Genomic DNA, 72,089 nt, shown 5'->3' on the forward strand with positions numbered 1-72,089 from the left:
ACCTGCATGGAATGTAAATCCTTTCATTAGTCCCTATGTGAAAAAAAAAATCTATCGGTCTTCATATCACCACCATTCATCGTGCGACAGAAGACTAACTAATAATTTTTCTACATCTTATATCAGTCTTTGATGGAAAGTAACTCCCCGTCCTAAAAGTAGAAAGAAAATAGTATTTGATTCGCACTATTCGGGAACCTCGCTGCCAATTTGTGAGGTTGTAGATTGTCCCAATGTCGAACATGGAAAATCCACGTACCGCAAAGCACCCACGTCGCTTCTTCTGTTTTCTTGTCATTTTTTTCCATTATGGTTTCGTTCATTTATACAGGCCTATATATTATTTTAAATATTTGGATACCCCCTCCCTTTAGGCAACTGCTTCTAGGGAGGTCGTTTGCAATTCGTTTTTGCACAACTGACCGGGGGGAGGGCGTAGTGAGCACTACAAATAAAACTTTAAAAAAAACTCACCCCCTCCCCTTGATCCGCCACTGTCCAGCACCCCCCCCCCCCCCCCCCCCCCTCCCCAACCAAACTGGATGTAAGGGCCGAAAAGAATAATCCTTATGAATATTCATGAAAAAGTTTCTTCTTAAACTCGTTACGTCATCATCCAGTGTCTGTTCAAATTACGCTTGTGACGTCACAGTACATGTGATTTTTCAACGTAAACAAACGGAATCCACTGGCCTGGGTGGGGGAAGGCGGCGAATTCAAGCCCTATATTCAACATAATTTGGGGGGTTATTTCCGGAACCCAGCCAACATATGCAATCTTATCATTAATCCACTCTCGGGGATGAAATTGAACCTAGGTTGGAAGAATAAAGGTAAGCAAAATTGTTTTGATATATGTTTTTGTACCGGGCCCGGGCTCCAAAAGTTAAACGACGTGTTGTGTTCACTGGAGCAGTAGCTAACAATGGCGAGCGAGCGGTCATCACCGTTAGACGCGGCTACCTCCCCGCTAAATATATTGCATTAACCGCTCAGCATTTCCGGTGTAATGAGCGAGTGCAAAGGAATTTTTTTAATGTATCGCGATTGAGATTACAAATTGGATACGGTATCTGACTAGGTGTGGGTGATCATTACTGTCACACGCCTGAATTATGAATATGTTCTATCTAGACTAGTCTAGACCTATACACTCTCAGCTGGTTCATGGTTGACAGTTTGACATCCACCACTCACACAGGCACCATTATTTATCCAACCGGCAACAGTCGTAAGAACTACAAGATCGTGTCGTCCTTATATACAGTCACAAACTGAGCAACATATTCACTCCTTTCCTTTCCACAGTGGAATGCCCTCCCTCTTGACTTGAGGTTGTCCTGGCTCCGTCAATGGAAGCCTTTCAGTTTCAGTGACAACTAGACCCTCTAAGTAAAGTACTAAATAGTAAAGACAGGCGTGAAGTAAACTTCAGGCAACATTTATACTGGCACTAGTCTAGGCCTATATACAGACCATACGTACATGTACGTCTGCACACCTTGGCATCCCCATGTTGCCACACACATCTGCAAGAGACTTCAGCAGTGAAGGAGGCAGATTATCCTGAAGAAGAAGAAGGAGGAGGAAAATGAAATTAAAAACTAAACTAAAGACAAAGTGAAACTTTAAAGTTTAAAAGTTTAGACTACAAGTAGTTACAGTGAACTGGTGAAGCTAATTCAGTCTCTTAATTACAGACTATAGAGGGGTGGGGTGGGGTGTTGAGTAAAAAAACAAAAAAACAAACACCTATTGTCCGGTACTGGCACTGCATTCATGGAATACCTCTGGTGGAAACTGAGAAAGCAAGATCTGCTGATGGTGTTAACTTCCAGGAAAACATGAAGTGGAATCACCACATGGATGTCATTACCAAGTCAGCTAATTCTGTTACTAACACAGAGTTAGCAGCGCTGCTGCGGAGGAATATCATAGACTGCCCTCTCAGTCTCACAACAAAACTGTTGTCCTACAAAACACTTGTCCTTCCAAGTTTAACCCAAATTAAAGAACTAAGACATCATTTTTAGTTGTGATCACTCAAATATACAATGAGGATGCGGGCTAATCTTCTGAGCATCTCTCCTAATATTTGCTTTTTAATGAAAATTCTGTAAATTTCCATTTTCATTGTTGATGAAGAAATGTTACATGTACATGTATGTGCTGGAGGGGATGTTCCATTTCAAGTTGAATCTAGACTTGTGTACAGACATACCGGTAGGTTTCCTTATCACACAGAACAAATTGGAGAGGTGTTCAAAAATCACTTCACAGAGTTGTCACTTTGTGAATGTGTTACATCATTTTCCAGTTTGAATATTTACATATACATGTACACCTCTCTTGTTCTTTATCACATTTTCCTCTAGATTTCATTGATCCACTTCTTTCAGTTATAAGTTTTTTTGGTTTAAAATCCAAAATGATGCCAAAAGTGGACTTTCTTTTTAAACCCTAAAGTTGAACAAATCTAAAAATGTTTATATTTAAGAAACCATTTAATATTTAAATACTCCATGTATATCACTCTTCGTTCAGTGTAAATAATATAAGTCTCTGACTCCCAGGTGCTTAAATAGTCACCCCTTCCCCTGAACATGTTGAAGAACCCATCCTATTTAGAGGGTCATTGCATTTTGTATACAATTAATCATACAAGGAGGAATAACAGTGCATGTACGAAGAAGAGGTACTCTCATTTCATTATTTTTCTTCAAAATATGTATAACTATATTTACGACAATGCTCGAATGATGTTTACAACGATGCAATACATGTTATGAACATATCATGCAAGTTTACTATGAACAAATCTAAAAATGTTTATATTTAAGAAACCATTTAGTATTTAAATACTCCATGTATATCATTTTACGTTCGGTGTAAATAACATTTATCCGAGTATATAGAAAAACAAGCAAGCCACAAAAGGTGTAAATAATCATGACCCACATTCGTAAAACAAACTAGTATTATTATCAAAATCATGGTAATAAAATACATGCCAGAGAAACTAGTGCATTGTCGCAAAATCAAGCATAATGCACTTATTCATGGTTACATTTATACTATTTATACTGGTATTTAAGATCGCCAAAGATAGAATCGGATTGCCTATTACCGTTGAGGAATCTCAACTTCGTACTTCTCTTTCCATTATGTTGTTAACCACTTTCTATATATGCTTTATATGTTTCCTATGTTGTACATGTTGTACTTGTCTTGTATACCCTGCCAGTGACACAGTTGTGTATTGTATACTACATTGTGTCATGGACCTGGGTTCAAATGTTTATACTTCTTTGTTTATTACGCTGAATAAAGATGAAACATATAATTTTGGTTTAAAATCCAAAATGATGCCAAAAGTGGACTTTCTTTTTAAACCCTAAAGTTAATACAGGGTTGATCGAGCTCATTAAACTTGAAACTCGGTGGTCTCAAGTCTCTACGCTCAATTACTTACATGTACCAAACATGTACATGTAAATTCAGATGCCATTTTATGAATATCAATTGACCTTTGACCTTTCAGGTTCTTCACACTGAGTTGAAGATGTCTGGAACAAGCACGATGGCCCAGAGCTCACTCTACAAGTCTGTCCTGGCGGGCGAGATGGAGATAGACCCAGAGTTGTGCAACCTTAGCTCCAGTCTCAGGTGAGTGCATCATGAAGGAAACAAAATCAGAAGGGTGTATGGCCTTGGGCCCCGTCTTATAGTAAGGCCCCCAAAAAAATTGTTTGGTTGTCCTCGATTGCTTTTCTCGAGTAGGGGCGGCCGGGCGGATTTTTTTTTTTTTTTTTTTTTTCCCCCATTTTTTATTTAAAAAAAAAAAAAAATTTCCATAAAAAAAATAAATAATTGTGATTGTCAAGCATTTAAACAAACAAAGTCTATAAAACGCTTTAGTATGGTAAAAGACTAGTTTCATGTACAATGAATATCAAGACCAACAGTATTTTGGGCTTTGAAATAAAGCACCTTTTAAATCTCCATTGTACTACTTATAGCTACTTGCGCCCTCTATGTAGCAAACAATGCCTAATCGGTGACCATTGGTCCCCCATGATCCTCTTTATCTTATATTAACTGAGAGCTGATTTGATGAGATAACCACCTGTCCAGTGACCTTGCAGGGTGGTCTAATCCCTCCTGTAAACTAGTACAGATGGGCTTTAAAATGAATTTAAGAATGCTCAGAACCTGATTTGAATGAACGGCATTTTGACATAGAAAAATAAAAATGGCAAGTTTAATAAATACCTAATTGCGTACTGAAAAGACAAAACTGGCAACGGGACGCATTTTGATCCTTGCAAATGCATAAAATGGTATGTTTGGCAGTTTAGATTGCTCCCCCCCCCAAAAAAAAAAAAAAAAAAAAAAAAATAAATAAAAAATAAATAAATAAATAAAAAAACAAACAAAACAAAAACAAAAAAAAACAAACAAACATACGAGCGGCCCGAAAAATGAGGAACGTGGGGTCGAGGACAACCAAATGATTTTTTTTTTTGGCCTAATCGCAACTACGTGCATAAGAGATATTGCAAACTTGCAATTGATTAGCAGTCTTGATTTTGATCAATCTCAACTATGTTTAAAGGGGAAGTCCACCCTGAAATTAAGTTAGTTTTAATAGGAGTAGAAAAATGAGAGAAACAAGTCAGTGAAAGTTTGAGCAAATTCCGATTAAAAATAAGGAAGTTAGGATTTTTGAAGTTGTGATCAATCAAACACAAATTGGCAACTCTATGACGTATCATGCGAGCTCAACTTCCATTTGCTCAGTACTAAAAAAATCTAAAATTTTCATTTTCCCTCAAGAAAAATTTCAACCATACATGCACCCTAAATATAATAATTGCAAATATGTTTCTATACTCCCCCTGCAAGGAACAAATATATATTCCGTCATCAATAACGAAGAAAACATGAATTTATGGAATATTATGCACAAAGCAAATGAAGGAGAGCTCGTATAATAAGTCACAGAGTTGCCAATTTGTATTTGATTGATCACAACTTCAATAATTCATAACTTTCTTATTTTCATTCAGAATTTGCTCAAACTTTCACTCACCTGATTTTCTTATTATTCTGCCTCTATCGAAACAAACTTATTTTGGGGGTGGACTTTCCCTTTAAGCTGATGCAGCCTGTACATGGCGTATTGCGAGAGATAGTTGTGACACACACATGTACATTGTACATATACTGTATGTGTACAACTACAAACTCAAGTTTCAATTCATATTCCCTCCCATAGAGATTGTATGTGGGCGGGTACTATTTGGAGCTCCATTTATTGAACCTTGAATGTGTACAGTGTATGCTTGTGAATGTTGGAACTGTCTCTATGAAAGCGCTATGATGTACCGTAACCAATGATGAGGAACCAAAATCATGGTCAGTAACCTGTAAACCTGATTAATTATGAGAGCCAAAAAAAAAAAAAATGGAACAAAATACATTTGTTTAAGTGCATGTCAGTACATGTAGGTTACATTCAAAATTGTTGATTTAATTCACCCTGTCTGTCATGATCTAGTAGAGATATTAAAATTACACAATTTAGGATATTTGGATGGAAACAAAAGGGCATTTGCAGTCCATGGGTACTATACTGTAGCAACTCTTGACAAGTATCTACTCAACAAAGCCAGAGACTGGCAGAGTTAAGGCTAATTAGCTCAAGACCTTATGGAATTTTTAAAAAGTTATTTCAAAATAAGAATCTGTACCTGTAGCCTTATATATATGTACATATCGTCGGTGGGGTGACAAAACCTTGTATCTCAATTTTTTGAGATTTAGATTTTTTTGCATAATTGTGTACCTAATGGCCATGACACCACCTGATAAATCCATGGAACGCCTCCTGTCTCGGTTTTTTCACAAATTCCACACAAAGGACGGTGTCAGAGCACTAAATCTGTTGAGACAGGAAATGTTTTTTCGCTCTCCTGAAAATTCATGATTTTTGAGATACGAGGTTTTGTCACCCCACCGACGATATAGTATATATATATATTTGTAACATGCACCTCACTTTCCCTCCCTGATGTTGCTTGTTTTGGCCCTCTTTCATCCCTAATCAGCACCCCTTTCTACCTCGGGCATGAGAAGCTACTGGGTCCACTGCCCCCTCTACCAGCATGGATGCTAGACACACCCATGTACAGTAAACTACCCATGGTCCCAGCTCCCAAGGGAAGGATTGTGCTCGCCACTACCGGTCTGTGCAAGAAGGTAAGGCTCCAGGCTCATTTCCACTAAACGACAAAAACCAGACCTGATAATTACCCGAATTAAATCGGTTTCTCGATTTGTTCCTGATTTTTTTTCTTCCTGATTTTCTGATTTTATTTCTCTTGATTTTATCCCTAGTTTCCTGAATGTTTCCTTATTTTCTCTATTCTTCCCTATTTTCCCCCAATTTTCTTACACAAAAAGGGGGAATGTTGTTAGATGCCCCCCCCCCCCCCCCCCCCTCCCCGAATCCTCTTCTTTTAAAAATAAGAAATAATGAATAGAATTTAAAAAAGATAGAGAGAGAGAGAAGAAAAAAAATCTGAATTACAAGATAATTATTAGTGAGTTTTCAGCAAGATTTAGCCAATTTAATTGAATTTTCATTACTTTTAAAGTCTGCATTACACAATTAACTAAATAAATGATAATTGGCTTTATACATAGGGCCTTTTTCAGATGGTGCTGTGGCTTAGTGTATGAACAAATTGAGAAGATTTTTTAGATGGTTTCTTTCGCAGTGAAATTCAGAACCAGTACATGATTATCTTTCTGGTTACAAAAGAGTTTGGTTTTACAGTAATTTGAGAGCCTAAATAAATAGATGTATACACGTTGAAGTCCTGTAGTGCCCTGCTTTATTTCTCTATGTTACAGACTGCTTGATGCAGCACATTCAGAAAATTATAATTTGAAGCATCTCAGCCAATCAGATAACATAAATGGACAAGTCCAAAATAATAGAATAGCCCAAGAGAGAAAGGGAAGAAATGTAAATGATTGAGAAGTGAGTAAGGAGGAAAGAATGGAATCACTGACAGACCTGTGAGTGTGTAAGCACAAATGACAACTGAGGCTGTGAATAAATGAGTAGAAGCATTAAGGAAATGGAAAATGGGGAAGTGTTTGGAAAGCTAAATGTGACAATGAATGAACAACATAAGAAACATTCCAATGGTATCCTCCTCCTAGCTTCATCAAACCCCCGATGACCTTGACTTTGACCCCGTGGCTGCCGGACTGTACTGGGAATATCAGAGTCTTCATGATCCGCATCTAAAGAGCTACTATACAACGCGGGCCACCTATGACAGACTCATCAAATCAGGATATATCACACCAGATGGAATGGTAAGAACAAACATACATTGTAGATTGATTTTTTAGCAAAATAGGGCTAAAGGCAGAGAGAGGCAGAGGGAGAGATGTTGATAGGTCGGTAGGTTAATATTGATTGATATTAAAGCTGATAATAAACAGTAGAAAAATGAGAGATTTTTTATTATTTTTGTATTTTGTTGGGGGAATATGATAGCAATATCTTACTCAGATTCAGATTCAGAGTAATTTTAGTGTTCAGATGAGAGAAAATGGTGCTAAGGTAGTTACTTCAATGCTAGATGTACAATTAAAGATAATCTGAAAGTTTGAGTGAAAACAGATCATTATTAACGATAAAAATTGAGAAAAAAAATGATCTGATAATTTTCCCAACTATATTACAATTTAATTACATTTTAGGTGAATGTAAATCGTCACAAAGCGATGAATTGGCTCTATATACCATTCTAGATATTTAATTGTTGAAACATTTTAATAAGCCTGTCATGTCTTATTTCATGGAAAAACGCTTAGGGAAATTTAAAAAAAGTTGGGAGAATTTACTGTTAGAGGGTGCCGCGCAGTGACGTCTTCAAAGAAAACCATAAATATCTTTGTGGTTTGAGAACTTTTTCAGGATTTTTTGCATGTTAGAGGGTTTGTAGTACAGTAGAAGGAATATAATAAGTAACATTTTATACAAAAATTAAGTAGTTTTTTCATCAACCTTCAACAATGTTACTGAGTCAATTAAATTTTCTATGCTGTATTTTCATGTGCACTTCTACTTTGAATATGGTCACCAGGTGAAATGCACCTTGAAAGAGTTCAATGAGTACCACCAGTATCTGAAATCAGTTCAACTTGAGAAAATCACTCAGGAGAGAAAGAAAATGGTAAGATACCTTCAAATTGGCAACAAAGCTTGTGGGGCTGTATAGGCCCCAGCGCTGTTTTTCTATATACATGTAGATGTATGTGTGTTATGTTACAATATTTGTGGCTTCTCACATTTCATCAATATTTGCAACCAATAATATTTGTACTTTTTCTTTCTTCCATGTCTTTGCCTATGAAGTCTCCTTTGTCACACAATATCAACAATTTTTTTGTGTGTTTGCCATTTTGTCATCGCTTTGCAGTTTATCTCATTTCATCCTTTATCTATGCTTAAAAAAAAGGTTTTGTTTTTCCACTCTTTCTTCCTATTTACAGGTATTTATGTATTATATTGTTTGTGACACTAATTTTCATTTGCAAATCACATCTATTGGGTATCTTTAGTACATGCACTTGTTTTTGTTTCTTCCTACACTCACTCTTTCATACTTTAAAGATAAACTTGAGTTCTGGTAATGCGATTGCATTGTGAAAGAAAAGGTGTGGAATGGATCAGAAAAGTTGATCATATAGCATGTACATGTAAGTAATGGTGTGTAATGCAAGGTTCTGGAGTCATCAAAATCATCATAAATTTGGCTTGGTCTTGGTAAAGTAACAATCACTTACACAGAAAGATGTTTATGGGACAACACACATGGTGTCGGGGCTAGCACTACCCTGATTTCCTTATCTTTGTATGCTCATAACTCAGCCAGTATACATTTTGTTCCAAAATTGTTTGGCACATTACATTTATTTGTAATCTTGAACATTCAGTGTAAGTTTCGTTAGATTCTGTGAGAATTCAGTTTCTTTTTTTTACCAGAACTCAAGTTTATCTTTAATTTCTACATGTTTGTGGCTCACCACATTATGTCTGTGTATGCTTACACTATATGCACAATCTATTTGCATTCAATTTCCATATACAGTATACCAGTATGCGCTGTTCTTCTTTTTTCCACCTTTCCTTTCTATCACCTCTTTTGCCATTTTGAAGTTGCTTGAAGAAAGAGAACGCCTCAACCGGCAGCGCAAACAAAGCATTCGTAAGGATGTTAGCGAGAGAGACAGGCTTATCAAAGACTCTCTCATTAAACAGAAACAAGTTAGAGAGAAAGAAAGGAAAAAGTAAGTATTGAGCGATAGTGACATTGGGGAATGGAAGAGAGATAAAGAGAAGGGGGTATCAGATAATCTCTGCTCAAAAAGAAGAAAGTCTGGTGCAAGGAAAACAAAGTTGTATTTGAAAAGAAGAGGTAGATGAGGAGAAAGGAAGGATAAATTGATCAATATAACTTATTATATTCCACATACTAAGAATCTTGCTCTACGATTGGTCAAAAGTAAATCATGTGATGAAAGATAGTTAGCCCATCATTGATGGGAGAAGAAAAGTTTGTTGCACTGTGTAGATCTACACAGTGCAACGCACTTTCTATGAAGATAGAAGTACTATCTACACAGTGCAACGCACTTTAATTGTATACGCTGCGTATTGCTCTCCTCTTTAAGCGCTTTTAGTGTTAGTACGCGAACTTTGGTCACAGGCGAACTATATGGTTACACCACCATTCTGCATGCACTGTATGTATCATACACCGTTTGCAAGCTGTTAATTGATGACTTGTTGCTCTAGAATGATGGAAGAAGTAAAATGTTCCCAATGTGGAATATAAAGCAAATAATCACCTTTTGGTTTTAGGTGATGGCAAACTATCACTTCCTCGACAATCTGAATGTAGCTACATCCTGATCGCCTCGGAAGTGATAGTTTGTCCCATCACCTTCACCAACGGTAGTTATTTGCTTACTAGTCGCTACCTCATTGCTTGAAGGCTTTTATTAGTTACATTATCTAAATGCCAGCACTCTACGTAAACCTAACTTAATCGCAACACCATGGCCCAGAGTCACAAAGGAGCTTTAAATTTAACCCATGGTTTAAACCCTCATTTACATAACCCATGGTTTAACATATAGCGCAAATTAAGCGTACCTTACCTTGCGCGCATCTAATATAGGACCTTTGACTGTGTCGCGTCTATTTTGCACCAATTTTAAACCATACATGTAGGTTATGTAAATGAAGATTTAAACCTCCTTTGTAAATTCGGGCCTATGTCTTTGACTTACAAAATCTGGGCTGTATTTCATAAAACTTGTTAACAATAACAAATATTACCTTTCTATGGCAAATTTGCTCTCAGCCAATCAAATGCCACAATTTCAGTGGCTTATAAGAATTAACGTAACTTGTTAGTGATGACAAGTTTGATCAAACACGAACCTGTAGCTACTGCAGGAATGCATGACAGAGTCATTGCCATATTTAGTACAATAGGAATCTAATGGTTTAAAATCTTCCTGTGTCTTGCATCATTTTGTACAAATTGAGTGTTTTGTTTGTTGCACAGGTTGTCTCGTAAGCTGCAGAGAGATTACAGGAAGACTATGATTAGATTGGTGGAGCAGCGCCGCAAGAAAACAGCTCTTCAGCAGAGCGCACGGCAGGAGAGTGAGGAAAAACATCACAATATCAGGAGAACTCTGGAAGCAGAGGTAAGAATGGTGATGGTGATAGTGGTGATGATAGTGATGGTGGTGGTGGTGGTGATGATGATAATTATGGTGATAATGGTGGTGGTGGTGGTGGTGGTGGTGGTGGTGGTGGTGATGATGATAATGATGGTGATGGTAGTATTTGTGATGATGATGATAATTATGGTGATAATGGTGGTGGTGGTGGTGATGATGATGATGATAATGATGATGATGGTGATGATGATGGTAATTTTGGTCTTGGTGATGACGTTACTACTAAAATGATGTTTGTTATGAAAGCAGAGATGAGGCAAGATTATCTGAAAACTTTATGATAGATAAAATGAAATAAAAAATAAAACCTTTAAACACCTTAGTTTTGAATTGTCTTTTGTCCCCGGCTCCCTCAAACAGGCTATAACAAAGAAGACCTTGATAAAAACTAAAAGAACTGCTGAGGAGATGCGAAGAAAAGAGCAGTTGAAAGTACAACGCAAAACAATGAAGGAGGAAAAAGAAATGAAGGTAATGCAGATATCATCGAGAGAAACATTTAATTCTAGTTACACATTTTGTTATGAATTTCTGATGCATTTTTTTCTTCACATTTATTATTCTTTGTTTAGGCTATTGCAATTGATGCTTTCATAAGATATGAACATTCACATACATGTACATGTGCATGTAATTTAGATTGAAATTATAATATCATAATTTATGATAACAGATTACGAAACGAGAAAACTCAGTTTTTGCTTGCCATTTTTACAATATACCCATACATTTCCCATTCAAAAGGAATATTTTGCATAAGTTTAACATTGATGACAGCAACAGCTTTTCTTCTTCTTATTTTTGTCTGTGTTTTCTATGCAGTAGTGAGTACATGAGTCGTTAAATGTCATTTACAAACTGGACATTCTGATTCATGCAAACAAATAATGTATTTAAAAGAACATCTTTCATTCAAAGTGTGATATAACTCAATGATATTTAAGATTTTAAAGCAGCATAATTTTTTTGTTAGTGTTGTTAATTCTGCTTATCAACATCAGCAAATTCATTTACAAACCAGATCAAATAGCACACATGAGCATATATAATATATTTGACAATTATAATAAAACAAAGGAGGTATGCAACATGTGTATTTTAATAATTCTATGTGTTAATGCTATATTTAAAATATGAGCTTCAAATATTACTCCTGAAAAGAGATTTTGCAAGTCTATATACTCTCTTAATTAACATAAAAGGGGCAGACAACTGGGGGCAACTGTAAAAGAAGGGAGATGTGAGTTGGTCTAGCTTCACATTCACTTGGTCAACTCTCTGTCTTTGTCTACAGGCAACACCGGCTCAAAACTGAGTCACGTTTTTTGGATGGTGGCGTTAAAGGTCAATCCCCAGGCGTAAATAATCATATCTGAATTGATACAGGTCTGTAAATACCCAATTACACACACACACACCCACACACAAATGCTGGCAAGAGATAGGGCCCGCACTGCCGCACAAAAGTTAAACACAAGTCAGACTTGAGTTCCATGCATACGGTTTCTTGTAATTCTTTATTTTCTTTATACTCCGTTAACCCATGCCATTTTTTTAAAGCTTGATTATAGCTGTACGCAAATTATTTTGGTTCACCTTAATTATTTTTACAGTTAGAAGAGCAGTGGTTTCGACGTGAGCTGGGTCGAGCTAAAAGAATGATGAAAGATAGAATCAAGTTGGCTCAGATGAAAGCAGAGATAAATCGAGGAGTGGAAATAAGAGAACAAATGGTTGCTAAGCAAAGAGAAAAACAACAAGGTGATGGAGCTTTCCTGGTTTCTTTTTTCCTGACCTTCAAAACATTATTATGATATAATGATAATTAGAAGAATAATAGTGGGTTCTTGGACACTACTATCATCTTCTGAGAGTTAAATGCATCAAACCCTAACTGTAGTTGTAGTCCTCATCCAAGATTGTGTAGAGCCTAATTAACAAAGTATAAGACTTGGGGTGGTATTTTTACAACTTTGTTAACTCTTAACTTTAAAAAAAATAATTAATTGTCATAACAAATCTACATTAGGACATTTCATTGGTTATTTTGTGTGCAATGCTCTAGCACTGCATGTGTACAGTTGGGAGAGGCATCTGTGCAAGCACCAATAGTAAGTGTTTATTTGTTACAACAGTTGCCATAAAATATAAAATAGATTTCAGAACACAGCCCCTGTTTTATACACTGTCATCATCATCCGTTGATACAACTTACAATGATTGATAAAAGCTATTGAAATCATTACATATATTGACTCCCAGCATGAAAAGATGGCAACGTTGTTTATTGAGAACAAATTTTATGACACTAGGCCCTGTTCTTTTTCCCATGCACAGATAATCTTGCTCATATTAAAAAACAACGCCAGAAGTCAGCTTTGAAAAAAGAGGCCTTCATTGCTGAGCACCTAGAGAAGAAAGTAGAGGGCTTATGTCGGAAATACACTGCTGGACCAAAACGTAAGTTGGTTTATCCTTATCTATAAGCAAGGCGTCAGGCTAACAGGACACACTAAGCATCATGTAGTGTACTAGCTACACTGCTGGGCTGGTGGTATTCTGAAAATGATGTGTTCTGTTATCATTATGTCACTGGAACAATGTTCATTGTTAATCTGCAGGTCACATTTCTTGACAGATTTCTTTCAAATTTCTCTATAGAGGTGAATTATACTCTAATCTGGTGATGCTGCTCCTTGTCTTGACAATGGTCCGAGCCACTAATGGAAATCTCTACGTCATTCTTTTGTTTCAGGGAGGTGAGAGAGGGGGAATCTTTGTCCCTCCTTCGAACATACATGTAAGGATGACACAAAAATCACTGCTAGCGCCGGGGGATACATTTGCATTGCGCGGCAATGGAGATTGCAATATCTCTAGTTTGTAATGTATTTAATGTTGATTCATTATAATTACTATTATTAATATCATCATCGTCATCATTATTTTTAATGTTATTATTACATTGCTGCTGTTTCTTGCTTCTGCTGCAATGTTCATCATTGCCAGGGTTCCCTCTGTACCCGATAAAAAATGGAAAAAGAGGACATTTGATGGTATTTGAATCATACCTTTGCGTCTCTCCCTCTCTCATATCAGGTGGTAAGAGGTGCTTTCCTCTGATCAACCCTAAGCTAACAACCAACATGACGACATGGAACATCAAGGAGAGAGAGGGGAGTAGACCTGATACCACACATGCAGATAAACTACCTCCCATCATCTTATCAGGTATATACATACATGTATGTAATCATCATAGACCCCTTTCTCACTACAAGAGTATTCTGAGATGAGAATCAGCATCATCATTGCGGTCCTCCCATCAGTGTGACAAGGTGATCCCAAACATTGCACCGCCCTCTGGAGCACCTCCTGGGGACATGCCATGGAAGATACTAGATAGTATACAAATAATACACATCAGTGAGGGCATTAGTAAGAATTACCCACACGAGGTACCTTTGGAACAGTCTAACACGCCCGAGGCGGTAGCCAAGGGTGTTTGGACTGTTTTGAAGGTACCGTGTGTGGGTCATTTTACTAATGCCCAAACATAGTGATGTTTTATTTGTTTTATAAAATGATGTTTTATAAAATGATTTTACTAATGACCAGTAATGGAATTGGATAATGACCGGTCATTATCCAAATTACGTGTTAGGCAAAATAAATGCCTGGTCACGCTTTCAACCAATCATTTGATTAGGATCTACGCATCATCTGATAACATGATCTAATGCACGTCACATCTGAAATGAGAACAGTCAATTGAATGGCTTGCACTATACTAGCAGCCTGGAAGGCTTCTTTTTTTTTGATGGTCGTGTTTGTCAGTTTCAGTGGGAAGCAGTCAATTTGAACTATTATTTGACTATCATTTGAACCAGCAAAAAGAGGAGTCTGCTCTGAATGTGATAGCACAGATAACCCATGTCCCATCATCTGCTCAGGTATATATAAATGTTGGCATGGTGATCATACCTTATTATAACCATAAGACAATGGGTTTGGTACTTGACAAAATAAACCCTGGAGCAAATATTAGCGAGACAAATGTCACATCACCTCTATCTGTATAGTTGGTCTTTTAGATTATTGGCAAAGGTTATTGTCATTTTTTATTAGACTGAACTGTTTTTTGTTTTGTTTTGTTTTATATAGAGATATATAATCTTGTTGAACTCACAAGCTGTTGTGATTATACATGTATTCAACAGTGTTTATATATGTAGGTGTAATGGTTTGATTCTAATAATGGCATTGATGATTTTCTTTATAGAAGAATCAGGAGTAGACAGAAGGCAGGACGGCCCGCCCTCTAGGGTCCTCTTTGATACATCTTCTCTGCCATCTGTTCAGTCTTCAGGTAACTCTTAAAACCTAATTTCTTCATCACCATTATTGTCAGTTAATTATAAAGAAGAAAAAAGGGGGTGGTAGGGGTGCTCTGACTGACCATACAGACAACAAAAATAGAAATTGGGGCGGGACTAGGGGCCTTGTCATCCTCTTCTTGCATTCATCCCCCCCCCCCCCCCGTCTCCCTTTCTATCTTTCTGTCTCTGTATCTCTGTCTCTATCTCTCTCCATTACTCTTCATCTCTGTAATAATAATAATAGGCATTTCTATAGCACCGTCTATCTAGAAATTTAATACCCCAGCTGTGGCCTAGCTGCCATTACAGCGCTCCAGCATTTCAAGGAACGAATTCCTGCCAGGTCCCCATTTACCTCACTTGGGTCAAGTGTGCCAAATGAAGATTAATGCCTTGCCAAAGGACATTAGTGCCGTGTCAGGGATCAAACCACAACCTTTGAATTCCAAGTCAAGTGCTTAAACCACTCGATTACGACACTTCTTCACTATGTCTGTTTTTCTCCCTTCCAATCTGTCTGTCTATATCTCGTGCCCTCTTTTACTTTCTCTTCTTTGTCCCTCCCTCCCCTCTCTTCCTTACCCCTTTCCCTTCCACCGTTTTCCTCTTACACAATGAAACACTACCTATAATCCTAAAAATGGCTGGTTTATTTTGGTGCGCTATCATGGCTGATCTCGGCATGGAGGGACAACAAATTCTGATACTTTGCGTACAGACAGAGTATCTCATAAGGAATAGGCCCATGAAGTTCGATATCTTTATTTCAGTTGATTTCTTAATTATTGCTCATTAATGCTAATGGACTAATAGTCACTTTATATAACTCAAACTTACAATTCTGCATTGTGTACAATATATGTGGGGAAATGTTCATTTTTGCAATTCACAATACCTGTTGGTCAAAATTTTGTTAATTTGGTATCAAAAGCCACAAAAGATTCTAGGCTATAAAGTCCTGAAAGAATGCAACACCATTAAAAATGATCCATGAATGTATTGTGGCGTGCATCAACGGGGGTGGATTGTGCCCCCTTCCTCTCACCTCCTGCCACGCCTTTTACAGTTAAGTACTGGTCAGGATTTTCATTGGGTCTTTCAACCTCTCGGTTAATAATAATAATAATGATAATATTAATAGTAAAAGTAATAGGGTGTAGTGGTGTAGTCAACGAGTGCTGACTGGCACTGCCCGTTATTTACTTAATCTTTGTCATTATGATCTCATTACTTTAATTATTACATGTTATTTCCTATTTTGTTTCCTGTAATTTTGATGTTTGCTTTTTCTATTGTACATAACCTGTAATTCGGCTTTCGAGCTGTGATTGATTTTATTTCAATAAACCATTACTACTACTACTACTACTACTACAGTTGTATCAACGGGGGATGCTCCAGCGTCTATTCCTGAGGTCCTGGACTCCTTCGATCTTGTTGCTAGGCAACTTGTCTCCACGGTATTCAAGGAGCTGAGGGCTGACCAGGAGTTTGTGAATGTGGAATGGGAAGAGGGGAATGACGGGACATGGAAGACCGATGAACAGAAGGACCAGCCTGGCTTGGAAAGGTAATGGAGGAATGAAGAACAAAGGGAAGGAAAGAGAGAAGGAGAGGAAGAGATGGGGAGGAATGAAGAACAAAGGGAAGGAAAGAGAGAAGGAGAGGAAGAGATGGGGAGGAATGAAGAACAAAGGGAAGGAAAGAGAGAAGGAGAGGAAGAGATGGGGAGGAATGATGAACAAAGGGAAGGAAAGAGAGAAGGAGAGGATGATGGGGAGGAATGAAGAACAAAGGGAAGGAAAGAGAGAAGGAGAGGAAGAGATGGGGAGGAATGAAGAACAAAGGGAAGGAAAGAGAGAAGGAGAGAAAGAGATGGGGAGGAATGAAGAACAAAGGGAAGGAAAGAGAGAAGGAGAGGAAGAGATGGGGAGGAATGAAGAACAAAGGGAAGGAAAGAGAGAAGGAGAGGAAGAGATGGGGAGGAATGAAGAACAAAGGGAAGGAAAGAGAGAAGGAGAGGAATAGATGGGGAGGAATGAAGAACAAAGGGAAGGAAAGAGAGAAGGAGAGGAAGAGATGGGGAGGAATGAAGAACAAAGGGAAGGAAAGAGAGAAGGAGAGGAAGAGATGGGGAGGAATGAAGAACAAAGGGAAGGAAAGAGAGAAGGAGAGAAAGAGATGGGGAGGAATGAAGAACAAAGGGAAGGAAAGAGAGAAGGAGAGGAAGATATGGGGAGGAAAGAAGAACAAAGGGAAGGAAAGAGAGAAGGAGAGGAAGAGATGGGGAGGAATGAAGAACAAAGGGAAGGAAAGAGAGAAGGAGAGAAAGAGATGGGGAGGAATGAAGAACAAAGGGAAGGAAAGAGAGAAGGAGAGGAAGAGATGGAGAGGAATGAAGAACACAGGGAAGGAAAGAGAGAAGGAGAGGAAGAGATGGGGAGGAAGAGGAGCAAGAGATATACAGGATTGTATTTATTTATTTATTTAATTATTTCTAATTTTTTGTCAGGGTAGCCCATTCACCAATAAGTAGTGGTCTTCCATGGGGCCCTGAATAATCACGAACATATTTACATCAAAAAGTATATTGTATATTGTATACAGAACAGTCAAAATAAAATGCCATCATACAGTTAGAAAGATATAACACAGCAGTAATAGACGTGGTACAAACGTCTCTCTGTTTTGTTCAAAATCATTCAGTAATAATTCAAAAATAAACAATTTGTCACTATGATAGTCATACAATGAGCAGCAGGGTTGTTGATTTTTTTGATTTTTTAAAAAAAATCAAACAAATCAGATTTTTATGCCTCCGTTACGAAGTAGCCGGAGGCATTATGTTTTCGGGTTGTCCGTCCGTCCGTACGTACGTCTGTACGTACGTCCGTCCGTCCGTACGTCCCGTTCTCGTGATCGCGTTATCTGAAGAACCGATTGATGGATTCCTGCCAAACTTTGGTCATGTATGTATCTTGCAGAGCCGATGAACTGATTAGATTTTGGGGGTCACGAGGTCAAAGGTCAAAGGTCACAGGGCTCATTATGTATGCAAAAACAGCTCGTGATCGCATTATCTGATTAACCAATTGATGGATTCCTGCCAAACTTAGGTCATGTATGTATCTTGCAGAGACGATGAACTGATTAGATTTTGGGGGTCACGAGGTCAAAGGTCAAAGGTCACAGGGCTCATTATGTATGCTGAAACAGCTTGTGATCGCGTTATCTCAAGAACCGATTGATGGATTCCTGCCAAACTTAGGTCATGTATGTTACTTGCAGAGCCGATGAACCGATTAAATTTTTGGGTCATGAGGTCAAGGTCAAAGGTCATGCGGCTCATTATGCATGCAAAAATAGCTTGTGATCGCATTATCATTAGAACAGATTGATGGATTCCTCCCAAACTTAGATCATGTATGTATCTTGCAGAGCCAATGAACTGAGTAGATTCTTGGGTCATGAGGTCAAAGGTCAAAGGTCATGGGCTCATTATGCATGCAAAAATAGCTTGTGAACGCATTCTCATTAGAACTGACAGATGGATTACTTTTAACTCGGGACATCTTGCAGAGCCAATTAACTGAGTAGATGTTAGGGTCATGTGGTCAAAGATCAAAGGGTCATATATGTTTATGAGAAATTGCTTGTAATCACGATATTCTGAGAACCTGTTAATGGATTACAATTGAACTTGAATTTGAACAATTTCTTCTGTTTTGGTTTGTAAAATTGCTCTATGACGGAGGCATCATTTCGACTGCGCGCAGTCGAAGTTCCATCTAGTTTTGATTTAAATCGGATTTTTATGATTTAAATCAGATTTTTTTGATTTTTTTCCAACGAAAAATAATGGTCACACTTAACAAGTTTTAGACTATATTTAAACTGTTTTACACCAATAATAGTGGTCAAGTAGTCTTTTGAACATTGTGTATTGTACTATTTGACACAATAATCCACTTATATACAGGTAATTTTTTTTATTTATTTTTTTTTATTTATTTGCATTATAGAGAGGGACATTTTATGGAAGCCCAAGTAATGTTATGTATTATATATACATTTAAACTCTTGAAATTTTTATATCAGTCTGTACGTTAACATCTAATTTGAATGTAATATTTAACCAGATTTGCAATAGGCACTTCCTGATATGCTTGTAACAAAATACACATTTTATGTTTTCATTACAGTGTAACCTCAGTTCCAAATAAAACTTCAATAAATTTCGTTGCAAGATGCAGGATAAGCACCACTGTCCACCACATCATTGATGTGCTGTTTTTTCAAACTATTACATGAACAAGCAAGCACAGCAGTTGTATTGCTGCATACAGTAACACTTGCCCAGCAACTTTCCCATTTTTAAATTCTTACTTATTAAGTATACATGTGTACTTTGAAATTGTGTAATTGAATGTATGGGTATTGATAAGAAAATACACAAGCATGCAAATATACATGTAATTCTTATCAAATGTACACATATGCCTTCAACTTAAGTAATTGAAAGAATGGGTATTAATAGTAACAAGAAGGAGGTACATACAAGTAGTTCAGCTGTTTTGTAAAAGTATCCAAGTTGTGGACTTTGAGCACCTTTGTAGATTTTATATATTATTTTATTGAAGATTTAACAGTTTGGTGTACATACAGAGAGTTATTTATCATTACTTCGTTAGAAACTTGTTGTTTTCATCAGTTTTGCTTGTTTTACAATTTGAAAATAAAACAGTGGTGTTAAATCAGACTCCATGAGGGTGTATCATTCTTTTAAAGTATCTCTAAAGCATGTGGAACAGAAATGAAAATGATTACATTGAAAGTATCTGTTAAGAAGAAGAGAAAATAGAGAAAACTAATTTTTTTCATAAAAGTTGATTTAAATCAGTGATTTTTTTGAAAAAAATCAAGTGATTTAAATCGCGATTTAAATCATGATTTAAATCGACATGATTTAAATCAAACAACCCTGATGAGCAGAAGTTAAATCTGCATTAATTAACGCTTGTGTATTGCCATATGATTCCTATTTCCCTATATTTGAGGGAAATGTTATGCTATGGGCCCATGATTTTATGTAATTTGAATTTTAATATTTGATTGTGATTGGAAAATGAAAGAAAAATAAATTCCACTTATTATTCAATGTATGGAATAATGGTTATATCATTCAAATGAGTATTAATTCTGTTCTGGTTGTTTTATAGGTCTGGCAGTCCACCTGTTTATATTGACGTGAGTATATCACCAGATTTGTTTTTTCAGTGGAAAAAGTGAAAGTCTCACAATATTAATGTCCGTAGGATATATCAACACAAAGAAATGTTTTAACTTGTTCTGATATATAAGCACATATGTTACAATTTCAAGTTCATCAATTTTTTATCATCATTTATCCTGAACTGATTCTTGTCGTTGTCTTGCCGACGACACTAGGTCAAAAATTACTTTTTTTCTTGGCTGTCTCAAAAATAGGGGTGCGCCTTACACACAGAGATTTAAGGTACATGTAACTGAGCTATATAAATTGATCTCATTATTTATTCTTAATATTCGTTTTCTGCACAAAATATTTCTAAATACTCGTACAATAGTGGTAAAATTTCATATACCATAATATCATTATATGCATCTAAACACTGTATATTTATATAATATTGACTGGCCTTGAGGGGTATATCAGAAATATTGACCAAACTCAGATCATATTGCCCCGAGTCGAAAGACGAGGGCAATATGGTCTTAGCGCGGTCAATATTTCTTATATCCCCCGAAAGTAAAGCCAGTCAATATTTTTATTGTTATCCAAATCAGACATCTAGAGCAAATACAAAAATCCACCATGACAATCTCAAAGAACTGAACAAACTTTGTCAAATCAGTAGTGTGCATCCAGTGCTTGACGAAAATGTTTGATACACTGCAAACAGTGTGCATTTGGTGTGATTATTACGTCACAATAGAGTGCGCGCAAAGTGCGCAGGTTCTCGTACGCATAATAGATGCGCAATGAAAATGACAAAATACAGCGCGGTCAATACAAGATGCCCGGATGCCAGACAGTGGAAAATACCAAGGTATATTTTCACTCGTCTCTTCACGCAAAGTCTATACGAGCAAGGAGACCAAGGAAAATACAAAGAATATACCCCTCCGTTCCCACTGCTAGTGAAAACTAGGGCAATACGGTTTTGTAAATTACCAGCTCAGATGTCTGATACGGGTAATAATTAAATGTATTTGTGGTCCCTCATAATCCATTAATTTGTTATTTGTTTCTTTGTTGAAAGGCTTGTGAAGTGAGTCCTCATGCCAGTATGATGGTTGCTAATGCTTTGAAGAATGCCTTGAACCAGCTTGAAGGGTCCCAGCTCACCATGGTAAAGGTTTATCCCTGCGTTGACTACTGAATGTTGTAAACCCCCATGGGGTGGTATTCTCGAAAGTGAACTAACTTTAGTCCATGGTCTAATCCACCCAAGTATGGAATGCCAGGTGTCCATAAGAATATAGTTCTGAATAATTTGAAATGTCCCATTACCATGATAACATGATTGTATCATAGTTATATTGTTGTTTAACAATTATGTTATTACATTTTATTTTAATTTAGTGACAGATTAAAGTATTCAAAAACATATTCATGTGGACACTTGGCATTCCATACTTAGTCGGTGGATTAAACAATGGACTAAAGTTAGTCCGCTTTCGAGAATACCACCCCATAGGCTTAATACACGGTTAAGGGTTCAACCCACCACCCATTATACTACTAATGATGCAATGTATTGATTTATAATGTGTTTCAACAAAACACTTGCAATGCAAATCAAGTTTTATATACTGTGAAGAATCCTAGCATTTGCAAGGATACTTCACATTTAAAATACCCTTTCTATTATGGAAAAGGAAACAAAATAACAAAATACTCTCCCTCTGCACATGTAGCAGCTATAGTCAGTACATGTACATGTACGTAAATGAATTGTACAATGTAAAGCATATAGTGAGAAGAGCATCATGAATGAGTTACATGTTTGCACATTCACATTGGAACAGGAATTATCAAGGCATCATGTAAGATTCAGTCTTTTATGTCCACCATTTAGTCAGGAATGGCATTCTGAAATGATGTTATTTGAATGTTAGTAAAACAAAGTTGATTATCATGAGAGATCACACATTAGGACAGGCTATAGGGTATTGTCTGCACAGGCTAGCTGCCTTCATGTACAGATGAAACAGACATCTCCGCAAGCACCAGTGATAAGTACTAATTCCATGGAGTTTCAGTTTGTTATAACAATATGAACATTGTTTCCCAAACATTAATGATAACACAGTTTTCAGAATAGGGCCCCTGGGCCCCATTGCATAAAACTTACCATTGATGGCCATCAATGGCAACTACCATGGTAACATGGCCCAACAGCCTATCAAAATCAAGGTTTCCATCATGATGGTAGTTACCATTGATGGCAAAGTTCCCATCAATGATAAGTTTTATACAACGAGGCCCAGGTAATAACTGTTCTATGCATGTTTCTTAGGTTACCCCGATCGAGAAGAGGGCTCGGTCTATTGTCTCTAAAGTTATTAAGACCTCTCTTGAGAGTCTCCTCCCATCCAGTCATCCAGAATTGATGGAAAACAAGGTAAATTGTGAACTCACTTCCTTCAGCCATCCAAAGATTACATTTCTTGGTTGGTATGGTCTGATCAAATTCATTCAAGGGAAGTTGATATTAATTTGATGCGGAACTTATTTTGATTCAAATTGAGCCAGACTTTAGCTGAATCCAGTCAATGTTATTCAATTTCAATTCAATGTATTTCCACTTTTAAACGAATTTACAAATCAATAACAAATACATATGGATAATATTTGCGGGATCATGAAAAGCACCAATTGACTTATTAAAAATGACCCCTTAACCCTATTTAGCCCGTGGGGGGGGGGGGGGGAGGGGGCTTTAGAAGCCCCCCCCCCTCAACATTTTTCGCGATAATTTTTTAATGCATAATATATATATATATATACATGATATATAAGCACATATCTTTTTCAAGTTTCAAGTTTATCAATTTTTTATCATCATTTATCCCAACTGATTCCTGTCGTTGTCTTGCCGATGACACACGTTCAAAATTTTTTTTTAGCCCTAATAAAGAACATCAAGATGACAACATCTCAATTTTGGATCATGTATGCGGTATATCCAATCATGGATGTTCCAATAATGCTGAATGATGGAAGAACAGAGTTTGTAGCAAAGCTATACATTATATGTGGAGAGTAAGAAGTACATGTAAAACTATCAAGCTCTGTGAGAGATCTGGGAATATGGCTTGATTCTTGTTTACACATGGGAAGCTCATATCCAACCCAAACATATCATACAATCCTTGTCACTTCCATAGAGACATAGACTGGAAAATGCTGAAAGCCTTGTCCATGCATTAATTAGCATTTATTTTTGTAATGATAGTGGATTATAGTTTGGCTTGCCAGATTTACAAATAATGAATTTGCAGCCAGTTCTTGCCAAGACTTGTGTCCAATTCTTCAAAAAATGTCCACATTGCACCTGTTTTAATTAAGTTACATTGGATTCCAATGAGGCATGGAGTTGCATGTTGCTCATTTACAAAGCTTTGAATGGTCAAGCCCCAAATTATTTGATCATGTTTTAAATCACATCCATATTCACAATTTCACATAACTTACAAAGTTCACCAGATAAGCTGCTTCTAAAGATACCTCACTCAAACATAAATTCTTGGAGATTGTGCTTTCAGTTGCGCCGTTCCAAAGCATTGAAATAACCTACCATTAGACCAGACATAGGAAAAGCCTCATCTGTTTCTGTCATCAAAGTTTTGTTGAAGACGCACATGATTTCCGAAGCTATGTTATGGTTGTGTGTGCATGTTTCTGTAAAGTAGCACTGTTATGAGTTTTGTTTTCATCACAGTGCAGTATAATATTTATATAGTAACTGAGCTATATAAATTGATCTGATTATTTATTTTAAATATTTGTTTTCTGCACAAAAAAACTCTAAATACTCATACAATAGTGTTGACATTTCATGTACCGTAATATCATTACATGCTTCTAAACACTGTACATTTATGTATTTGTGGTCCAGCATAATCCCTCATTTTCTTATTTTTGTTTCTTTGTTGAAAGGCTTGTGAAGTGAGTCCTCATGCCAGTATGATGGTTGCTAATGCTTTGAAGAATGCCTTGAACCAGCTTGAAGGGTCACAGCTCACCATGGTAAAGGTTTATCCCGTTGACTACTGAATGTTGTAAACCCCATAGGGTTAATTTACGGTTAAGGGTTCAACCCAACACCCATTATACTACTAATGATGCAATGGTTTGAATTTCAAATTGATTTATGATGTGTTTCAACAAAACAATTGCAATGCAAATCAAGTTTTATATACTGTGAAGAATCCTAGCATTTGCAAGGATACTTCACATTTAAAATACCCTTTATATTTTGGAAAAGAAAAGAAAATACCCTCCCTCTGCACATGTGGCAGCTAGTATTAAAGTAACAATAACATGTATATGTAAGTAAATGAATTGTACAATGTAAAGCATATAGTGAGGAGAGGATCATGAATGAGTTACATGTTTGCACATTCACATTCACATTGGATCAGGAATTATCAAGGCATCATGTAAGATTCAGTCTTTTATGTCCACCATTTAATCAAGAATGGCATTCTGAAATGATGTTATTGGAATGTTAGTAAAACAAAGTTGATTATCATGAGAGATCACACATTAGGACAGGCTATTGGGTATTGTCTGCACAGGCTAGCTGCCTTCATGTACAGATGAAAGACACATCTCCGCAAGCACCAGTGATAAGTACTGATTCCATGGAATTTCAATTTTTTTATGACAATGAACATTGTTTCCCAAACATAAAAGATAACACAGTTTTCAGAATAGGGCCCTGGGCCCCGTTGCATAAAACTTACCATTGATGGTAACTTTGCCATCAATGGCAACTACCATGGTAATGTGGCTCAACAACCAATCAAAATCAAGGTTTCCATCATGATGGTAGTTACCATTGATGGCAAAGTTCCCATCAATGATAAGTTTTGTACAACAAGGCCCAGGTAATAAATGTGTTTTATGCATGTTTCTTTATTTTAGGTTACCCCAATCGAGAAGAATGCTCGGTCTATTGTCTCTAAAGTTATTAAGACCTCTCTTGAGAGTCTCCTCCAATCCAGTCATCCAGAATTGATGGAAAACAAGGTAAATTGTGAAATCACTTCCTTCAGCCATCCAAAGATTAAATCTCTTGGTTGGTATGTTCTGATCAAATTCATTCAAGGGAAGTTGATATTAATTTGATGCAGAACTTTATTTGATTCAAATTGAGCCAGACTTTAGCTGAATCCAGTCAATGTTATTCAATTTCAATTCAATGTATTTCCACTTTTAAACAAATTTACAAATCAATAACAAATACATATGGATAATAAGTGGCGGGATCATGAAAAGCAGCTATTGGCTCATTAAAAATGACCCCTTAACAAGTATACACATAACATATTATACATTGTAAGAAAATACATAACAAAGACATGAAAATAAAAATTAAAAATAGATAAGGAAGAAAAGGTTGGAAACATAACAAAATATTCATCATTTATGAGTTTAGGAGGTGTTGTTTAACTAAACGTTTGAACTGTTTTACTGTCTTACTATTCTTGAGATTAGTTGCGAGATCTTTCCAAATCATTGGTCCATTGTAAAAAATTGAATTCTGAGTTGTTGATATGCGGTGTAAAGGGAGGTGGATATTTTGAGCATTTCTAGTATTGTAAATATGAATGGAACAATTCAAAGAAAAATATATCATCATAAATCTTTGGAGAAAGTTTGTTAGACACTCGTCAGGTAAAACATTCAATTAAATCCACTTGTATTTGGATCCCCATCTCCAGCCTTCAGAGGAAGCTGACGAGCCAGGTCAAAGGTCATATGAGTTGGATGACAGGCTAGGTGAAGGGACGGAAGAAGCTGTTGATCTCTCTTCAATCATAGAGATTTTCCAGGTATGCTCAAGAATTTTAACTTGTCAAGGCTTTTTGCGATATGATGCGATGAAACCGTGGCAGTTTGGAATGAATGGATAGCAACTGCACCCAACAATGCACTGGCATATAATGACTGGGTTCTGTGTTGTAAGATTCTTCACGTTTCTGGATCATATAACACAGAGCTCAGTCAATACACGCAATTCCTTAGTTGCGCGAGGATGCCATTCAATTAAAGGTAATACAAAGTTTTGGTATGGGGTCATGAATTTGGTTCAAATGAACATATTGGAAGCATATGCGATCCTACAATATTCAGTGATGGTTGTCGCGGTTGAAATCGAGTCTAAAGTTATGAAATTGTAGATAATAAACTTTTATGTTGTATAGCTCCCTCTCAAGGTCAAGATATTAAATGAGCTATAAAAAACAATGTTTCTTGACTAAAATTGACCGATTAGCTATTCCTGTTTGGAGATTATATATCACACTTACATATTCTGAGATTTTCATGGTCGCAGCTACATGTACCATCGTATGGCCTGTGACGCTATTTGAAATTCATCAAAATTTACCGGGAGCACCAGTAAATTTTTATATCCAATTTTCCTCGAAAGCAGAAGTGTTTTAAGGGCTAAATTTTCTAGTGCTTATAATACATCCACAGGGGCATCCAAATATGTCGAAATTGTAAAGGATCACTATTCACCCAATTTTCAAAATTTCTCACAACTTCGTATTACCTTTAACACGTAACAAAATGTGCAGCAGTTTATCGCGTCATATCTTGAACAAGCTCGAGGGAGATGTGGATTTTCAAGTTTATGTAGACATATTTTGAGCATTAGTATTCTATAGGAACATGTCATCTTTAAATGTATTAGTTTCACTGCATGGGCCTGTCCTTGCTATGACCTTAAAATTCGAGCAACTTGGAAACCCATATAAGATGATATATTCTTCGTACACACATTTGGTATGGTTATCATCACTAGTGTTGTTGTTGCTGTTGTCATTATCATCATCATTATCATTATTATCATCATCATTATCATTATCATCATTATCATCATTATTATTATCATAATCTTTACTATCATTATTATCATCATCTTTAATCTTATTCCTGAATGACTATGACTAGGAGCCCGCTGAAGGTACCCCATCCATAACACACACCCAAGACTCCAGTGAGAGCGAGAGCGAAGCAGAAGAGGAGGATGACGCCGTCATTGGCATCGTGGAGAACCCTATCCTCATGGACGAGCTCCTGCATGCCGGAGGGCCATCGGGCGATACGGACGTCGACGAGGGATTGCACGTAGTCATGCACAAGGCAGATGATGGACATCTTATCGTGGAGGGCGCTGTTCTGACTGCTGAGCATGATACTCAGACAATCACCGAGAGAATTCTGTCTGACATCACTTTAGAGAGAGCTTCAGGTAGCTTGTCTGGGGTAAGTCCATTGCTCACACCGGGGACCCGTTTCACAAAGCCTTTTTTCAATGACAAGTGACAAAAATCATTGACAAATCTGCTGATAACCAATCAGAAGCAAGGATTTCAGTAGCTTATAACAAAAACTGTTATATGTCACTGATCACAAGTTTTGTGAAATGCCCCCCAGTCCCCTCTCCAACCAAATACTGCAAGAAAATAATAGTTGGTCAGTAGCTCTGAGAATGCTGACCAGTTGTACCGTATTCCATGCATTATTGGACTGGCAGCAATTCAATGTAGGCTATGCAGGTTGTATAACACAACCTCTGATTATAATCGCTCTGCATTCAGTTTTGTATACCAGTCGTATCCCTATATGTAAGTTCAGCTTCGTTCTTTGTTGCCAAAATTATGCGTAACCCTATCCCTTGATTTCTAACCTATAGTTAAAAATCCAATAGCTAACCCTAATCTATCTATATTTTTGATGAAATGAAAATACAGCCTTGAGCTAATCTTGATGGAGCAAATGTCAGCCCTCTTCGTGCATGTATTGTCCTTGAGTGTGGTTTATAGCTCATCTGTACTAGTGTACAGGAGGGATTATACTACCCTGCAAGGTCACTGGACAGGTGGTTATCTCATCAACTCAGCTCTCATTTAACATTTATAAGGAATAGAGGATCATGGGGGACCAATGGTCACCGATTATGCATTGTTTGTTATATAGAGGGTGGAAGTAGCTATAAGTAGTGCAGTGGGCCTTTACTATGATTATCCTGCTTTGAAACCAGGCATCCAGCTCACGCAGTGGCCTGACGAGGGAGAAGGCAACGGCTTCCAGCAGCAGCAGCAGCTGCTCTGAAGATGAAGGTGAAGAGATCCCTGAAGACCACTCCTTCATCGTCCCCATCTACCAGAAGAACCTGATCAACATAGGAGGACACCTGGTTGAATCCCACCTCTCTGCCATCTCTATGAAGCCAGAGACTGATGGCAAGGTCCCCAGCAAGGGCAAGTGTGCTGCAAGGAATTCTTTCAGGAACATCTTCCGTCCGGACATGACGTACTGTCAGGGTTCTGCCAGGATGCTGAGGGATACGTTGGTCAGGGATATCAGGAGTCGTCAGACGGCCAGTCTCCCGGGGATGGACGTAGTGTGTGAGGTTCTGGAACAAGAGGAGCAGGTAAGGCATTTGAAACCACAACACACTGGATTTACAATACACATCGCCATTTAGCGACCCCAGTGTTTGTAGTAAATTTCACATGGTGAATTATAGGAATAACCCATCAAAAATATCAACTGCGGCATTGCTATATACAGATGCAGCTGAAGCAAGTTTCAAACCCTGAGACTAATAATATGTGATTATAATAGATATATTAAAACACTTTAAATTAAGCTATTATGTTTGAAACTTTTTTGATTTCGAAACTGTTTTGCAAATTTTCTCTTGAAAACTTCAAATCCAAATTTGAATCCAAATGAATTTAAAAGTAAACTGTCAATCTTCTTGCAGGACATCATGGAGAAGCATTCTGATGAAGCTCTAGTGACCATGGAGGAAACAGAGGGACTGTGTTACCTTCCTGTTAAGAAGAAACCCAAACCTGCTGTAGCCGAGGCTCCCCCTGACACTGCCCAAGACCAGGCTGAGATAACATCTAGTGAAACACCTCCGGGAGATGAAGGTCAGTTTCCTCAATAGGTCTTCTTCTTCTTCCTCTTCTTCTTCTTCTTCTTCTTCTTCTTCTTCTTCTTCTTCTTCTTCTTCTTCTTCTTCTCCTTCTCCTCCTTCTCCTTCTCCTTCTCCTTCTCCTTCTCCTTCTCCTTCTCCTTCTCCTTCTCCTTCTCCTTCTCCTTCTCCTTCTCCTTCTTCTTCTTCTTCTTCTTCCTGTCTCTTATAAAATCATATATGCTTTCATTAGAAGTACTCTACCAACTACTGGTGCTCCGGCTCGTAGGGATATGGGATATAGGGAATCAGTCTAGCGGTACAACTGTCCATCTCTACTTATCAATCAACTCAAATTGGACCCAGTTCATAGTTGAGTCACACATCCTTGGAACGATGATTCTAAAGGTTGGTCTCCAGAAACGACAAATCATAATTCATGCATACGTGTCTGTACACTCAATCACACAACTTTCTCATTGAACTAAGATTGAGGGAGATGCTTAGTGAGAGAAGAAACCAGACTCTACTTTTCTCTCCTGCCATGATGATGTAGTAGGTTTTCACTTACTGGTTGCATAATAAGATTTTCTTTTTAATGGAGATGAAGATATTTGTTTTAAAGCAAGAAACATGTAAAAAATCTTCTGTATGACATTACAGATGTTCTTCAATCAAAAACGTGTGAGGTAGGTCGCACCTTGTCAAATGGAGACCCTGAAGATACTTTGCTGAATGCTGATGGGACGGTTGGTGAAGATGATGCGCCATCAGCAGCAACTGAAGAGAGTGCAAGGCCAACCATCTCAGATCACGCACCTACCGAACAGAAGACAGGGATTATCCCATCATCCAAGTCAGCGGAAGAAGCAAAGCAGAGGGCGCTATCTGCTGAGAGAAGAAGCACCAAACGTGAGGTATCTGCACAATCCGTCGACGCCTCACAAAACCTTGCTGGTAGCGATGAGGGCAGCAGCTCGGGGGAGGACACCGGTTCTCGCAAACATGGAAGCCAGAAATCCAAGAAGGTGAAATCGTCGAGTGGGATCAGCGGCCTGTTCTCACGTATCAGTCATGTGTTTTCAGGAACACACAAGAACTCAAGCGCTAGCATCCCATCTCATGAAAGCTCGTCAGAACCGGCTAGTCGGCAGTCCTCAAAGAAGAGCGTGGAGAGGTTGACAGGCGGGCCATTTTCAGAGGGGGCACACGCACAGGATGGAACAGCTAGCGGTAAGTCATGTACTCATAAAACCCAAATACCAAATATATCAAACTGTTACCAACATTTTTTTTTGTGAGCAGGAAATAAAATAGTCGTAGTTTGGGCAGAATCTCCTGTACTTCAATGCAAGTGGCTGTATGTGTCATACCCACTTATAATAGATGTATGATGTTAACAATGATGATAATTATAATGATGATAATAATATTTAGTTAGTACTTAATACAAAATTAATTAATTTAGACTAGTATTTCTTCTTGCTACTAATGTTATTCTTATTAGTATTGTCATCGTTATCATCATTAATATTGTTATCGATATTATTTCCCTTATCATTATTAGGTGAGAAGAGCAATCTTAGCTCAAGTGGTCTCCAGCAGGGTGCCAGCCTCCAGCAGGGTGCCAGCCTCCAGCAGGGTGCCAGCCTCCATCATGGCGCTAGTGTCCACTTCACCTCAAAGACCATAGATCCTCCTACGCGAAGGGAGAGCATCTATGCCTCACACCGACCTCAGACACCTATCCCTTCAATTCTCAATGATGAGGAGGATGACAACGAGGACGAGGAGGAGGAGGAGCTCATCTTCGAGGGGGATGATACAGAAGGGGATGTCCCTGTGAGGATAGAGGTCCAGGAACCTAGTTCTGATGTCGAGGCAACTGGAGAGGCAGGATATGTCCGTGAGTTACTTATAAAGATGAGAAACGATAGACAATGTTAATTTGAATATTAAATGTTCTCATTCTCATGTTCTCAATATATATCTGTAAAGCGCATTGAGAGGGCATGCGGTCCTGAAATGCACTACATAAGGACAAACTATTATTAATCATTATTATTCAGGAAGAAAGCTACATAGAAATGAAGAAATATGGAAACGAAACTCTGTACAATTCCGAATGTGTCTTTTCGTGCCTCTACATTTAGCCAAGCCACCTACACAAAAGGCAATGTCAGTTGGAGTTATTTTTGCCTAGCATTTGACCTATCTACATAATCTGCTTAAAAGGGCTTAAGATCACATCACATCTATGTTTTATACTTCTAAGTCATAATACTGTAGTTCAATAGCAAATTTCATGTCAAGAATCCAAGTCCTAGGCCTCAGCTACTTCAAAGTTTGTGTTGAAGTCACCTTTGCCTTTGTGTTCAGCTTAATTGCTTAAAAGTTACAATTCTCTTGCATTCCTCTGTCACATCAACATGTATTCATTGAAAACCTCTCATTAATCATACAAGGTCACTATTTATTTGTATGATATCATTTTTTTTCATCCCAACACACTAATTTCTACACCAGAATCACCTCTAGAGGGAGAGACCACTGTTGCTATGGGTCTATTTTTAGGCTAATTAAGTCAGTCCAGCTGCTATCCATGATTTTCTTTTATCTTCTTCAATACAGCCAAACTTCCTGATGATAATGGTCCAATGAACCCAGAGACTCCGTCTGAAGATCACCTGCAAATCAAGAATGACAGCAACAATGCAAACACAGACAGTGGTAGCCAGTCGCCCCATCTTCTGCCTTCCATCCACACCGGCCAGCTGCAGTCCCCTCAAATGCCCAGTGAGCGTGCATCTGCTTTGAGCCAAGCACAAGCTGGTCCTACTCAGTCAGGGAGTCGAGCATCTCAAGGTAGTCAACCACCGGTACCCCCAAAAGCGAAGTCCCTGTCCAATCCCAGCCTCTCTGGGGCACAGTCGATGACCATCACTGGACGTGCGCTGACACCCATTGGATCCAAGATGGCAAAGTCAGTGATTTTGACTTCAGAGAAAGAAAGGCGTAGTTCGTTAGGGTCAGTCAGTCAGAGGTCACCATCATCGTCATCTAGGCGGGGCAGCAGGGTGGGGCTTTCACACCACAAGTGGACAGGGTCTACTCTGAAGATAGCTTCCATGTCAAGCCAATCTGCCAGCAAGGTTAGACAGATATACAGTTAACAAATTAATTATTCATTCCCTTACCAAGTTTTGTAATTTGTTATGTTTATGTTTGTGAAAAAATGATTTGTCCGGATTAAGGTTTCTGGAAGATGTGACATATTCAAGCTTACATCAAGAAGAATTCAACAAAGGGCCTAATTCAACCAGTCCCCTTATGTTAAAAAGACAAATACATATCAAATTCATAAGGGGTATGAATAATTTAGTTGTTAGCTGTAGGTCTTAGCTTTATATCATAGTGCATGCCTCGAGCTAAGTACAATAGTTAGATTTGTGACCACAAACTGATGATGATCTATTTTGAATAGTACTCTACACCACTATATACAGTACTTATTCACACAATATCAACTATTATGTGTTAGAAGTTTCTGGAAGGCTTTAAAGGATTCTTGAAGAAAATTTTGAATAACTTACCAGTTTGCTGGCCTAATTTGAAGATGAGAAAACATGATTTTGTGTAAAGTACCTTAGAGAGTACCTCTATTGTGTATACTTACATACTATCAGGAATTTAATGTGAAACATTGTTGAAAATTTCAAACATAATCTTGGAATATCTTTTGGAAAGATGTTTCAATAATCCATATGTCATTTTTGCACAAGTATTTTGACATTTCAGCATCACTTGATGAATCATATTGTAAAGAGTTTAATCCTTGTTCCACAGATTAAGAGTGCGTATGGAAGCTCTGCAGGACTCTCAATCAGTGGCTGCCAGATCCTGCCCAACAAGCCCTCAAGGTCTAGCTCCTTTAGTCGTCACCAAGCTAGTCTCATCAGCGCAACGGAGCTAGGTTCCCGAGGGTCCCGCAGTAAGCATGGGAGCCGGGACAGCACGGTGATGCCTAGACCGCCCTCTGGAGTCAAGCCATCAGGGTCGGCTCAGTCAGGTCATCGGGGGGTCAGATCACCATCCGAAGCACAAGGTTGGGACCTCTTCTCCATGTATTTCATGCAGATGTTAAACTTGTGTCTTAATTTCCTCATAACTTTTCATTCATGTTTTGCATGGAATAGATAGGATCAAATCATATGTATTTTGAAATAATTTTGTTGGGGTTGTAAGTGTGATGTTAAAGTTCTCACACACAACAATGTTGTGTTTATGCCCCCCCCCCCCCCCAATATTCATACATGCCAACTGTTCAGATTAAAGAGGAACATTCCTCTTTTTGGGAGAAGATAATTCTCATTTTAATGCAGGTGTTCCTCTTCCTGTACAAATTTGTCTGTAGTATTGAATAGGAGAGTTAGGATTGTTCCTCTTTTTTTTTTAAATAGCATAATTTGTACAGATTTCTGATTTTCAAATGTTGGCATGTATGAATATATGATGCAGCTTCATTCACTCCAGATATAGGTTTAGGGTTTTGTTTCAGGTTTTGTTTAGGTTAAGATCTAGGGTCAGTTCTATTGGTTGGTCGCTAGGTTAGGGTAAGGGTTGACACTGTGAAATAGTAAATGAATGGCAACTGCTCATTACAAATATTTCAGAAATGTGAAGTGTATTGCACTTTATGTCATAAGAGATTGTAGCGGTTTTGCCACCTCATATCTGAACTAGCCTTTACTCAGGTTCTACTGTATTATCTAGGGAGTTACTTTCTCATTGATTCCTTTTACTACCAGTCATGTCTAATCCCACCCTTGATACAGCGAAGGGAAGCTCATCGTTGCCTATCAATCATCCTAGCTCCAACGAAAGGCTGTTGCCACGTCGGGCCTCCCTCGAGAAAGAAAACCGGATGGAGCGTCTGTCTACAGAAAGCGTCTCCAGTAGAAAGTCTAGCAAGGAGCAAGTAGGCAAGAAGATATCAAGTGGGACGCAACCAAAGCAAGGTAAAAAGGGCAGGCTATAAACTTCTTGTTCTACCTTGTATGTGTGACATGAAAATTATCTAGCAATTAACCTTCATTTTCCAGCAGTGGCAATTAGTACAGAGGCTTGTATGCTACACATGCAGATTGGCAGAAACAAACAATAAGATAGGCACCAAGCTATAGAAGGATTGTTCTAGGTGGCACAAAAGCTTTACAAAAATTACCTGGTTCCAGTCTTGATTAGCTATATGATAACTCTCTAAACACATGGGGGTGTTTCACAAAGTCAAAGACTAAGATTGACTTTAAGTTGGACTTAATTATGGCAGGCCATTCATGCCACTGGTTGCTCTCACTATTGGTCTCTCAATTATGATCTTTAGATAATATTTTTTCCAATTTGTGACCAAGATTTGTTCGTCCCTTGAGAGACCAATACCAGTAAATGGCGAGAGAAAATTGTGGCATTAATGGCCTGCCATAGTTAAGTCCAGCTTAAAGTCGATCTTAGTCTTTGTGAAACAACCTCCTGTATTGATAAGCTTTACACTGGATACATTGTAATAGTATTAAAACCTTTTGATAGGTAGCCCACAAGAAACAGAGTGTAGTAGAGGGAGATCGTTTCCATGGCACGTAATGATTTAAGAGAAAATACAGCCATTGCTCATGGAGAGTTGAGACATTGGTTACCTTTGTGTTAGTGATTTTTAAGCTGTTTGACTATTTTTGAGCACTATGAGGAATATGATGATTTAGTTTTAATAAGGAATTATTATACTGGTAAAACTACCAGTGAATCAAATCTCAGTCGACTAATGTGAAACTTTAGAAAATTGTAAGCACTTGTATTGAAAATTTCTCCTTACTTTTAATTCAGATGATTCTGTTCAAGATCAGAAGCCTGGTGCCCCTATGCCCAAAATCAAGGGATCGCTGACCCCACGACCTCCTAGTCAACCTTTACCCTCTAGACAAAGGTCACGACCTACCTCAGGAGTGAAGAAACCAGCTGAAGACACCGCCGTAGATGCTGACCAGAAAATGCTTGGTAGGTTTTGCGTCTCATTCATTTGACTTTTTGCAACATTTTAATTTAAACTGTGGTGCTGCTATAACAAGGTGGAAACTGTTGTACATGTGTCAGGTTTTTATGCCTCCGTTACGAAGTAGCCGGAGGCATTATGTTTTCGGGTTGTCCGTCCGAAAGTCCGTACGTACGTCCCGTTCTCGTGATCGCGTTATCTGAAGAACCGATTGATGGATTCCTGCTAAACTTTGGTCATGTATGTATCTTGCCGAGGCAATGAACTGAGTAGATTTGGGGGTCATGAGGTCAAAGGTCAAAGGTCACAGGGCTCATTATGTATGCAAAAACACCTCGTGATCGCGTTATCTAAAGAACCGATTGATGGATTCCTGCCAAACTTTGGTCATGTATGTATCTTTCAGAGCCGATGAACTGATTAGATTTTGGGGTCACGAGGTCAAAGGTCACATGGCTCATTATGTATGCAAAAACAGCTCGTGATCGCGTTATCTAAAGAACCGATTGATGGATTCCTGCCAAACTTAGGTCATGTATGTTACTTGCAGAGCCGATGAACTGATTAAATTTTGGGGTCATGAGGTCAAGGTCAAAGGTCATGTGGCTCATTATGTATGCAAAAATAGCTTGTGATCGCATTATCATTAGAACAGATTGATGGATTCCTGCCAAACTTAGATCATGTATGTATCTTGCAGAGCCAATGAACTGAGTAGATTCTTGGGTCATGAGGTCAAAGGTCAAAGGCCATGGGCTCATTATGTATGCAAAAATAGCTTGTGAACGAATTCTCATTAGAACTGACAGATGGATTACTATTTACTATTTAACTCAGGACATCTTGCAGAGCCAATGAATTGAGTTGATTTTAGGGTCATGGGTCATATATGTATATGAGAAATTGCTTGTAATCACGATATTCTGAGAACCTGTTAATGGATTACAATCGAACTTGAATTTGAAAAATTTCTTCTGTTTTGGTTTGTAAAATTGCTCTATCACGGAGGCATCATTTTTCGACTGCGCGCAGTCAAAGTTCCATCTAGTGTGGGGTAGTTACTTGTGTTGTGAGAATTAGTGTTAGCAGGAATGCCTTATCACATAAGTTTGTCTGCTGTTGATGTTTAAATACTTTATTTTTAAAGACTTCTATGTTTGATTGAAGAACAGCAGTGTAGTAGGGCGTTAAAGAACATTACCCTTGTCAACTTGGTAACAAGAGCCATTGTTGTGATATCTTACGGGGAAAACATCGAAAAACAAAGGAAGAAAGAAGAAATAAATAGAAAGAAGTTTGAACAAAATAATGAGTAACAAGTAAATTACAGTCCCAGGTCCCGACTACACTGCCTAATAATGTACAGCCCCCGTGTATCATTTCTAACAATTTTCTTCAATAAATGGGATTTGAAGACCACACACATCGCTGCTAAAGAAATGTTTGCAAATATGAAGGATTGAAATCGTCAGTTAGATGTCAATCAAAATTTCAAATCAAATGATTATAATAGTAATAGCTACATTTATATTTTGACTGCATCCATCACAGGGAGCGAGTGCTCAAGGTACCTACACAGTACTAGTATTACATTGGCTTTAGCAAAGCTGCCTCGTAATACTCAAGCATTCAAGGAATAATATTCTACCAGGTACCCATTTACTTCACTTGAGCTAGATAGGCAATGTAGATTAATATCTTTAATACTCAAAGGACAAATATGAATAGTGTTGTGGACTAGTGGATAAGTCACCCGACTGCAGATCACAAGATACGGGGTTCAAGTCCCGCCGCAGCACTAATGTCCTTTGGCAAGCCGCTAATCTACATTTGCCACTCTCCATCTAGATGTAAATGGGTATCTGATATGCTTGAGCGCTATTTACTTTGGCAACTAGGCTACGACCAGGGTAATATGTATATAGCGCCATGAGCGTCAGAGCCTGACGGATACCGGCGCTATATAAATAACCATATTATTATTATTACTATGAATATTTTTTTTTTTTCAACAGATAATGACCAAGCCACATCAGAGGACTAACTGAGGGGTGTTTGGAATCAGGATTAGACTTAACTGCAATAATAATAACAACACATAAATCATGAAGAAAGGAGATTTTATAGATCAAACTTGCAATTGATATTACCAACTTCCCACCAGGGTGTGATAACTGAAAGCACGTATTTTTGTTATTTTGGTAACACAAGTGTGATTTTGTAATTATAGTTGAGTACATGATTATTGACTGATGTATCTGTCTCAACATTAATGTTAACACATCATGTAGATCATCGGAGTTTGATTTTAAACAGACCTATATCATTCTCTAACAATCAGATTAGTATTAAATGAGATCACAGCACCATTATTGTCAACATGAACTATACGGATAATGTTATATTGGATTTATTTTATGCTCAGTTTGAATACTGTAGGGGATGAGCAATCAAAGCCTGTCTGAATTATGTGGAGATGATATATTTATAATTATATATTTATATTCTAGCAATGCAATGTATGAATAGTTGACAGCTGACACACCTTGATTGAGACCAAAGAAATTCTTGCCAGATCATTATGTTTATTATTTATTTCATTGATGTACAACCTGAACAAAAAATTAAAAGGATATTAAAGTGAAACTATGTTAGAAATATTTTTTATTTGTTGTGCTTATTTTGATAATATTTGATTAAAGTTTTAGAAATGAAGGTGCTGATTTAGAGGAGAATATTTAAACAAATAAAATTCAGGGTTTTTTTAAGTCTAAAATAAAATGAATCAGATTTTCCTACTCAGATTGACAACAATTGTTTGTAGTTTCCACTCTTTTATAGTTTGAATAATTTATATTGAATACGTGAATACGAAAATAATAAATATAAGAAATTGCCAATTTAAACCAGGTCTGATTTAAATCTGTTTCTCAACTAATATTTTTCCCTAATATTTTTCCTCTCTCTCTCTCTCTACTCTTGTATTTTCTCTTCAACTCTCTCTCTCTCTCTCTCTCTCTCCCTCCCTCCCTCTCTCTCCCTCTCCCTCTCTTAAAGCCTAGTCACAAATTGTTCCAAAAGAACTTCCTCATTCTTCCCATTCTTCTTTTTCTTCTTTTTTGTTATGACTTTTTCTCTCCGAAAATGGGTAGTCCCTCAGATGGATGTAGATCCGGTTTGAAATAAGGGGGGGGGGGGGGGGGGGGGGGGGGGGGGGGGGGGGGGGGGGGGTGAAGTACCGTTTTTTCATGACTTGCTTGAACGCCTTGCACAAGCACTGCACCTTGCTTTGCTCAGATTTCTATAACCCTTTTTTGTTTTACTCTCACTAAAACCTGTTTGTTTTTAAATTCTTCACTATCGCCCCTGATTTATACATATTTCATTCTGCCTTGCTGATTTAGAGACTTCAATGATTATTTAAACAAAATCTATTATATTGCTCTTATTCGTGAATACACAATGTTTTGTAACAAAAAAGGACTTTTTGTTCATATACAATTTGTAATTCAGAGCATTCAGGATCAAAAGATAAAAATGAAACCTTATCAAAAAATGACACTAAACTTCTATGGGTACTCGGAGAAATGTTCTTTGCCAGGAAAGAAAATCACTAAATACTTGTTAGTTTGTTTGTAGTTTTTGTTTCTCTGTAAAAATATTAGAGGTTGGAAGGAGGGGAAAAGATAAAAACCTATTAACAATCATTTAAGGCAGGGTACACAATCTTTCAAAAGACACCATTTATGTCATGCTCAGCATGACTTTCTAAGCCATTGAATTGAAATAGCATACTGCCCTCTTGTGGACAATTGTGACATATTGTCAACGAAGATGGGGAAATGGATTAGAAGTGTTCTGGAGAGAATGTCCTTTATTAATGGATCTGATAGATGGAGGCCTAAGAGGACGATTTTTAATCCATCTTAATGATTGCCTCTAGTACGATCATACATGTTCATACTTTACAATAGTTTCTATTTATATGTGAACTTGGGAAAGAATGAGAAGTGGTACATAGCCAACAAGAGAGAAATCTGGTTAATAAAGAATATTATCCCAAGGGAGGAAGACGCCACTTTTAGCAATTATTTTTTGCACTGTTATGTTTGTTTAAATGGGTACTTGTTACTGTAAAACTGGGTACTTTTCAAAGGGTACTTTCTTGTAGAGAAAAGGAGCAGAAAGCTTTAATTTTCTCTACAACTCTCTCTTTTCTGTCTCTTCTTTCTCTTGAATTCTCTCTCTCTCTCTCTCTCTCTCTCTCTTTCCTCTATCTCTATTCTCTTCTCTTGTATTCTCTCTTCTTTAATCATCTCTCCTCTTACTCTCTCTCTCTCTCTCTCTCTCTCTCTCTCTCTCTTATTTCTCTCTTCTCTTATCTTGTATTCCCTTCTCTCTTTCTCTCTCTCTCACTATCTCTCTGCTTTCTATCTCTCTCTCTCTCTCTCTCTATTTCTACAGCACCCCCAGCCATAGAACACGGACGTTCCAGTAACCAGTGCATGTGTGGCTGGGGATGCTGTAGAAATAGGGTTAAAGCCTACCGTTAGTCACAAATTGTTCTTTTTCTTCTTCTTCTCCTTCCAATTTTGCTTCTTCTTCTTCTTTAGGCTTTCTCTTTTCTTTTTCTTCTGTTTTCATGTAATTTCTTGGTTTTTTTTGTTTTTTTTTTACTTTTTCAATTCTAATACATATGTCAATTATGCAAACAAATGAGACCAATCACAATGTGATTTTATCATAAATATTTATTTTTGATGTGCTAATTACTAGAAGCAAACATAGATATAGACTAATGAAAGAAAATACCACTAGCATTTAATTATGAATACCGGTAGTGTTTTTGTTTTTAGTTTCGTTCATAAATTCCCCTAATATGACAATGTGGCTTACTAAAAATATTTCTATATTCTTGGTCCGAATGACCACACCCACTCAAATGCTAATTTCTCCGAAAAGGCTATATGAGTTTTATGACCCAATACAAAACACACCACCGCCCATCGATGACGTCAGCTGTACCCGGTACTCCCAAGGAGTAAAAGATATTTCGGATCCCACTATCGACTGGTAGGGCGCATAGAAAATGTACATATTGAATGACAAGCTTGTATCCGATATATACCACATGAAGGCCTTACTTGCCGAGATGAAAATTTATCGCATCAACGGTACGCCAGCGATCGCCGTCGCTAGTGATGCTATATGTGCGAGTACGAGTCGCTATACACGTACAGTATACAGTACGCAAGACCGCAGATCATTCAGCATAGCGTCGCCCGACGTCGACGACAAAACAAGAGACGTTATAAAAGGTGTTCTTTCGTGAAATTTCAATTCTAAAAGATCACAGATGGAGCTGACATGTTGGTTTTTGGTGTAATGGTCAGTAGGAAATTCATCATCAAGTGCTGTTTTGATTTATAGAATGAGGAAATCTTGTGATTATTTGATTTTGAGAGAGTGGAAGTGCGAGCGAGAGAATGAACGTGAATCTGAATGAACGTTTAACAAACCAACAAGGATTTCCAACACACATTGAAAGGAATGGGACTGGTGTTTTAGTTCTTGTGGTATTTTATTTAGACATTAACTCGTCTTCACTCTTCCCTTCTTGTCCACGCACCTAGTAAAATGTGACTTGAAATTCTTCATATTCCTCTTGACTTGTGAATGTGATACTAGACTCTTTATATTTTAAAGGATAAATGTGCCAACAAATCTCCAAAATTGCCATCCAGAGCAGAGCAGTTGAGATCTGCTTGTCTAGAGCTAGACCGAATTTTTCTGTCTCTTTCGTTCGTTAGCCTCTGATTTGGGTAGGTTCGGCTCTCTCTTTAGAGACAGAACAGCCCTTTAGTGTTCACGCTTTGTGTAAAGAAACGATACACCATACTTGGCAAAACTACCGGCCAAATTCCATATTTTACAGGATGCACATCCATATCCGGTGCATCTTGTTTTGACGATTAGGTCTAGGCTTAACTACTTCGGTTCCACTTAACAACTTGAATGAAATAATCCGTTTAATGGTCCCTTTTTAGGAAATTATGGGTCAAAATCGACATCCATGATAAAAATCTTTCAGCGGTGGTTTAAAACTCCCGCTGATCTATAGCGGCAGGAGCAGGTATCCCACGCCGGAGCTCCCCGAGATGTGCTGGCCGAAAACTACCCCTGCGGTGATCAGTAATTGGAATCTGAATTAGACAGAGATATTGTGTGTGCGCTGCGGTATCCGGCTGCATTGATTTAATACATGCGATAAGATTCTTTTGAGCTAGCGACTCACACAAAATCGTGCTCTAAATCTGAAAAATACAGCTTATTTTATGGTACCCATATTCCTTACAAACATGCGTAAGATACTCGATTTTTTAAGATTGGGTAGCGGGACCGCCGATTACATCGCTAAAATGTGATATTTTTCTTCAGTTGTAATGCATTTGATCCGGCATTGAATGTTGAGATTGCTAAATTCTTTTGACAATGAAATTTCTAGTTTCACCCATTTGTAGTCTAAAATTTGGACAATTTTCAATTCTACAGTATTCTAAAAAAACCTTGACCAATAACCATACAACCTTGAGTATCTGAAAAGAATCGTTCTATACAAGCACATTGCTTTACATGACAAGTATATTTCATAGTTTTTTTGTAGGAATGTGATATATGAGATCTGTGATTTTGAATGTCCAATATATTGCCCTCTTTTGACTCTTTTTTCCCCTCTTTGTTGTCAGAATATGAAATAGTCATGTACATGTAGATGAATGTAAATGTAAATTGTGTAGTGTGTACATGATGATGTACATGTATGTTACAAAAGTAAATTAACTGTGAATTATGTTGGTGTAAAGCTGCAATTCCCTTAACTTCCCTTTCTGGGATTGATAAAGCTGCACAGTATGAGCTGTGTGTCCATCTGTTGTGAGAAAACAAATCAAAATTCTATTTTCATGTAAAGCGTCATCCTTCCGTTTCATTGGTCATCGGTGTCCAGTTCACAAAGAGCTTTACAAAAATTACCAAAAACCGAAGAGAGATAATGGCAAATTTTTCTTTCTTTCCGATGAGTTATGAATTCCTGAAATGAAAGCTAGTCATAAGAGAAGCAAACTTGTATGGCTTGATGAGTATTAGTCCAGATATTCACGGTATGTACATCTGTACAATGCAAGGGAGGTTGAATTCATATTAGGATTTCATATCCTTTGACAGTAACTGAACCATTGCGAACCTTGGTCTCTGTGCTTTGTGCTTTGTGCTTAGTTTGCCAACTGGTGTCCTTCCAAATACCACTCTTTCTTGTCTGAATGTAGTAATCAGGCTTGAGGACTGATCTCTAAAGTCATGTTTTAAAGCCATCGTTTAACAATGTTAAATCTGAGATGCACGGGCCTACTTGTTATCAGTGTCTGTGATTGGTGTGATATTGAAGCCCTAAAAAAAATTGTGCTTCAAAATATCAAGAAGCACCTCAAAAAGGGAAAAATCTTTGAGTGACCGGTTTTACCATACCGGGTACTCGTTTTCCCCAATAGACTGTTGGCTAGTGTTATGAAAACCATTAGGCAAACGCAAAATTTGATTTTGATTTTCAATCATAAATATCTTGATAATCAGACAGGCGATCGGCTTTTTAAAGTCATGGGGTTCTTGACTGACCTAAAGGTTTATAATTATCATTGCAGCATAAGCTAAATCCAAGATTTTGTTTCAGAATCTGAGACAAAGTTACCGGATCCATTTAAGATAGACTTCACTTGTGTGGGAATTTCACGGGGCGCTATACCGATGCATACTTTTGTGTGTACAAATGTACATGTATAGGCATACAGTTGCATACTACATGCATTTAAAAGACTGGTTTACACATGTACCTATATGAATTGTATGCATCCTTTTTTAACAAAGGTTGTTCTTGAGAACCTGAAAGCTTGCTCAACATAGCAAGGAGTAATATAGATACCTGATTTCGGGTATTGTAGTTTATCTATTAATGGGCAGGTCCAAGCTATTTGATTTGTGACGTACGGGACATTCAGAGACTTTAAACAAGAAATAGCAATGGATGAAATTATTTAAATGGCTATCTTTTGGTATGAGTCTGTGGCTATTATGGGCTAGTTCATTTGTGGAAAGTTTTGGTTCTGACCAATTCATAAATTTTTTTTTAATGTAATTAATGTGCTGCGTGACGTACGGGACCAGAGAATTTCTGACTTTTTCAAAAATAAGTTTATCGTAAAAGTTCTCTGAATTTATTAAGTTATGAGATTTATGGTAATGATATCTTAATTCATTATGGAATCAAGCATTAATCACAACTATTACCATATTTTTCTGACCTTCCGTTGTTATGTAATATACCAAAACATAAATGTGTGTATGTGACGTACGGGACACGTGACGTACGGGACAACTTTTCCCTATGGGAAAATGCATTGAAATGAAGAATTTTCGTCAAAATTTGTTAAATGTGAACAATTTTAACTTAAATCAGTGACAATTAGAGTGTTTTAGAACCCAATTAGATCCTCTGACCCTCACTTAATATCCTCTGTGTTAATTTATGAGGTAAATCAACACAAATATTACTTTAATAAAGAAAACAAATTGAATTACATTCATACACACTATATTACCGGTACCATTTTTATTCCATTTACCCATCTATCATGTGCAGTCATGCTTCTTTTCTCATTTCTTTCATCCATTCCATTCAACATTCCTAAATGTTTTTAAATAATGATTAATGAAGAAGATGAACTTGAACTTGAAAACTTTTGTTTAAACTTGTTTAGAACACAGGGGCACACTCGGCACATCATATTTTGTCAAAGAACATTTCTTATGCTCTAAGTGTTTGTGAACGAAGATACAATACCAATATGAAGTCTTTTCTTCATAGCTTGGTTGAATTACTTGATAGTAATATCATAGAGTTTTGAAGGAATTCAAAGATAATGCTGAACATATTGTGTTTTTTTTAATCTTTTTGTCACTGATTAGAACATGTATATGTTGCTGTCATATTCAAGAATTTTGATGTACATTAATGTACATGATTGTGAAAGATGAGATACAAAAACATAAATCGGGAATGTCTTTCATATCCTTAAAGACATCTTATTAACACCACCAGATATAAGAAATTAAAACTCTAAAGGTTTTTGTGACCTTTTCCACAATTCAAATGATTAAAGAGAAGGTTGAGTTCTGGGAAGAGGTGAAAAATAATTTGTGAGCATTACTCATTATTATTATGCAAGTGTGGAAGAACATCAGTTAAGACATGTTCCCTCAAAAGCTTGGCTCTTCAAATGCCTTCATATTCTAAATATGCATGTAACATCGTAAAAATCGGGGGGCCGGCTTTTTACGCCACGTGTTCGTGTAGTTCCATATACATCTTTCTGTGCAAGTGTTTGTATTTTTACCAAGACTTGGCCACATTTCTTATCATTTTGATGATTCCAGAACCTTGCAATACAAACACATTCTTATATGCTAGATGATCAACCTGTTCTGGTCGGTTCCACACCGTTTCTTTCACAATGCAATCGCATGACCAGAACTCAACTTCATCTTTAAAGCGTAAATCAACAAAAATACATGGGTGTAAAAGTGATGAAAATCTTAAGTGGGTGAGAGTGTGAAATACTCTAAAAGGCTATCCTTCCTTAAAACTTAAGTCATGATTTAGTTTTTAGGAGATCAGAATTCCTGAGCTGGCTCCATAACATGTACAGGGTATGCTGTAATCCTTTACCATCATATCTGACATTTAAATAGAATATTTTAAAAAAACACTCACATGGAGAGCTTGATACCATGTGCTATTCTAATACCTGCAGCATCTATGATTTGTAAAAGCCAGCTTCTGGTGCATCTACTACCATATAATTTCATTAGACTCATTCCAGGAACTAGTACACTATTATGATTTACATATTTAGCATCCTACCAATGTTGGGGAGATCAACTGGCAAAATATCAAAGTTGATAATACCAGGGTCTGGCTTGAAGACTAATTACATCAAATTCAGTACAAACAAGTAAATTCCTAGAAGGGACCCAGTTGGAATGTTCATATATCCCTGTATACAACAAGTTTCCTAACACAATATATATTCTCCTTTTGGTCATTTCCTTTTTCACATCTTGCATTGGTTTTATATGGGGTTGTCCCGTACGTCACACACTTGTCCCGTACGTCACATTTCTTAATTTGATTATGTAATCAACACCGAATTTTTGTAATTTTTGTTAAACCTATTTTTTGTTAGGTATTCATCTAAATTAGAACTTCCTAGAATACCTTTCAAAAAAAAAAATATTTTCATAATTAAAATTAAACAAATTAATGTCAAATTGTGACGTACGGGACATCACACTTTGGAACCTACCTCATTTGCATAATTAATTAATTTTTAAAGTTTTTATATTTTTTTCCTATTTTCTAGCATGATGGTCTACTTGTCCTGAGATATTTAATTTTAAACAAATAATTCATATGAGATACAAAAATAAAAATGTAATGTCCCGTACGTCACGCTAATTAATAATAATCAAAGTTCGTGACCTTGGCATTCTTCGTATTTTGATATTTTTTTATATTTTTTATCAGATTCATAAAATTCATAGTTTCAGCTTTAAAATGATTTATAGTTTGTTAAATATATATAAAGATGAAATTTGACCCCCAGAGGGGACAATAGCTTGGACCTGCCCTAATAAGAGAAAAATGAAAAACTCATCACTAGGTCCCCAGGAAAGAAACATCCATAATTGGAAAATATTTGTAAACTGGTCTATTTTGTGTGGAAATAGATAACTCCAGGAAATAAATGCCTTTATTAAGAACCGAAGATGTGTTCTGATTCCTGATTGTCCTCAATTCTCATTGAATAGTTTCAGAGCACGTTGAACTTCTGCGGTCGGTCGTGATACCCAGTCCAAGTCCCAGTACTGCCACGCATTCCATTCAATTATCATCACCGCCGCCGTGTGGGAAATATCTGTGGAATGTTGTTAAACCATTCAAATCATCTCTATGGTATGATGAACATGAATAATCTACACTACACTGTACCACTCTCAACCACAATAGTTGGTTTACAGTTTTACACAAAACCCTTAGACCTACAATGTAAAATAAGGCTTGTGGTGTTAAACTTCAGAGAGTTTTTCTTGTAGTTAAAGAGAAGGTTGAGTTCTAGGAAGAGGTGAAAAATGATTTGTGAGCGTTATCATTCTTAAATGCAAGTGTGGAAGAACATCAGATACGACATGTTCCCTGAAAAGCATGGCTCTTCAAATGCCTTCATATTCTAAATATGTCATGTAACATCGTAAAACTCAAGGGTAGGATTTTTATGCCACGTGTTCGTGTAGTCCCCTATACATCTTTCTGTGTACAGTGTTTGTAACTTTACCAAGACTTGGCCAAATTTCTTATCATTTTGATGATTCCAGAACCTTGCAATACATCCACATCGTTTCTTTCACAATGCGATCACATGACCAGAACTCAACTTCATCTTTAAGGCCTGTGTAAATATGTTCGATCATGGTTCTAACACTTGTACATATGTACTGTACAATGTACATGTACATGTGATCTTTATATGCCTAGTTATAAATAGACTTCATTTAGTTGGTGCATGGTTCCTTGCTCGAATTTCTCTGCCATGAAGACACAATTAATTTTGAGGTTTCGTCAGGCTACGCTTATAAATACTGCGTAATATACTAGTACTGGTAGTTTAAAACTTTGATCACTTTTTGTTTTAATTTGTGTGTGAACTCTTGACAATATGTTGTTTCACATGATCGTCTAGATGAAGGTTTCACTTGTAGCGTTTTAAAGAAATTTAAACTATGACGAGGCTGTGTGAACATGGCTTAGGACCATGAATATCCCACAATATCTCGACCACAATACTAGCTGGCCTGGTTCCCTCATTTATTCCTCATGCTACTGTAAGCCAGAGACATGAACAATACCAGTCGTTGTACACATTATTAAAAGTTTTCAAAGCAAGTTGAAACCCACTTGACACAAATATGCAAGTCGTAAATCATAATAACCCACCTTTTTGTAATTGTTTTTTACAATGTTTTAGAATTCGTCACCCCAGAAATTGTTTAATGCTTCATAAGTTGATGCCTTTGTTGGTGTACAAGTAAGTGGAACCAATGAAATGTTTCACTGCGTGTATTGTATTGAGCTGTATTCATTGATATTGGTAAGCGCGTCATTGCATGAAGTGAAAAGCAAGTCTTTGTGGAAATATTTCACATGGCTTATGAAATACATGAACATGAATATAAAATAACAAATGTTATGAAGTTATGAACCATATCATTATCAATCCCTTCACACTTTCTGAATGAAAAAAAAAGGGAAATTTATTTGGGTGATTTTATTATTGTTAGACTGTAGGATTAAAGGTAATACAAAGTTTTGGTATGGCGTCATGAATTTGCTTCAAATGCAAATGCGATTCTAAAATGTTCAGTGATCGTTGTCGCGGTTAAAATCGAGTCTGAAGTGATGAAATTGTAAATAATAAACTCTTTATGTTGCTATAAAACATTGTTTCTTGACTACAATCGACCGATTAGCTATTACCGTTTGGAATTTATATATCACAACTACATATTCTGAAATTTTCATGGTCGCAGCTACAGTGTACATGTACCATCGAATGGCAGTAGGCGCTATTTGAAATTTATCAAAATGTACCGGGAGCACCGGTAAATTTTTATATTCCATTTTTCTCGAAAGCAGAAGTATTTTAGGGGCTAAAATTTTTTTTAGTGCTTAAGCTACAGTCCCATATACGTCGCGGACCATCCCGGACCCCATCCGGGGTGATCCGGGATTCGGTCCGTGTTGACACCGTGTTGGCACCGGGGTGGTCCTGGATGGTCCTGGATGGTCCTGGACAATAGTTTGATCCGGGGTGATCCGTGTAGCCACCGTGCTGGGTCCGGGGTCATCCGTAGTGGCGCCGGGGCGGTCCGTGTTGATCCGTGGCAGTCCGGGAGTGAGTTATTGACCCCGGATCACCCCGGCGCCCCTACGGATGATCCCGGACCCAGCACCGTGGCGACACGTGTTGGCACCGGGGCGTTCCGGGATGATCCGTGTTTGCACCGGGATGGTCCGGTGTCATCCGTGTTGGCACCGTGTTGGCACCGGGGTGGTCCGGGACGGTCCGTGGCGGCTCCGTGCTGGGTCTGGAATGATCTGTACTGCTGCCGGGGCTATGCCCGGACGGTCCGGGGCGGTCCGTAGTGGTACCGTGTTGGGTCCGAGGAGACGGTCGGCGGTTGCGATTTTTTTAACAAAACATCCCGGACCATCCCGGATCAACCCAGACCATGGTCCAGGATGGTCCGGAGTGGTCCGTGCTCGTCCGTGCTGGTCCGGCTTTATATGGGACTGGGGCTTTAGAATACTGTACACGTACATCCACAGGGGCATCCAAATATATCAAAATTGTAAAGAATCACTGTCCAGCCAATTTTCAAAATTTACCAAAACTTTGTAATACCTTTAACAAAGCTGAATAAATCTCACCACCCAAATTTCACAATACTATGGTACTGGCATTAAAGTGACTCTGTAACATTGCCTCAACCAAAATCCTGGATTTAGCTCATTTTTCAATCTTAATTATAAACCTCGAAGTCAGTCAGGAATCCCATGGCTTTTACAAGCTCGTCGCCTGTCTGATTATCAAGATAATTGTGATTGGAAATCAAAATTTCATTTTTCGTTTTCCTAACGGCATTTATAATACTACAGTCTATGGTGGAAAATGACTGATGAAATAACTAGGTCACTCAATTTTTTAAATACTTTTTTGAGGCACTTCATGATCATTTTGAAGTGCAATTTTGTTAGGGCTTCAATATTACACCATATCACAGATACTGATTAAACACGGAGGGCCATGCATCTCAGATTTAACATTGTTAAACAATGCCTTTATTAAAGGTAAACTGCCTAATACTGTACAAGTACTACAGGTTTCCATAGGCCTACATGTATGATGTATACTTTGTGTTCTTCTGAATCACACTTACATGTACATGTACCAGAAGATTGGCACGTAATGTAGTGTACATGTGTACAATCTTTAAATTGGTTTGAATGCAAAGGTTTCACTGTTCTGTAAATGGTACTCAGTATTTAATCTCTTTTATGTGGTCCTAATATCTATTGAGTTAGCACACAGTCCTATTTGCTAAACGGACTAGTCTAACCTTTCAATTCCAGGACTACAGATTGTCAGTACTTGACAGATATTTTAATGTGGTCTTCTTTTTATTACATGTAGGAAGGTGCGTGTACACTGTATGTACATGTTACAGTTTAGGGTTTGGTGTAAAAATGTCAGGCCATCAAAGGGATACATGTACATGTAGGCCTTTACAACTGAAAACAGTGAAGTTTGATTGTTTGATGTGCCAAGTTTAGACCAAGAGCTCATGCAACCAGACTATACTTGCTAACAAACCCAGCCCTTATGTACTGTACTTCTTACTGTACATGTTGATTCCCTCCCCCCCCCCCCCCCCCCCCTCAATCAGCTAAAACGGTATTCATGTACACATGCATGTAGATACTTCAGTCCGATTTGATGAAAGAAAATACACTTAAAAAAAAAAATAATGGCATCATTTTCGTTTTGTTTTGATGCTGAATATTTAAATGGATCAGTAGGCACATTGTACATGTGTGCATTTGGTATAGTATGGTGTATTTTTCCCCCCTTAAATTTTTTGAAGTTTGTGCATATAATGTAGCAGGGCTTGAATTAATCCAAGGCCACCAAGGCCATGGTCGTGGATGCCCCTTTGATTGGCCTCAATGCCCCTCTCATTGGCCTTGGAGATTTGTTGTGCCCTTTCCAATTCTTCCTATTTGTTCTGCAATATAGGAATGTGCCCTACAGAAAAGTGGCCTTGCCCTAAAAATATTGAAATATAAGGCTTGATGTAGACAGCTAGAGCAACAGCAGACAGCTAAGGATGGTGTAAACTTGTGATAGCCACAGCAGCGCAACTACAGCCACCTGACTGAAGAAGAATGTAGATAAGTTTGCTCAAATTGTAATGAATCCCAATTTACATGTAACAGTTCAACAATTGTAGCCTTCAAATGGCACAATGAAATGAAAGCACAATTGTTTTGTAATGACCTGGCTTTCTAGTATGAAGCCAAGTGTCCATCACAGATTGAATGCGATGTATCGGTGTGGACCATTGGTCTGATCGGTCAGGGTTTGTGGTAGAGTCCATTGTGTTTAGGTGGAGTCTTTCTTAAAACCATAACAATGACAAGAAGAGAAATGCCCTTGTGGGTTTCTATTACCACTTTATACACCTTTAATAGGACAGTAGATTCACAAGTAATGGATTCATTGATCACTATTTACATCTACTGATTTGTGCACTGCAGAATACTGCAGAATGTGTGCAGTGCAATTTACACTCCATAATGCTCATCAAATCTCTAAAAGCTCTACCAGTATGTACATGTAAAAAGCCCTGTAGCCTCCACAACATTACAAACAAATAGTTCCTTTGATTTGTTTCTTTCTGGTTTCGCTCGATATGTGATCTGCAAATCACCTCTTGATTTCATCAGAATCTGTATTCTTCATTATTTAGTATTCATTCATTCTTTCTTTCTGTACTTTTTTGAGGTCAGATTTTCTATTAGAAAATGCACCATCCAACCACCATCAAATTTTTTTCTCACCACTAATTCCTCTCTGTCAGGAATAGAAAACCCTCTCCCTTTCAGTGTGATCACTCAACTGTGACGTCAGCTATAGATACCGGTATGAACTTATGAAGGCGCCGTTTGTGAAATCGCAATATATCAGTCATATCCAGGGCTTGCCCTTAACTTTTTTTTGAGGTGGCCAGCAGGGCCACTTGGGTAGGAGATCTGGGTGGCCAAATGGATTTTCAGGTGGCCCCACTTTTATGCGTTATTAAATAATGCAAATGTTTAATAAAAAAATGCATAAATTATACGTGTTAAAAGCAGCATGAGCTGTATTTAATAATGAAACTAGCCTTAGATTAAGCAGCCAGGAGCAAGGGGCAATTTATTTTTAAAAGTTGCCCCTTGCCCGCGGGGATTTACCAGAGCAAGGGGCAATTTCTTAAGAACCAGGGGCAATTTTCCAAAAACAGATGACAACTAATTACACAACTTAAATAAGTGCAAAGTAGTTAATTTCATAATGTGAATAGGGTCTACGATCAATTTAATAACTTTTTAATCTTAACAAGATCAACAGGAAAGATTGATTAAGAACATCAACTTGCACAGTAACTCCAGGAAGCTCCAACACCGGCGCCGGTGTTGGAGCTTCCTGGAGTTAATTAAAGTAACTAAAAATATTGATGAGCAAATGAATAGACACACAAACCTTCCGCCACACTCTCGGCAGTAGGAGCAAATTTGAAGAAATTATCTTTTTAATTGTTGTATAACCAAAGAAATAAGAAGAAAATTGACCAAATATTCGTACTAAAAAGTTGCGTAATTCGTAACGTGTGTTCTCGTAACCAAAATCGTACCTCGCACACACACTCTCATCATACCACGAATGGTCCGTCGCCCGATCCTAGCGGGCTAGAGTTTGTCAACAAGACCAACGCAGCTTTGGAGAGTCGCAGCGCGCGCAATTTTACCGGGACCGGACTCGTGGGAAGCTGGCCGGCTAGCTTTCTGCCACAACAACGCTAGGTCGGCTGCTGGCAAAATGAGAGTAACTATGATCGAGAACATCGTAGGTGTTCTTAACTTATCAATAAGAGAATTATTAATTCTATTTAAGATGAAATAATAAACTAGATCTACAAACAAACCTCGACAGATCTCTAATGACTATGTGAATGCTTGTTTATTTCTCAATTTCACGATTTGTTTTCTTGATCCTTCGATACATTTGTACGTACACTGTGCGTGCGCCATCGCGACAGCAATTTAGCGATCGCATGATCTGAACGTACGTACTATAGTGCGCTAGATAAGGGCGCATTTTCACGAAACACTTGCGCCTTATTAAGCACTAAATACGAAGATAGTAGAGAGCTCGTGCGCGGAAAACTGTTCGCAATCGATCCCGAATCACGAACAGTTTGCCGCGCGAGCTCTCTACTAGCTTCGTATTTAGTGATTTTATAAGGCGCAAGTGTTTCCGTGAAAATGAGCCCTTTACGAATCATTCGTGTATTTTGTCTGTTCTAATAATTTATGGGCGCATTTTCACGGCAAACACTTGCGCCTTGCCGTCTAGTTTTAGATGATTATGGGCGCAATTGGTGGTTTTATGAGCGCAAATTTGCGCCCTGCGCCCGCTTAATCGAAGGCTTGTTAAGTACCTACGCGACGGCGTGCATCGTTTTTATAAAGTTAGTATGCGAAACGAAACATTTCCTTGTTTGATAGATCGGATTGCGTCGCTTGGAAAAGCTTGGAAAAATAAATGTCGCCTCGGTTTCGGGTAGATCTAAAGGTTAAACAAGTTGTTGATAAATAATTTATATATTACTGTCCAAATATTTGGGTGGCCAGCCGGGCCATCTAGTCGGTGATTTCAGGTGGCCCGACAGCGTTTCAGGTGGCCATTGGCACCGGGCCACCGCTAAATTCAAGCCCTGATATCTTCCTACCTATACTGATACTCATTAGCCATAGAAAATTAACCAAATTTGCTTCACACAAACTTGAGGTTAAGGGTCAATATCCAGGTATTAGTGTCCATGTATGCATCATCATCTGCTTGTAAACACCAACATTTAAAAATGCTCAAAATCATTTCCTAATCATTTTATAGGGTACAGTTAAGGCCATTTTGCGCATTTGAATATTTTATGCTCGTGTGCATCCATACAGTACATGTACATGCCAACGTGCACAGATCTAAATGCTGTTTTTTCCCCAGGGATGTGATTTTTGATCCCTTAGCAACTTTATCAAAGAATTTTGTAGCTTATCTGCAGTTAGTTTGGCCAGGAGGGATTAAACCTCTCTGCTTGGTCACTGACATGGGGCTATCTCATTGAATCGGCTCCCAATTAAATGGGACCCTGGGGGACCAACTGGCACCAATTTATATAGGCATTGTTTGCTATACAGAGGGCGCAAGTAGCTACAAGGAGTGCAGTGGGGCTTTAAATAATGTCATACCTGGGCGTGACAGATACAATTCTGCGGGCACCTAAAATGTGCTAAAATTGTCAAATACGCCTACATGTACACTGTACATGTATGTTTAATTCATTGCTGCGCATCACCTACAATCTAATTCATCAGCAGTGACAAATTCCAGTCTAGGTTTTTCAGGATTCCTCAACCCTCTCTCTCTCTCTCACATGGTGCACCAGCAAACCTACTGTTGTTAGGTTTGTTTTGTTTTTCAAAAATAACAGAGGAAGAGGGAAAGGAAAAGCAAAAACGGGAGAGGAAAGGAAAGAAGGGGGATTTGAAATGTTGTGGAGTATTAAAAAAAAAAAAGGATAGAGGGGGAGGGGGGGGGGGGGCTTGCTGTCTTGCCAATGAGAATAAAGCTTTGTACACGTCTTATAGGAGGCATTTAGACACTGATAATAGGATGAAGTTATCATGGATTAGACATGAATACATTGTAAAGAATGATGGATGTAGAGACATAACAGGGGGAGAGAGAGAGAGAGCGAGAGCGAGAGCGATTTGGGCAGGAACCCTTTGTGTTGACCCTGCTATTGCATGATTTATCATGATATATGGCATTTACATTACCGGTGAATTAATAAGATTTCTTTCATAAACTTTACATGTCTTTGTTTGGACAATGCCCAACGATCAGACAAACTATAAAATGCTACATGTCAGAAACTTGTTAATTCTGTCGTAAAAAGTATAGATCCAGGGAGATTGGGAAGAGAAGGGGCTTACGCATTTTAACATGTGTATGTTTTAAAAAAGGCAGGGCTCCAAACTAACTGTTTTTTCCACAGTAGGTCTGGACTGCTGCAACTTACAATTGCACATGTGTGTATGCATCAGCACAAAATGACAGAAGTGCATGGGGTTCCTTTAGTACACTGTACATGTTTCAATGAGAAACCATTTTCAAGGGAAACAAAAATTGTGGTCTTTGTAGACAGGTGGTCACTAAAGCAGGTTTGAGTGGAGTATACATGTACACTATGGCCTGAATTCACAAAGGAGGTTTAACATATTACCCATGGTTTAAAAATTAGCGCAAATAATATAATATGATAATGATAAGCGCTAATATGAGACCTCTGACTGTGTCACGCTTATTTTGTACTAATTTTAGACCATGGGTTTATATACAATGTACATGTACTGTAATTTTTAAATGAAGATTAAAACCTCCTTTCTGAATTCGGGCCACTGTGTTTACAATAGAAGATGAAGAAAGAACACAAGAGAAACATATGTAGAGAGGAGAAAGACCGGGAATTTTTATTTTCAGAGTTGAATGAATTGCTTTGGCTTCCCAAGAAGTCCAAGTAAATCCTCTTAACAGTGGAGGGTTGAGTGAATTGTCATTATTCATTGAGTTTCTAGTTCTATGATTGTAAACAAAAATGGTGATTTGGAAGGGGCCTAAAGATGGGTAACTCAGAAAGACAGTACAGTTGATAAATGCTACCAGGGTTTGTATATCTATCGTGCCTATCAAACTACATATGTACTAAACGTGTCTTGGCATGCTATGAAGTTGTCAAGAATGAAATGAAAAAATGCATAGAATGTAATCTAATCTAATGTGCAGGTCTGATGATGTGAATCATATCTAAAAGATTATTTAGAATAGAATATGAAGTCAGGAGGACATGCTTGTTGTAATTCAGAGAATAGCTTATTGAAGAAACAAAGAAAAGCAGCTTTTAGAAATAGCAAAGATAGAGCAGGGCGAAAGAATATTAAGAAAGTAGGCAGAAGAATATTTTGTTCAGAAGTAGATAAATGTTGTTTTTTTGATAGCATTTACTAATTAGAACGGTTTGGAAAAAAGTTAAATCAAAGACGTAATGCACATGTATAGTAGGCTTCAGCCTGATACGGTACATGTACATTTAGTACAATAGATTCACTAATTTCATTCAAGTTGTTTGAAAATTTAAATAAAAATGTTCTGATATGTTAAAAAGTAGTACATGACTACATGTACATGTACTACATTGTACATGTACATGTAAGTCTGGTCAGCAGGTAGTCATCTTTTAGTCATTGCTTTTCATTCTGGGTAAATATTTTTGAGAGGTGTCTTTCTAAAACGTACTGTACCTTCCCATGAAATGCTAGCCTTTGATCCACAATAGATCAGTACTGACTCACTTCGGTTTATGTTTGTATGTTAAGTCTTCCTCAGCAGTGCTTGAATATGGAGTAGTGTTGAATTGAAAGGGGAAGAGAGTGGGGAAATACACTGTAGGCTCTATCTTGTATAAACTATGATTTAGAATAACAATTGAACAATTGATAATAAGTTTGATGTTTGTTAAAGTCAGTCTAATTCTAGTCTGATAGCTCAGACTCCGATTTTATAAGGTATCGGTGTCTGGAGTGTACTGTAGCTTCAATATGTTCAACAATAATATGTGTAAGGAGCGGGAACGGCTACCCCCTCAATTTTTAGGGGGGATCGTCGTCCCCCCCCCCCCCCCCCCCCCCCGAAACTTTTGTAAAAATGCCAAAAAGAAATTTATAGCAAATACTGACTAAACTCACTAAAAATTGCAACACACTTTTAACCTCTGGAGGGCCCAGAGACTAATGCAAATGTAAAAGTCTTGCTCAGTCCCTACATTCCCTCGCATAATCTCCTTCAAAATAAACTAGTAAATATTGTAGAAAATCTTGCATTTCGTCCCCCCTCCAGGCATGAAAAGAAATTGCCGCCCTTGGTAAGGAGGTTACATTGAAATCTGTAACTCAGATAGTTCTGACACTTTAAGAATTGTAAAGGATAATAGATGTGGCACTGGCAGCTAGCCTTCCCTGCAAGCTACATGTTAAGAGTATTCAAAGGAAAGTCTGTAGTATTATTCTGCGCGTACCTGTGCTTTCACTTTTTGCAAAAAAAACAAAAGTCAAGGAGCCCACCTCACCTCCAAAACAAATCTGTATTTAATAAACTGTACCGGTAATCGAAAAGAATGATAAAAACAAAATAGTAAATGTTGTTTTTGGAAAAGCATAAACCAGCTTGTGTAAAGGCTCTAAAGACCAAGAAGGAATGAAATAACAGATTTGCCTTTGATGATGCAGGGGGGTTTACTACTACCCAATCTATTTGAAGACATGAGTTGATAAGGAGTGGTAACCTTTGATATTTATTAAGTTGAGATTTGAGAGTTCCACCCAACAAACAATGAAGCTGAAGTGACAACAGTGTATATATTATGCACATGTACAGTATGTCAGCCCATGCTGTTTGTACAAGAAATAGTTTCTATAATATTAAAGCATGTGCATGTATTTTGATTTAATATTGTGGGATATTTTGTTAAATTTAGGTTTCTTTTCACTTTCTTTCTTGAAATGAATAAAAGCAGAGAAATCAGAGAAACAAAATGGCGAAAGTTCGCAAAAGATCGGACCAATAATAAGAAAGTTATAAATGCTTGAAATACAATTTGTATACCGGTATCACTAATTTCTGTTCTTCTCATAAGTTCTGCTACCCTTGGGGCACTACTCAAAATTTATTACGGAGAGTATATTATTACAGGTCTCGAAAACCATCCCAAGTTAGTGCCAGGTAAAACGTCTGATGTGTAAAATACCACAGGTCAAAATCATGGTATGGGTCTTGACTCTTGAGCTTGTGCGTACAGTGTATTTAGATCAAATCAAATCAAAGAAAATTAAATAGCCTACTCTCATTATGTATACATTTAGATGTACAACCCTGTACATACACAATGACTCATTTAATTAGTGCAAACATTTAACGTCAATAACATGTAATTGTTTAGTTGATCAAAGTACAGTACAGTTAACACTTGTGTGAAAGACATGGCATTACATGCATATATAAACATAGTGTCCCAAATTATAAAAATATGATATTATGATGTTCATGTATGAACATGACACATTTTGCATTTAACTTTGAAGTTGCAGTGTTGCCATGCTGTGGGTTCACAAAATCAAATTGACTACCGGTAGTAGTATAGGTCTGTTTTTTTTTAATGATTTCATCTTTAATAAAGACTAGTCTAGACTATTCATAAATATTTCAACAACTTTCAGGAATAAAATTGGGGCTTTGAGGAAAATCTGATTATTCAAGCTTCATCAGCTAGTATTAGGCCTGTGGAAAATAACATTATTTCTTACCAAATTCTTATTGATTAATTAGAATTATGAACATCTGTCTTGTGAAATTATTAATTCATTGTTTGTTGAGCAGAAGCTAGCTGACCGGTATCACCGCTTATAGGCATGTGTGGACTCAAAATCTTCATGTACTGTACACATCTACCTGGTGTATTTTAATCTACACACTGTAGGTCTATAAGCTACATGTATGCATGTACATTGAAGTAGGCATTTTTTATTAGTAGTAGTACGGTAGTACTATTTTTGTTTTACCATTATTATTATCATTATCATTATTGTTATTGCTGCTGTTGTATTTGCTGTTATTGTGTTACACTAAACTTGTACATGTATGTTTACCGGTAATGTTTTATTTAATATATTTTGAGAAGTGCCCCAAGGTAGAAGGAACTTGTGAAAAAAAGAGAAATCAATGATATTTTTGTACACAGCAAATGGGAGAGTTATCCATGTCCTACTTCACAATCCACTGACCGAACTACCAATTTGAGATCCGCGTAGACTTTGATCTCATATTCCAAATTTAAAAACTTCCTTACTCTTGGTCTGATTCAATTCAAACTTCTGCCATTCTGTTTCTGTTATTTTTTCTGCTTTCATTCAAATCAATACAAGGGTTGGTATGGGGTCATGATTTTGGTTCAAATGAAGCATATATGCAATTTTACAACATTCAATGATCGTTGTCACGGTTGAAATTGAGTCTAAAGTGATGAAATTGTAAATAATAATCTCTTTATGTTGTATAGCACCCTCTCAAGACTGATATTACTTAAGCTTTTAAACATTGTTTCTTGACTTCAATCGACCGATTTTCTATTCCCTTTGGCAATGATATACATGTATCAGAACTGCATATCCTGCATGGCCTTTAAAGATGAAGTTGAGTTCTGGTCAGGCGATTGTATTGTGAAAGAAACGGTGTGGAATCGACCAGAAAAGGTTGATCAAGTGTATTGCAAGGTTCTGGAATCATCAAAATGATAAGAAATTTGGCCAAGTCTTGGTAAAGTTACAAACACTGTACACAGAAAGATGTATAGGGGACTACACAAACATGTGGCGTAAAAATCTGTCCATAGATTTTTACAATGTTACATGACATATTCAGAATATGAAGGCATTTGAAGAGCCATGCTTTTCAGGGAACATGTCTTATCTGATGTTCTTCCACACTTGCGTAATAAGAATGATAACGCTCACAAATTATTTTTCACCTCTTCCCAGAACTCAACATTCTCTTTAACAGGCACTATTTGAAATATTCAAAAAATTACTGGGAGTACCGGTAAATCTTTTATTATTCAATTTCCCCGAAAGCAGAAGGGTTTTAGGGGGTAAATTTTCTAGTGCTTACAAATACATCTACAGGGGCATCCAAACATATCAACATTCTCAAGAATTGCTATCCATTCAATATTTAAAATTTACCCAAACTTTGCATTACCTTTAAAAGTAAACTGCAATTTTCCATTGCACGGTTTTTCATAATACTAGTATTCTTAAGTCAATATGCAATAGAGAAAAGAGGGTACAGTCACCCTTACAAAATCCGAAAGGACTTTTGTCAAAATCTGCTTTGTAATGTAATTGACTGTGCAATTGTGCATGAATGTTTACATTGTCGATATGTTTTATGGTTTTCAGATATCACCATGGAATTTTTTGCGGTGCGTTCTGATGATTTTTCAGTTCAGTTGAAACATCGCTTGACATTTGTCTAGCGAACATGGCAAATATTGACAATTTCAAGACTTGTTTAATCAATTATTATGATGATTATGAATTTGATCCATTTGTATGTTACGGTATACAGTGTATGTCACTTTACGGGTGTATGGCATTTTACACTGAATGTTTTTGCTTTTACACTGTTTTAGAAAAAAATCACTATATGACTTTAATTAGCTCCTACTTTTTTTTCCTATTTTCTTTTGTTGCATAGTTATAAGTGTGTACATATTTTGTTGGATATTTTGTTATTTATACAGAATATTTACTAAATCTTTGTGATTTTTTTTTTTTAACACTTCACACAGCTATACAGTAGGTGTGTGTACCAAATAATAACAATTTTCCCACTTGCATATATAGCGCTTAATACATCTACGATGTCTCGAAGCATTTTACAGATGTTCTATTACCCCGGTCATAGGATTCAATACTTGCCCGCACACAATGTGTGCACAATCTCCACTCCCTGGGGAAGCATTCCAGCCAGGCGCTACTTGACGCTCTATAAGCTATTTGACCAGCACTGACGGTACACCTGGGTGGATAGTAGCAAGTGCAGGTTAATATCTTGCCAAAGGATATTAGTGCCATGTCGGGATTCAAAACCTTGACCTTCCAAAATTGAAAACTATGTTTCAGTCCTATGTACAGTACCTTGACAATTTGAGAGCTAGCTCTTTGAGGTGAAAGCAATCCTTTTACTTAGACATTTATTGGGATTCTTCAACAACAAGGGCTATACAGGGCGTATCATAATAAAGGATATTGAAGTTTAATGACGATTTATATGAAAACTACTGATTTCATAATCAAGCATTTTATGTCTGTTAAAGGACAGAATGTCCTCTTTTTAATGACACCCCGATCATACTACTACTGTCACAGTTGACTGAATAACAAAGCATTGCTGTCCACCATGTGAAAGGTGCACTGTGACAAGTTAGCATTCACAGATAAATTCTAAAGATTAGTGCTTGTGTCAGCCCAGACATATTGAAATGCTGAACAATGAGTGGATTATGTGTCTAAGAAGGAAATGTTATCAAACTTGGCACAGTGCACCTTTCACATGGTGGACAGCAATGCTTTGTTATTCAGTCAACTGTGACAGTAGTAGTATGATCGGGGTGTCATTAAAAAGAGGACATTCTGTCCTTTAACAGACATAAAATGCTTTATTATGAAATCAGTAGTTTTCATATAAATCGTCATTAAACTTCAATATCCTTTATTATGATACGCCCTGTATACACATGTAGGGTAGGAAATTCATGAAAAAGCTTGCAATATATTTTCATCATGAACCAGAACTCCTCTATAAGGCCTAAACAAAAAATGTTGTATTGCCCTTTAGTTACAAATGTAGGTGCCAAAACATGGGTCGGTCGGTCAGAAATCTTTTTCTTTTTTTCTACTTTCTCTTTTTTTAAGCTCCCTCTTTGGGCTGATTTTTCTCAGTTTTGAATGCTTTACCGTACCGTAATACTTTTTTTTTTTTAAGCCGACCGTCTATTTCAAAAAATGTTGGTCGGTCGCAAAGGGCAATACAACCAAATGTAGCAAGATTTGATCCAAAATTGAAACCTAAGTTCAGTCCTAACTTAACAATTTGAGAGCTCTTTGAGATGAGAGCAATCTTTTTATTGAACATTTCTACCTTGGTATTCTTCAACAAGGGATATAAACATGTAGATAAGCTAGGACATTCATGAAAAAGCTTACAAATTGTTTTTCTTTAATATGAATCGGAACTCCCCCTTCTCTTTAACTTTGGCCACTTTCATGTAAAGGCCATTCACAACCCAAACACGCAAAGACAAGTTGTGAATTGTCTTCTGATACAATAGCTCTCTGTGCTGCACAAGACATAGAAAATGCATGGTTCTCCATAATTGTATTTGCACAGTCAAACTGAGTAGAATGCCATTGTATTGGATGTTTACTATATGCTTCATGGCAAATTAAATCTACCATTTAATGGATTCATTCACTAGTCTGCCAATAAAGACCTCTATTAGCGATTAGCTTATCAAAATATCTATTCACATTTCAATTTTTCTCCCAAAGAAAAGGTTTTATCATTACTTTTGCTAAATATACATGTAGTTTATAATTTGAACATTATTGTATATGATTTATCCATTTCATTTTTCAGTTCAGAGATGGTCTTTAAATGTATATGTAGTACACTGCGTATCAAAAAAGTTTACCAACTTTGGTAGCTTAAAACCATTCACTTAATGATGTAATCAAGTTATTATATGTTGATTAATGTACTATTACCAGTCTCTTTTTCATGTAAAAGATTATATCATGTTTTAGTGTGGTTTTGAATAAACAAACTTGAACTTGAACTTGAACTATGTCCCATTTGCAGGCCAAAAAAATGTAAAGGTTAAATTCCAACGGCATTTGAAAGATAATACTAATTTAAAAATTCCCTAAAAATAGGGGGGCTTGAAAATGTCTTTAAGTGGGAAAATAATGACTATTAGTTGTCAAATCGACTTAAGAGCTATATAGCCAGTAAGTAATAGTCTGATTTTTCAGACCATTGTACCGAATGGTCGTACGTTTTATGCTGCGCAAAGATTCAATCGGTTTAATTTTGGCCATTACAAGGAGTGGGTTATTGATGTAGACAAATGCTTGTACCCTTTTAATTACAGCTCATTTTTTTGTATGTTACTACCAAAGAAGAAAAAAAGCCAGTCAGTCACTCATAGTGTCTGACAGTGAAGTCTAGCAAGTAAACGGGTTTCCTTGCATAATTTGAATATTAGGACACTGCTAACGTTAAGATTTCACAGATAGGACATACATGTACATGACATATTCATAATTCCTGCAAATTTCTAATTCTAAATTCAAGATGTGCAGTGTATTATGTGACTTTGAATTTTTAACAATAAACCTTGACAATTCCATTCCATTCAATTCAATTCTAGAGTTGGGTATATAGACTAACTGTGTCATTCTTATTTGAAGGAATAGATTGAAAGGGATTGCATGCCCTTGATGTGCATACCAATACCAAAGAAAGTAATACGCTAAAGGGATTAAGTGACTCTTCGCACAAATATCTACATTTGGCTGAGAGCAGAGACGCAGAAAGAGTTCCAAAACTCAAGGGCTTACAAAGTACAAAATAGATTATATACAATTTTGTATGTCACTTGCTTCATTTCACTTCTTATATCTGTCAACCTCTTTCTTTTGAATGTCCTTCGGTACAGTTTACGCATCAAATTCCATGCTTAACAGCTTTTGAATAGAATGGTGACAATAGCGTCACAGTCTATAATTCATTCAAAGGAACGTATTGATCACGGTTTCTCAATGGCTTTCATAGAGTCTTTGACTCTTTTCTTCACTCATGCTGGGAGAAATGTTTGACTTTCACGCTAGAAATATGTCTGGCATTTTGTTTGCTTTCAAATTTGAGTGAAAAATTTAGGATTAACAATACTTCCGGAGTGCATGACTTTGATCTCTGAACTGTTTTGCGTCTCATTGAAACTTCTCTATTTACTGCTTTGACTGCTTTGTGCTCACCCTACAGTGTAACTAGATAAATATATTGCATAATGTGAGAGGTCCTTGTATTGGGGCCAGGGTCCAGATTCCAGAATCCCCTCCCTTTTTTTTCTTTTCATGCCAGTGAATATCTATTCCTTATCATTTTCTTTCTTGGAAATGACATACATATTATGTGCATGTGATTAGCAGTAAGCACGATGAGATTACTAGATAAGATACATTCAAACCATTTAAATGTACATGTACTGTACATATATATCTGTTGCACTAATACGTTTGAAGATGCTGTGGAAATGCATGCTCATGGGGCCTGAATCAATTCTGAAAATATTTGGTCTGTTTGAGTTTGTTCCTGTTTATGAGTGCATTGCAAATTGCACAAATATGTTTATGTTTGTCTTTGCGGTCATAGTGGACCGACTTTGATTGTTTGGACTCAATGGGATATATTAAATTCTATGACTGTCTCTCCCACTTAAATTGCAGGCTTATACTTCAGGTCATTGCTTTCCGATTTAGATTGGTTGTGGTGTCATGCATCGATGTGTTGATCATATAATATTCATTTCCTATGCTGTCATCCGTCATTTGCGTAAGGAGCAAATGTTTTTCCTTCTTTTTGTTACTTTTTAAAGGAATTTCCATTATTGTTGAGGAATTGTGTTTGTAATCAACTCTTTATTGACAAAAGTAAATGATTTAAATTGTGGTTTCCTTCTTCTTGTTTCTTTTTACAGGAATTTCCATCACTGTTGGGTAATCCAAGGGAAATATGGCTTGATTTTGAATGCTGTTACAATGTGATCTTTTTCTCATTGGTGAGTATTGAGATCAAAATTTATTCATACATACATATTTACATTACATGTAGCTTGCTTACTGTGTAAGAATAACCCAATTCAATTTATATGCAGCTGGAATAGGTCCGACCGCCAGATAAGAGTACCGAAACTGTGACATCATAAAAATCTTTTTCTTAGAATTTCTCATTTTGTACTTCATTTTCCAAAAGAGCATCACAATAAACAATAATGTCCAAATGTTGAAAACCAATTGAATATGTTGAGTATTGGCTGAGATATGACCTTCCGAATAAATAGAGTTCAATAGGTTCTCACTGTTATTTTGCACTGGAACCTCTTACAGTATGCAGGACAAAATATTGTTTGTGATTGACTTTAAAATACGTGCCAAGCGCCAACCCTTCCAAATTATCCAGAATATTCTGATTTTCTGAATTTTTAGGACCTAAAAATTTGGAATATTCAGATTTTTAAAAATTCTGAAAGACCGTTGTTTTCTTCTTTTTTTTCTTTTTTTTTCAAGCCATGGTAAGGCTGTGCGAACCCTGCTAGAAATTCCTAATTCTTATTTTCAAATGTTGGCAGGTATGCTTTAAGCCTTAAAGGAAAAGTCCCTCCTGATATCTAGTTGGTTTTCATAAAAGTACCAACAACAAAAATGAGCAGCGCATTTTAGTGAAAGTTTGACCAAAATCCTACTAAAATTATTAAGGTTATGAATTTCTAATCAACAAAGCACAAACTGGTAACATTGTGAAGTATGTTGCGAGCTCCTCTCTCATTTGTGCTGTATATAAAATGTAATATATTTTTAGTAATAGCTTTGTGTCATACTAGGGGTTGCATAGAAACATATTTGCAATATATGTCAGAAATAGACATTTCTGATTTTTTTTTTTTTTTTTGGAAATAGCAAATGGGAAAGAACCTCTCAAGATTCTTCTCAGAGTTGCCAATTTATTTTTGATTGCTCGCAACTTAGAAAGTGTATAACTTTCATATTTTCAATTGTATTTCGTTAAAGTTTTACTGACCTTTATTTTTATGCTTCTATTACAACTAACTTGATATCAGAGGGGACTTCCCCTTTAACCCTATTTAGCCCGGGCTATTTTGAAACTGCATAGCCCAGGGGGGGGCTTCTCAGGCCCCCCCCTGTGATCTCGGCCGTGAAACGCCCGATCGCCGCGAAAATTTGCATACATGTCAAGTGAAGTGTATAGAATACTATGGTAATTTCAATTTTTTTGAAAAATTCACTCATTTGCATATTTATGGTAATTTATGCAAATAAGGTCATTAAATTCACATTTTTGCCCATAAATCAGACATTATTCATATTTAAGCATTCTTTCTCACTACATATATTTGTTAGACCATTTGGAATAATAATACAACACAAAAATTTGAAAAACCAGGGTTATTCCTTATGTTATCTATTGTTTTGATAATTTCTTATGTATTTCTTTGTTTTTTTAACTTATGTATTTTATTGTTTTTGTTGTTTTATTTCATTTCCAACTATAATTCAACTATTTTGACCCCAAAATAAACACCTAAAATCTGAACAAGACCAAATAACCAATGTTTTACCTCTTTATTTGAAAAATGAGATTTCCATATGTTTTGTACACAAATCACAAAAATGAGCGATTTTCGGGCTGACATGCGAAGACAAAAGGACACGTGACTTTGTAATGGTAGGTCCGATTTTCGAAAAATTTCTTTCAAAAGTTGCGCAAGACTCGAAAGAAAAAAGTCACAAAATTTCAGTGCAAGATTTTCTTGCGTTAAAAAATTATCGCGAAAAATGTCGAGGGGGGGGCTTCTCAAGCCCCCCCCCCGGGCTAAATAGGGTTAACTTGCCGCTGTTGGGTAAATGATACAGTTTTAAAATACCCTTTTAACAAATTAAATCTCTTTTGAAGGGAATGAGGAAGGAGCAGGGATCATGCTCTTATTCTCAGAGAGAGGGCACCTTGTTTACTACTATATTAATAATATACTGTTAAAGTAGAAATATTTGTGATACATTAATTTTCGTGGATTTCGCGCCAAGATCTGTAAGCTTGAATTTTAAAACTCACGAAAATATAAGCACTACTTCGTATGCATGTTTTGAACAGGCTAAATTGCGTGCAACCCAAATTTAAGAACCGGCGAATATGTTTTGGGGTCGCCCAGCGCGAAAAGTTAATCACGCAAAAATAACAGCGTTTACAGTAGCACTTGTATATTTCTTTTGTTGTGTCTCGTGACATAATTTTCCTGTCCACTGAAACCAAATTGTCTGAACTCTGTGTATCACTATAGACCTGTGTGTGTGAATGCACATGAATACATGTACATGTAGTCTGTGTTGGCACATAGTGAGATAAACAGTCAAAAAGAGCTTTATTGTTCCAATAATTGCCTATATTGAAGTGCTGGTGATTACAGGAATGGTCTAATGACAAATGTGCACATCATATCGATACAGATCATTTCCATACTATCCCATTTCAAGGCATATATATATATCGATACGGCTCATTTCCCTACTCTCCCATTTCGAGTCTCCATTATGTAGGTGAAGGCATCAGACCTGTCAACCAAATTCACATCCAGGTTATTTTCTAAAGCCTTGTGATGAAAGATGGTTGAATGTTATGGCCTGATGGACATCTTTGTTAGTAGAGAGAAACCCTCCCACTGGCAGAAAGCTTATTGACACCATCCATCATTGCCAGCAAGAAGAAAAACAGATTTCTGTTTATTAAATATGAAACCTCAGACTATAGACCTTGAACATGCATGTACTGTACATCTCTATTCTTAGATAGGTCTATAAGTGTAGGCTAGAAATGTCTCATAGTTGCTTGTTATTGTCATTATTACAGCTCCTGTAACATTACATAAAAAGTTTCATCTAAATCACCCCAAATATTTCACAATTGTTCCATTAGCAAATATGCAACTCTACATATGTGCTACATTTTGAAAAAAATCAAAATATTATTCTGAAGATTGCCAGACAAAGGTAGGTGCATGCATGATTTATTCTCTTCAGTAGACATGCACTTTAATACAGATCAAATAAACAGGTTTGTCCATAAGGACTCTCAGGAGGGCTTCCAAGTATATCATGATTTTTTTTTTTCTGTTAACACAATTTTGTGTTATTTCTGTCTTTCTGCAGATGCCACAGACATCAGCATGAGGAACAGCCAGATACATGAAGCTGAGCAACAAATTTTCATAGAGCTAAACTCTCATGACGTTTTAGGAATTATTTTCTTGTGAGAGCCAAAGCGACGCAACCATGGGAATGACACACTCGAGGTCCGAGGACCTCTACAAGAAGTCTATTCTCGACTCAGAGACATTTATTGGCAGTAGAACAGAGACTCCTGGCTACTTTAGTCGGACGGTCCATACCTTGGACTTTCTGGATTCCAAATTCCCAAATCGTGCAAAGACAGAGATGTCCTATAATGGACCCCCATCCCACCTTCAGAACTCAATCGATGTGCATCCTTTTTGGAGTGAGTTTGGGCGTGAGTATCAACCTACAGATCGCTACCATGACATGTCAGATGTGCCACGAGGGTTGGTGCCTGGCACAGACACTGCACAGGAGATGAGGAACCTAGAGCAAAGAGAATCAATGAAAGACTTGAGGAACCAAGTCAAAGCTAAGATGGCTCAAGTAAGACCCATTCCTGAGGAAGAGCGGGAAGAACTGTCACAACCACAGTCTGTACAAGCTCTGGATGAAGTGGACTCTGCTAAAATCCCACCGCTGCCACAGAGTAAACCCATCCAGCCCAAACCATCACAATCAACAGAAACAAAGCATTCCCCTTCAAAAATCTCAGACAATACATTGGATATACATGTAGATGCTGGGAGTTTCCAGGCCGAAAAAGCGGCTTTGGATCTCTTGGATACCGTGATCATGGAGAGTATGAACCTTGGGGACGAAGATGACGAGGAGGAGGTCACGACCCCTCCCGTTATACAGGACAGCAATTGGTCACTGGGGGCAGAGTCGTTCATGAAAGTTGAAACGCGCAGGCGGAACTTAGATAGACCTGCTTCAGGGGTAATGCTAGATGCCAATAACAGGAACTCTCAGAATGTGCTCCGGACATCTATGTACTTACCAGATGCAAACTTCATGAGTCCGCACAGTGCAGCTGCAAAGTCCAACCCAAATACGTCATTGCTGGCCTACAGAATGGAAGCAGACAACCATCGAAATGCACTAGACATCCGACCACGACCAAAGAGTACCCTAGGTTTTCCAACTGAGAAATCACTCAGTAATGGGCTGAGTAATAGCAGTATTGATACAGGAGTTTTCTCCGACAGTGGCACAACGAACAGTGCATCGAGCAACGACAGTGGGATTGGTTCAGGAGGGGGTGTGAGGGACTTGGTGAAGATTTACAACCAACAGACGCGAGCATCCACGCTTGAACCCTCCTGGAAGAGGCGTTCAGCCAACCTGGATAATTATGGAAAGTCAGGAGGTACACAGACACTTGAGCAGAGCACCAACCAAACTCAAAACTTGCCATTTGAAGACAACTTGGGGGCGCCTGATAACTCTGCCATCTTAGATGAGATTCGTAAGGAGTTACAGTTAAATCTTGCAAACTAAAGTCCTGTCGTAGAGATCGATTGTATGATAATCGTAATTGAACATGACCGCAACTACTTCCAAAAAAAATCAAATGAAGAGTAATTTCAATACCCTATTGTATCCCATAGATAGAGATTATATTTTGATCAAATAATATGACATGTTGTCACTGTGTTACATCAAATGTTCACCCATTGCAAAAGGTAATGGACAAGGTTATTAAAATTGCTTTAGGTTGATTATGTGAACTGCCTTGCGATCATGTTATTAATGTTTTATGTCCTCCTAATCATTGCTGGGTATCCTTGTTTAGAGTCAATATCTAAATGATCATTTGTACATTATTTCTTTAACTACTGTACTGGAAAGTTCGAGCTGTATTTCAATATTTAAGCTATGAGTTCTCAGTACTCTAAAAGTGGTGTTTTGGCAGTGTCTTGTGGACCTACAGAATGTTTGTCTGATGTTGAGTTTGTTGGAGTACTTATAGTTTCTTTATGAGTGACCCTGGCTGGCTACTGGTCTCATTTACATCAGAGTAAGCCATTGCATCAAGACTAAGACCGAATTTGAAGAAAATAGGCGTAAATATTCATAAATGAATGATATACGGTACGCCAATTTAACTATAACAACAACAACAACAACGAAAGAAACAGGATGTGTTTAATTAGTGTACCAGGATCTGGTATAATCTGATTATCCCTTCACAGAAATCTCTATAGATTTCTAATCCTCCTTTTATTACCTTGTACAATACAGTGAAACCTGTCAAGACTGCTCGATGGGAAACATCAAAAGTGGTCTTCATAGGCAGGTGGTCTGACTTTATGTACAGGTTTCTTTTGTATAGGTTTCAATGAATTACCATATTCAAGGGAAACAAAAAATGAGGTCTAAATAGACAGGTGATCTTTTTATACAGGTGGTCACCAAAGCAGTTTGACTATACCTTGGTGGCCAGAGCGCTTGAACTTTTCTCTAAAGTAATTTTCTTTTGAGACTGGAGTCACTGGACATCCTGCTCTCCTTCAATTTGGTAAGTAGTACACAAATATAGGTCACCTGCTTTTGTCTTTTCCCTTCAAAATGGTTTCTCATTGAAACATGTACTAACGAAACCTGTACATAGAGACCTCCTGCCTATAAAGACTACTTTTCTTGTCTCCCTGCAGCGGTCTTTTCACACAGGTTTCACTGTATATCATTTAAAGCTGAGAATCTGCTCTTAGAACCAGACCTAAAATAACCGAAAAATTCTGTGTTGTTGTTGGGGGGTGGTGCCTGGTCATATTTTGATCACCTTACAAGCTCTGAAAGCCTCAGATACTTGCATGCATACTTGAAACAAACTCTTTAATCAGAATCAAACTGGTTTTTTATAATAGTGTACTGTATCACAGTAAAAATTGAATGTTTTGAACGGGGATGCCTTGGAAGTCATAGGCAAACCTTGTTGCTGTAACCTACATTTATATGTTAATTTGTAATATACATGTATGAACAGATATTATTTATACTCAAATTATTATTTACATCTACATTATATGTGTTGGTTTTTGTGTTGTATTAACATTTGTAATTCCATCATATAACATCAATTTTTGTTGTGTATTTATGGTTGATTGTGGCCCTATATGTAAATTCCTTGAGTGAGCTATCCCCTCTACACTTTGTGAGCTAGCCCCTGTGATATTAAACTTTCAACATGGTGATGTAAAGAGAAACAGAACTTGATTTAAATGGAATCTGCTTTTCAGTCCATTTCAGTCCATTTCAGTCCATTTCAGTTCAACTCAATGTATTTATTTATCCAATGTACGTTCAACATGGATATTTGTTTATCTCACATGTAAAATAAAGGCTCGGACAAAGCTTACAAAGAACAGAAATATGATGATACAAAACATGGATACATCTTGGTGATGGCCTGTATAATCTCACCCTTGGACGGGTGTATTCACATATTTTGCCACTCATGCTTAAATGGCATTTAAAACAGTAACACACTGACCTTGATGAAATCCTTGATACATGTTAAGTGTGAATGCAGCTTGCTTGTTGTCTCCCCTGTACATTAAGAATGCTGTGTAAACCAAAATATTTTCTGTTTGTTAAACCTGGACCAATTCAAGAAGTGGTCCATATTTGAAAAGTTTCACAATGTGGAAGAACACAATAAGAACATACCTACCGGTACATGGACAGTTTCACTTTTTGTGAAAGTTAGTTATCCGTAAATATCAGTCCATAAAGATTTATGAACGGGTCATTCATTTGAAGATTCTGATGGAATTGCATTTACAGTACATGTATGTCGTACAGGCCACCTGTATAAGAAGACCACCTGTCTATAAAGACCATATTTTTTGTTTCCCGTGAAAATGGTTTCACATTGAAACATGTACTAAATGAACCTATACATGAAGACCACCTGCCTGCCTATAAGGTTTCAGTGTACGATGTATTTCCAATAGAGTATTATATACTGCCTCACGTTGGGTATGTAGTGGTATTAGTTGATATGCGTGTGTATTGAAGTTGATCAGCATTCCAATCAATCATCACCTTTAGCTTTGCATCTTGTATTTTTTCATCTACATGTACGGTTTGTATTCATTTCATTTCAACTGCTTCTATCATATGTTTCATATTTGATATTCATTGTATCTTTGTAGTCTAAGGTAATTTTGAGTTAATTTTTGACGGTTAATATGTTCTTATTGAATCAAATTAAATTTGAATTAATTTGAGCCACTTTCTGTTCAAATTCTGGTATTCAAGATCACATTTGTCGACAAAGATTTTGACATAGTAGTTTTGACATGTCAATTCCTTTTTGGAATGAAATACAATTTTAGCATTAATTGCTCAAGGTGCTATTGTACTTTTTTTTATTCATCAACCATAGCCAATCTATCATAGATAGCCAGCCTTTTTAAGTAATTTGTTTAAATGGTATGTTGCTTTTAAACAATACTTGCTTTAACTTAAAAAAGGCAGAGATAAATTTCTGACCAAGATAATGATTCTGCTTTGTCAAAAAACAAAGAGACCACTACAGCTGCATATGAATAGAGGAATCTTGTGTGAGTTGCATCACATCTGCTTCTTTTCATGTAGGAAAAAGGGACATTTTGACAACATGTGTCGGCCTACAGGTTATGTAAAGAAATGGTAACAAATAGTTTTGTGGACATACATGTGACCTCCTGACATCAGGAAGACTCTTTGGTCTCTGGTTATAGTGAGGCATTTTGCTTTTTCTAGTGAAATTAATGAAAATTTGTTCATGTTGGATGTTACTCATAGATGCTTTGAAGTGAATCGCTCTCAGGACAATGATGGAATGATGACACTTTGATAATTGTACCCAAACAAAATGTTAGTTAATTAGTTGTACATTCATAATAATTCCTAAAACATCGAGCTATTAAAGGCAATGCATAGATCACCAGGGGGGTGTCTCACAAAGATCCTAAGTAGGACTTAAACATTAT

At 37.3% G+C, this 72,089-nt stretch overlaps 3 protein-coding genes across 6 annotated transcripts; all 3 read left to right on the forward strand.

Annotated features, from left to right (window-relative positions):
• Nucleotides 1-676: 676 nt before the first annotated feature.
• Nucleotides 677-20,835, forward strand: LOC105445922 (fibrous sheath-interacting protein 2-like). The gene is made up of 14 exons (XM_011682074.2): nucleotides 677-833; nucleotides 3,542-3,666; nucleotides 6,111-6,261; nucleotides 7,234-7,392; nucleotides 8,169-8,258; nucleotides 9,245-9,375; nucleotides 10,662-10,806; nucleotides 11,203-11,313; nucleotides 12,456-12,603; nucleotides 13,180-13,302; nucleotides 13,942-14,073; nucleotides 15,125-15,211; nucleotides 16,599-16,791; nucleotides 20,441-20,835. The coding sequence occupies exons 2-14, from the start codon at nucleotides 3,563-3,565 to the stop codon at nucleotides 20,508-20,510; spliced, it is 1,644 nt and encodes a 547-aa protein (XP_011680376.2). The 5' UTR covers nucleotides 677-833; nucleotides 3,542-3,562; the 3' UTR covers nucleotides 20,511-20,835.
• A 666-nt stretch (nucleotides 20,836-21,501) lies between these two features.
• Nucleotides 21,502-38,123, forward strand: LOC100889183 (microtubule-associated protein futsch). 4 transcript variants are annotated; one of them, XM_030992949.1, is made up of 16 exons: nucleotides 21,502-21,613; nucleotides 22,784-22,888; nucleotides 24,427-24,516; nucleotides 25,417-25,521; nucleotides 26,217-26,327; nucleotides 27,454-27,768; nucleotides 28,547-28,939; nucleotides 29,276-29,447; nucleotides 30,095-30,664; nucleotides 30,999-31,037; nucleotides 31,074-31,337; nucleotides 32,063-32,583; nucleotides 33,278-33,536; nucleotides 34,240-34,449; nucleotides 35,312-35,482; nucleotides 37,493-38,123. In XM_030992949.1, the coding sequence occupies exons 1-16, from the start codon at nucleotides 21,551-21,553 to the stop codon at nucleotides 37,519-37,521; spliced, it is 3,417 nt and encodes a 1,138-aa protein (XP_030848809.1). In that variant the 5' UTR covers nucleotides 21,502-21,550; the 3' UTR covers nucleotides 37,522-38,123. The 4 variants fall into 4 exon arrangements, with proteins under 4 accessions (XP_030848809.1, XP_030848807.1, XP_030848808.1 ...); XM_030992947.1 differs by having other exon boundaries at nucleotides 30,999-31,337; XM_030992948.1 differs by having other exon boundaries at nucleotides 30,125-30,664; nucleotides 30,999-31,337.
• A 2,547-nt stretch (nucleotides 38,124-40,670) lies between these two features.
• On the forward strand, nucleotides 40,671-70,364 carry LOC100889246. Its single transcript, XM_003729350.3, has 3 exons — nucleotides 40,671-40,865; nucleotides 63,897-63,977; nucleotides 67,141-70,364. Exon 3 carries the CDS (start codon nucleotides 67,264-67,266, stop codon nucleotides 68,605-68,607), a length of 1,344 nt encoding a protein of 447 aa, XP_003729398.2. The 5' UTR covers nucleotides 40,671-40,865; nucleotides 63,897-63,977; nucleotides 67,141-67,263; the 3' UTR covers nucleotides 68,608-70,364.
• Nucleotides 70,365-72,089: the final 1,725 nt, after the last annotated feature.

The sequence above is a fragment of the Strongylocentrotus purpuratus genome, unplaced genomic scaffold (genome assembly GCF_000002235.5).
Source record: "Strongylocentrotus purpuratus isolate Spur 01 unplaced genomic scaffold, Spur_5.0 spur5_scaffold_20, whole genome shotgun sequence".
NCBI classification, from domain to species: Eukaryota; Metazoa; Echinodermata; class Echinoidea; order Camarodonta; family Strongylocentrotidae; genus Strongylocentrotus; species Strongylocentrotus purpuratus.

Bases quoted from the DNA above. Each gene is read 5' to 3' on its own strand.
- LOC105445922 (XM_011682074.2), top strand. From the start codon at position 3,563: ATGTCTGGAACAAGCACGATGGCCCAGAGCTCACTCTACAAGTCTGTC. The intron at 15,212-16,598 runs GTAACTCTTAAA...CTACTACTACAG, and splicing joins GCCATCTGTTCAGTCTTCAG to TTGTATCAACGGGGGATGCT. The intron at 16,792-20,440 runs GTAATGGAGGAA...GTTGTTTTATAG, and splicing joins GACCAGCCTGGCTTGGAAAG to GTCTGGCAGTCCACCTGTTT.
- LOC100889183 (XM_030992947.1), top strand. From the start codon at position 21,551: ATGATGGTTGCTAATGCTTTGAAGAATGCCTTGAACCAGCTTGAAGGG. The intron at 21,614-22,783 runs GTAAAGGTTTAT...CATGTTTCTTAG, and splicing joins AAGGGTCCCAGCTCACCATG to GTTACCCCGATCGAGAAGAG. The intron at 35,483-37,492 runs GTAGGTTTTGCG...TTTTTTCAACAG, and splicing joins TGCTGACCAGAAAATGCTTG to ATAATGACCAAGCCACATCA.
- LOC100889246 (XM_003729350.3), top strand. From the start codon at position 67,264: ATGGGAATGACACACTCGAGGTCCGAGGACCTCTACAAGAAGTCTATT.